The sequence below is a fragment of the Rhineura floridana genome, chromosome 6 (assembly GCF_030035675.1).
Source record: "Rhineura floridana isolate rRhiFlo1 chromosome 6, rRhiFlo1.hap2, whole genome shotgun sequence".
Taxonomy (NCBI): domain Eukaryota; kingdom Metazoa; phylum Chordata; class Lepidosauria; order Squamata; family Rhineuridae; genus Rhineura; species Rhineura floridana.
The window spans coordinates 44,279,063-44,351,151 of record NC_084485.1 but is presented as its reverse complement, the minus strand read 5'-3'; the positions used below and the strand labels follow the sequence as shown (position 1 = coordinate 44,351,151).

The following is a 72,089-nucleotide window of genomic DNA, read 5'->3' as shown; positions in this document are numbered from 1 at the left end:
AATCAGAATGAAATGAGGGCAAACAGTAATTGTGTTGCAGATTCAAGTTAAAATTGCAAGGGTCATGGTAATTTTTGGCTTACCGCATGGACAAAGAAACCCATATAAAGACACCTTCCAGCTTTCCCTGCTTTTAAGAGCTTGCTATTCTCTTCTTCATTATTCCGACCCGTAACTTTGACTTCCCTTTTATCACATGCCTGGTAATGTGGTGTGCAGAAAGACTTTTCCTTTATGCTTCCTGTAGCAAAGAGAAAATTAATGGTATGCTCTGTATGAGCCATTCAGCATTTTTCTATAACAGTGCAAGCAACAAAAAAGCTGCTTGTTTTGAACGTCTATCAGTACAGGAGTTCCTGAATGATAGTTCATCTCTTCCTGATGTAAAAGAGAATAATGGAATCCACTGGGTAGAAAGAAAAGTGAGTCATCAGCACTACTGGCTCTGGGTTTCCAGCAAAGGAGAGTTTAATGAATTCATGCTTTTCTGTGCTTATGATGGCACTTCCAGGATCTAATATTAGTATTTCAAGCTTTATACAGCATTTTTATGGACTGATCTGTGATGTGCAGAGTTTTAACATTAAATGAAGTGGTCAATCAACCATGCTGCGTAGGACCAAGGAAACTATGAGCCACTGTTCTGTCATGGCTTTACTATTGCCTGGGCCTGGTGTGAGGAATTTGGTCAAAGGGAGGTCAACCAAGAAGCAAATGTTTTATACAGAAGGCACCTCCTGAATCTGAAGAGCATTCCACAAGACTGGGTCAATGACACTAAAGGCTCACTTCCATGTCAATGTCAAATGAACCTCACCAGCTCACAGGATGACCAATGACACTGCTGCAGATGATCTAAGTGATCCAGTTGGGATATAAAGTTTCAAGCGGTCCCTAAGTTACCCTGGACCTAAGTTGTTAATGAAAACAAGGACCTTGAACCTGGCTCAGTATAAACTTTCCATGACAGATGTTACTCCTGAACTCTGTTCAAAATTCTAGAGAAGGAGGACAACGTATTGCCTTGCCCAACCATTTTTACAAGCTAAGAAGTACTTCCCTATATCTGTCATGGCCCCGTCAGAGGACTCCTCAGATGAGGACGACTCGGGAGTAACAGCAGCAGACCCAGGAGCAGCAGGAGACACGGAGGAGCCTCCTGAGAATCCAGCTCCTTCTGCCCCTCAGCTGCAGAGCACCCCAGGGACAGCAGAGGCCCTGCAGCCAGACACAGACAGTGAACAGGATACTCCCCCCTCACCTGCAGAACATAGACAGCAGAAGGTCAGGCAGAAGAGAGGCAGGCCTGTCTCCTTAAGGCCCAAACGCTGAGGGCTCACACCTGCTGTCCATCCTGCTCTTTATAAGGCACACCTTGGCTGCAGCTTGTTGCTGACTGCAACATCAGGCGTGGCTTTGTGTAGACCTAGTTTCCCTGCAGCATCTCTTTGACTGACCTCCTTGGCAATTGATCCTGGACCTCCACTGACCTTGCTTCTGGACTTCTGACTCGGCAAGTACGCTTCGGATAGGCCTGGCAGATTTACAACCCGACTGCTGGCTAAGGACTTTCCTTCCCTGCCAAAGACCCAGGAATTTCCAGCCCCCCTGATACTGCTGATGCAGTGTAGAGCTGACAATATCCAGCAAGTGTGCTTTGCTGTGATTTGAATGCACTGCTGGAACTTCTTCTTTCAACGTCTCTGTATTTTCTTTTCTGCAGACATTTTTATTTTGGAGAAGACCAATTATCATCATGCTATCCCTTTTCTCCTAATTTCAGCTAAATACCCACTGTAGATTACACATTCCACACATTTTACCGCAGTGATATATATTAAACAAATATTTGGCCATTGATTATTTTCTTTCCCCTGACATTCCCATGTCTGGTTTAAATCAACTGTGCACACTGAGCTGTTCTTGGCCATCAACCAATAGCTATCCATCATGATTTCGGCCTTGAACAGTTGCCAGGATGTTCACATGGAGGAGGAGGAGCCAGCTGGATCAGGAAGACCAATGATGCAAGCTGTGGAGGTGCTGAACTCACAATCAGGCCCTGACATTGAGCTTGTGCCACAGCCAGGAGCCCCTTGAGCCACAGGCTCCCAAACTATGAACACCTCCTGAGCTACATTCTCCCAAAGAGAGGCTATGGCTCTCATGCTCTCATGCTCTCCAGTGCCTTCTTGCCATGTTGGTGATACACAAGGCAGGAGCTGATGGTGAGGTTATGGAGTACTAAGTCCTGAGAGGAATATCTCTTCAAGACTTTCCAGTCTTCAGGGAGGGGGTAGAGCCTGGGGATGGTCGTTGGAGCAAGAGTGATAAAAGGCCTCCAATTGAATTCCAGACCTTGCTGAAAGTAAGTTGTGTGCTTGGAATTATCCAAGGTTCTGTACTTCACCATTACACTACTCCTTATTCTCAGGTGTCCATTGTGACTTGTGAGTTCCTGCTATGATCAGCACACCCATTCATTCAAAGAATTTATAATCTGCTTTTCATGGCACATTGCTCTCACAAGGCAGTTTATAGAAAAAATGTTTTAAAACACAATGTTACTGTGTCAGTATCCTAGCTACTGCTTATTAATAAAACATGGATTGGAATAAAGATGTCTTCAGAGTTCAAAAAATCTAAGGCCACCACTGAAAAGCCCCTGTCCTTGGTACATGCCAATCTAACAGTTCTTACTAACAAGAGACTTAGCAGGGCTTCAGATTTTCAGCTCTTACTTAGCAAGCCAGTTAGCAGGACTCCAAACACTGATTTAAGATAGGCTCAGACAGGTACATGTGGTCTTTCAGATAACCTGGCTCTATATTGTTTAGGTCTTTAAAAGCTGTTGAGCCTCCGCTTCCCCAAGAGGGCCAGGGAGGGGGGAGACATGAGTTCCAGGTTTCCCAGCTGTCAGAAGGCACGGAAGACCAAGGAATTGTTGAGTCTGAGCAAGACCTTGGGAGGGGGAGTGAGATTGACTCGGGGCCAGTTCCCACGGATGGCGTGGTCTCGGAAGTGGACAGCGTGCCGCCCCCAGACAGGTCGGAGGAGCCATTGGAAGATGTTTCAGAGGGGGCGTTGACTCCCCCTTTACCAAGCAGTTTTCAGGATGCCTCAAGTGCGTCACCGCCCCCTGACCTCAAGCCGGTTGCTAAGGAGACGGTTCTTTCAGATGAGCCATTGGAAGCACACCCCCTGTCACCCCACTCTCGATGCCGCGAGAAGTGGACAGGACAGAGGCAGGACTTGCGAAGGAGCCAGAGAATACGATCTAAAACTTTCCCTACTTAAGACTGCAGCTCTCTGGGTTGAGTTGCTGAGTCAACTTTCGTCACACGTTGCAGAGCATGTCTAGAGTGCAGTTAGGGAATTCTGGTGAGCCAGCTTAGAGGTTTCTATGAAGCATACTGCTTTTGATGTATCCATTACTTTAATAAAGCAAGATTTGATTGCACCTGCGTCTCAGCCTCATGAATCCCGCTCTGAACAGGACAAAAGCCAAGGTAAGCACTAAAATTGGGTCCAGAAATGATTAGGAAGTTAGTACTGAATTGGCGTGATATGATGTGAACACCTAATTTCCAACAAGCATTCTAGCTGCCACATTCTGTACCAACTGCAGTTTCAAGGGCAGTTCCACATTACAGTAATCTAGCCTGGATATAACCAAAGCATGTGTCACTGAGGCTGAGTCCACTTTCTCTAGATGTGACTACAATTGTGGAGCTAACCTGAGTTGGTAAAAAGCACTCCTGGTTAACAATGCCACCTATGCCTAGGGCAATATCTAGCATATAGATATATATATAAAAGGCACTGTCATGTCTGTTATCTGCATAGTGCATTTTTGTTTTCCATTTCTGGGGACTCACCACTAATACCATCTATCCCGTGACATAAACCCAGGGATAGCCAATGTAGAGCTCTCCAGATGTTATGGGCTAGAACTCCCATCATCCCTGACAATTGGTCATGCTGGCTCAGGCTCATGGGAGTTGTAGTTCAGAACATCTAGAGGGTATCACAATGACTGCACTTGACATAACCAGTGTACCAGGCTTTCAGCTGATTTGACTAATTTGCCACCCTGGGCTCCTGCTGGGAGGAAGGGCGGGATATAAATCAAATAATAAATAATAAATAATTTCCCAATGACTGCAGGGCTGATTTGTCTAGCAAAAAGGCTATAAAGAACGAGAAAACCCCCTTCTCCTCAAACATGGGCCTTCTAATGCTTCTCTTGAGCTTGTTAATAACACCAGCTGGCTGGTGGTTTCCTGCTGGGAAGAGAGTGGGGAGGGATGACATCTTCAAAGCAATTATTTGTGAGTTTTAGTTAAACTTTCTTGGCATGTTTTGGACCAAGTTTGAACAAATTACATTCTGCATGCAAGAGGATTATAATATGCAGGGAGAGTGACTATAAACAGTAAGAAAGGAATAGGGATTTTAGGAAAAAATTGGAATATTATTTATATTCAAGCTTTCCTGCAATGAGCTTGTGATGGAGCACATAGTCCCCCCCCCTTTTTATCTGAACAACTGTATGAGGTAGGTTAGGATAAGAGTGACTGATCCAAAGTTGCTCAGTGAGTTGCATGGCTGAGTGAGGACTGAAGCCTGAGTCTCCTCAATCCTAAACAACACCATAACCACCCAAACCACACCACACTGGATCTATGGACAGCATATCTCTGTTTTAAACCAGACAAATATGAAGAGCTCCCTCTTTGTTATTTAGGAAAGTCCTGAATACTTTTGTTACAGACTGCATTTAGTTGATTTTACTGTGTTTCAATGAAAGTGCTGTGTTTCTTTAAAAGTTTTATCAGCTGCGGTTATGTAAATATAGTTATTTTGTGTTTACCGTAAAATATGGTATTACATTGATATACTGTAATCTGCCTTGGGAGGGTAGGTACCCCAAAAGGCAGGATAACAACCTGTTCAACTACGTTATATCACACCCGGACATGACCACCACAATGGTTGATTAATAAGCTTTAACATGTATTTATGAAATTGTTTTATACCACGAGTGATTAACCTGTGGCCATCCAAATGTTGTTGTACTACAGCTCCCATCAGCCCTGACCATTGGCTGGGGCTGCTGGGAGTTGGAGACTAATAACATATTGAGAATCACTGCTTCCCTACCCCTCCTTTTATACCATTATTATTGCCAACCAGTATCATCTACTCTGCTGTGTGGAGACTATTCAGGGTCTCAGGCTGGGGTCTTCCCTAGCCCTATTACAGGAGGCTAGTTTGCTGGAATGTTAGAGACTTAATCTTGGATCTTTGGCAAGCAAGGCATGTGCTCTACTCTTGAGCTAAGAGCTTCCTTTTCTGAGTGTGGTCCTGGGTGAGAACTATTGTCCATTGCTGATATTTGACTACTCTGAGGCTACCTAGATGCAATGCAAATGCTAAGCAGTAACCCAATCAATGAAATCTGCAGTTAGTGTGTAACTCCATTGATGCAAACAAAATTCTGTCGATTTACACACACGTGTATATTCTCTTGCAATTAGTAGCAAGCCAATGCTCTTTTATAGCTGATGTTTGTGTCTCAGTTTATTTATTTAAGTTTTTTTTTAAATGGCTTGAATAATACAACTGTGAATAGTTCAGATATGTTTGCTGATCTGGAAATATTCAGAACTGCTATTCATTGTGACAAATTAATTGGATTTATAAAAAGGTTTGCGAGGCTTGTACAATCCGGGGAAACGAGAAAGGGAAAATGCTTCATATTTTTATTGTTGTGAAATGAAAGCTTGTCTGCTGTTGTAGGGAAAGCTACTTTGCTGTCATGGAAACACCTTTGCAATGACGACTGCATGTTTCAAAGTCACCGAAAAGCATATAAAGTATTGCATCACACCCTTTCCTGATCTTTATCCTGGCCTGGTCACTGAGCAAGCAGGGAACCCACCCATAGCTACCATAGTCCTGGCAGGACCAAGTGAAAAATTCCTTGCTCTTTGGAGTGATTATTTGTGCGCTTTACATGTTTGTAGGGCAAACATGTCTATAGGGAAAATGGTAAGCCAGGGGTAGGGAACCTTTTTCAGCCCAAGGGCTGAATTCCCTTCTGAGCAGCTACACACCAGTGGTGGGCAGGGCCAGGGCCAGAGGCAAAAGCAGGCAGAGCAATGGATGTAAATGTTACCTTTGTACAGGCATACCCCACTTAAAGTAGCTTCACTTAAAGTAGCCTCGCTATAAAGTACATGCAACACATACCCCGCTTAAAGTACGCGCGCTTCACAATAACAGACACTTTATTGGCATGACGCCGCTGCCATCTAGTGGTGATTGCGTGCAGTACAAGTGAAGATAATTGCTTCACTTTAAGTACATTTTCACTTAAAGTACACTCTCCGATCCCATTGCGTACGTTAAAGCGAGGTATGCCTGTATAGTAGGCTCATTTCTACACAGGCTCATACACCCCTCTCTGTTCACCATCCAAACAAGGAAGAGGCATTATCAGAGTTCAAGTGAACATTCTAGCTAGGCAAAAACACAAGATGTGAAGCAGGGCCAGTGAGAGGTGTGGCCTGGGGAGAGAGGGGAGTGGCCTGAGGAGAGTGCCAAGGGCCAGACAGAAAGACCTGGAGGGCCACATTTGGCTCCCAAGCCTAAGGCTCCCCACCCTTGTTGTAAATAAATAATGAATACATGTAAAATACTATGAAATTCTTGAAAGCGAGCAGCCCCATTTTGTGACTGAGGCCATCAGAGGAAAAGAAGCAGTAGTCAGGTACCCCTCCATCATGCCCAGATAAGGCTCCAGCTGAGAACCCGCTTCTCTCCAGCTACTGACAGCCATTGCTGAGACCATGAGAGGGAGAAGCAGCAGCAACCCGCCCATTGTGCTCAGATCCAGCTACATATCTGGATTACTGCCTGTCACGCAGACATGTGAGGGATTTTGGAGAGCAGAAAGCCCAGACAGTTTAAACCAGACGTTGCCAATTCTTTTAGGCCTGTGGGTACATTTGGATTTTTGAGCCACTGCTGTAAATCACCAACCCCTCAAGTCACTTCTCTCCCTTCTCCTGGATCAGAAGAGACAGAAAATGGAAAGTGACCCTGCACAAACACTGCTTGTCCAAGGGATCTGGGTAAAAGTCAGATCTAGTAGAATAAATCTGAGCCTTCAAAAGTGCATGTTCTATGTACTTTTCAAGGGAGAAAAATGTAACCACCCGCACTGCCTCATAACCAAGGGGCCAGTGAGGGGCTTGGGAGCTTGGTGGGCACCAGGGGAAAACCTCAGTAGACAATTTGTGCCCATGGGCACCACATTGGCACCCCTGGTCTAAACCATCTCTAGGAGAGAGTTCAAATTCAAATATATTTCCATCATTAGAAGAAAGTTTCACAGTCTGATCCCAGAAGAGAGGTGGAATCGGGGGGGGGGGCAGGAGAAGCATGAAAGGCTGGGAATGACTTCAGTGCATAGGCATGGCAGAGTGAATCACAACTGGATGGGTGAACATAAGATTGTTGGGGGAGAGGCGAAGCATTGCAAGTGGGATGTGCTGTAAATCATTTGGAAGCATGGGGTAAGATCCAGGGGTGTTCATTCACCAGTGACACTGTTGGCAAAATAGATTCCAACTTCCCCTGCAGCCCCATATGATCTGGAGGGTCATCAACCCTCCAGATTTGGGGACGCAAGGGTTGCAGGGGAGATGGGGTAAAGGAATTCCCACTACATGAGCACAAAGCTGTTCACTTGAAGTTGGGATGTCACCCATAATGTTTCTGCTATATCAATATATATGAAGGTAAATCATCATTTGTAAGGCACCTTGAGTTGGTTTTGTCTGGAAAGGTGGCACATAAGCACATTCATAAGAATTTAAGAGCCTGCTGGATAGGTCCAGTGGCCCATCTAGGCCAGCATTCTGTTCTCACAGTGGCCAACCAGTTGCTCATGGGAAGCCCGCAAGCAGGACCTGAGTGCAAGAACATCATATGAAATGTCTAAGGAATCTTGCTATCCAGTCTTGTGTTTTTCTCTGCCAAGAAAATGTTCTCAGTGAGGTTCGCCAATGTAACTTGCTCAGTGCATCGGTGCAAGAGCTTTCATTAACAATCGTTCTCTAAAGGAATAAAAACAAGGCACCTTGGTTATAAAAACATATTTATCCTGGGAGGCAAAAGGGAGTGGTAATGGTGATAGCTTGATTAAACAAAGCATGAAGTTGTGGTTAAGAGGTTGCTAAGAGTCTAGGGAATGTAAGAGGTGGACTAGAAATAGGCACTCTCTTAAAAGCTTCAGAAGCATCACACAGATTCACTTCATGTATGTGAAAGAAAGATTGATTTGACACCTGTGGGGGCAGCATTATTTTTATAGAACCAATCATAGTTGCCTCCTCCTGATCTGGAGGAGTCAAACTGATGGATTCCTTATAAATTACAGTTGCTTTTTCTCCTGACTTTAATCCACCAGCTAGTGCAGGGGTGGGGATCTTTTTCAGCCCAGGAGCCACATCCCCTTGTGGGCAACCTCATGGGGGCTCCATACCAGTAGTGGGTGGAGCAAGAGGGGAAAAGTGGGTGGGGCAAAGTGTTTCTACTTCTATTCACACACACACACACACACACGAGATATGATTATTTATTTTATTTATTACATTTATACCCCGCCTTCCTTTTCATGATAGAAACCAAAGACAGCTTACATATGGTTCCCAAGCAGTCTCCCATCCAGGCACTGACCAGACCTGACCCTGCTTAGCTTCAGCAGGGTGCTGGCCTCATGTACCTTCAGACCATAGCCTTATTATTATGATAATAATTCAGAACCTATTTCAACCAAGCAAAAACATCTGAGGGGGAGTGGTGAAGGGTGCACCCTGAGAAGAGTGTGTGTGGCCAAGGGAGAGTCCCAAAGGCCAGACAGAGAAGCCTGGAGGGCTGCATTTGGCCCCAGGCTTGAGGTTCCCACCACTGAAGTAGTGTAATGCATTGCTACTGCGTAGGTCGCCCTTGTCTGGCCTCTGATTGGCTCCCCTGGAACTGTGCTCTTGAAATCCGTGTCAAGAAAATTTGCCTCAGCTCCTGTCACTCTCGCCATGGCACCCCAGGAACGATGCTCTGTCACTTAATTTGAAGCATATGGGGAAATGGTGCAGCTGCTCAGTGATGCAGAAAAGACCCACAGTACATGCTCACAGATACTTCCCCTTATTATAGAACATTACTTCATATCTCCAAAACAGACCAATTGTATAATTCTTTACTTTCTTGAAATATTCAGTATTCTTCCCCAGGAAAATTGCATAAGTAATATGCAAGTATACTGAGGCTGTGTACACACCATACACATAAACCACATTCAAAGCACATCCTCCCCCCTCCCTCAAAAAAAGAATACTGGAAACTGTAGTTTGTTAATGGTGCTGGGAATGGTAGTTCTGTGAGGGTTAAACTACTGTTCCCAAAATTCTTGGGAGAGGGAATGTGGAATAGAGTAGAGTAGAGTAGAGTAGAGTAGAGTAGAGTAGAGTAGAGTAGAGTAGAATAGAATAGAATAGAATAGAATAGAATGTGCTTTCAATGTGCTTTAAAGTTATGGTGTGTATGCAGCCCAAGTAGATTTTTGTTTTTCTAAAAAAAAAAAAAATCAATTATATGAGAGAGAGAGAGAGAGAGAGAGAGAGAGAGAGAGAGAGAATGCTCACAGGGCTGGATCCTATTTCTTATTGATGAGGGGAGAAAGATTAGGGAAAGATGTGTTTGTCTTTTTATAGCTTATCATACAGCACATCCCGAGTTCATGATGTCCTAAGATGCTTTGGGATGTTTTGAAGGCCATACCTGCCTGCAGTCAGATGCTGCGGGGACCAGGAGAAGAGCCCATGTGAAAAGATCTGTCATGCTTGCTTTCCCCCCAGGCTGTGCCTCAGGTCTGTCACAGTACCAAGCTGAGACTCTTACACTACAATCCTAAACATATTCACTCATTAGTAAATTCCATTATGCCAAAAAGGGCCTTAGGGACCAATCCTAACTATGGAAGCGCATCGTAATTTACATTAGCTTAAATTACCCTGGCATAAGTTACCCCTATACCAAACTCCATTCAGGAGCAGGGCTCCTGCTGGCTGAGCTGGCCCAAGCCTGGAAGAGAAAAAAACAAACCTTTAAAATAGAGTTGGACTTATGCCACCCTTTTTGCCAGTGTAAATTCTGCTGGGTTGCTGAACTCATGTGATTGAGCTGAATGGAGTTAGGATCCAGCATAAGTACCCTATTGCTTGGCTCTGCTCCTGTCCCATCCCTTTTGGAGGATTAACACCACTGTATCTCCGGCTGAGCCAGAGTTGGGAATTTACACCGGCATAGCCCTGGCTGAACTGGGTTTCATCAGGCTGAGATAGAGATATGCCACATCCTAACATGCTAATCCCTGTGGATCTTGGCTTTGGATTGCTCCCTCACTTGGTCAAGAAAGTATGTCTAGGATTACAGTCTGGAAAAAAACGGTAGTGTCCACAAGACAAACAGTTACTGCAATATTTTTCTTCTTCTTATACCACTGCCTGTCCCCCACTTTTCACATGAAATTAAGGTAGCACAGTTGCCAGGCACACATTTATTCTCTTAAAAACAAAAAGATAAATCAGGCTTTGGACAGCACTTGTGTACACAGTCAGATCCCCACTCAGTTTCTAACCTTGACCTCATAAAAGCAAACACAACCTCATTCCATTTTATTCCACTGATTTTAGGAGATGAAAATAATGAAGACGTAAATAACTATTTTTGGATATGAAATGGCATGTATTTGTTAAGTACTAACTTAATTCAAATTGTTTACCTTGTACAGATTTGCAGCATATATGGAAAACTATAGAAAAAAGTTTACCCCTTATACTATGAGAACAGGATGCTGGATTAGATGGGCCACTTGTCTGATCCAGCAGGCTCTTCTTATGTTCTTATTCCTTTATGACAGAGGTGGGGAACCTGTGGCCCTCCAGATGTTGCTGGATTCCAACTCTCATCAGTCCCAGTCAGCACGGCCAATTATTAGGGATGATGGGAGGTGTAGTCCAGCAGCAAAGGGAGGGCCACAGGTTCGCCATCCCTGCTTTATGAGAAATAAGGCTTGGTAAAAACCAGGGATGGGCAGTACAGTACAAATATTATAAACTGATAAAATTGTAATCTGCCAATGCACCAGTGTGCAGCAGATGATGCCACCATGGAAGCTGTGCCCCTTTCATCCTCTTGTCAAGCACCTTTCACATAGCACAGTATTTCCCACACTGTGGGACTCCAGATGTTGCTGGACTACAGTTCCCATCAGCTCCAGCCAGCATGGCTAATGGCAAGGAATGATGGGAACTGTAGTCCAGCAGCATCTGGAGTCCCACAGTTTGGGAAACACTGACATAGCACTATCACACAGGGCAGATGCTTTTACACAGCACTGGTGCTGGAACATCAGTGGCAACTATTACCCAGCATAAAGGGTGGGTGGAGCCAATGCCAACATATTGCCCCATTTGCGCTGGTAGTAAGAGGGTTTTTTGAATTAACATCTCCAGCCTAGAAATGTATAGGGTTGAATATTCTTCTGTATTCTAAATATCAGCAGCCATGTGAATATGGATAACTGACTATTTTATAATGACCAGATCAAGATGGCCCAGATTCTCAAGGGTCCAGGCAGATAAATTCACCTACGGATAAGCTAATTTTTAAAAAGTAAAATAAATAGACTCAAACCGATACATTACATGGCAGCAGATGTACAAACAAATCAGAATGCCATTAATCAAACTTGCATTTTAATAGCTGCAGAGAAATACAGGATGGCCCACATTTTGCACCCAATCACTGGCATAGCAGAACGATTCTCTTCCCTATGGAAGCAGAAGGGAATCTATAGCAACCTGGTTCGTTATTTTTTCATTAGCTAATAAAGCTTGATATTAAAATGGAAGAAATGTCCAGATGCTTGAGTTGTCTGCCTGTAGAATATTCATAAATGGGGGGGGGGATCTAACTCTTAACATTTTTTTAAAATGATGCAGCAAAGTAACAGTTGTATTTAACATTTCATAAAGTTGATTGCCAGCACTTACCAGGCCTTTAGAGGGACACATAAATCATAACTAAATAGATCACTGGCAAAATAATACTCCCAAGGGCAATGGAAAAGACAATTTATAGTAAAAGAAGGTCTGATTCACCACAGCAGGTCTTAGGTTCTTCTAATTTGGAACCACCATCCATTATATACAAACAGTCAACTCATTTACCAGGTGTGAATCCTTATGTTGCCAAAATGGCATGCACAAGAGGAAGGTAAGAGTAGGCATGGGAAACCTCAGGTTTGCAGAAGTACAATATATATATATATTTTAGGAGAATCCTCCTCAAGGGAGGGAACCCTAAAACAGCCCAAGGGAATTGGGAATGCACAGTGAGCAGTGAACATGGGCATGGAATGCTGACTGCTTGGGGAGGAGGGATAAAAACTGGTGGAGGCTGGTCCCTTTTGGTGAACAGGACGCTACCCCATCAACCTCAGTCCTACCTCAGGCCCTATCATGTAACACTGAGGCAGCTGCCTCAGGTGGTAGATGCTCTGGGGCAGGGAGCAGCAGTGAGGTGTTGGAAGACACAGCGAGGCCTGCCATTTGTCCACTAAGGAGCAGTTGAAGACACTTTCCCATCACCAGTGTTGAAGTAAGATTCAACTGCCTGTACAGTCAGCTTTTGTATATGGAATGAGAGAGGGGATACCATCTTGTCCATTGCCAGAGGCAGCAAAATGTCTTGGAATGGTTCTGATTCAGACGTTCACTGCACCTGAAGTTGGAGGTTCCATTGAGATATCATGTATCAACTGCCTTTCATCAACTTGTTGAATTCTGTTTTTAAGGACAATGACTTCCATTAATGAATTCCTCTATATGTAAAGAAATAAATTCGTATTTCTGTCATGAATATCCTGCCAGTCAGTTTAATTGGATGACCCCAAGTTCAGTGCTTATTATAAACCTCTCATGTCTCCACTAAGTAGTCCCCACACACACACACACACGAATGACAAAGCCCCAAATACTTGAGTCTCTCCTTGTAAGGATGATGTTCCAAACCGACCCACCCAGTGGTGCCGTCGAGGCCAGACTTTAGGGCAGAAGTCCACCCTCCCACCCCCATCAGCAGCAGAATGAGCTGTTTCTATTTTGAAGTAAATGCGAGGTGGTAGACATTTAAAGTGGGGGGGGGAAGAGGCACAGTAAGAGCACTAAATCCAGAACCTAAAATGAGTTGTATACCAAGTATATAACTATACTTGGGCACCCTTCTGCCAGTAATGCAGTGGTAAATTCAGAAGTGTAAGATCCTTCCATGATAGTAACACCAGAGCCTGTTACAGCCATCCTCCTCTTTCCACTTTTTCTCATCTTCCTTGCTCTCCCTGTCATCTTAAAAGTCCACACTTCACTACAAGGGAGGTCCCTAGGAGCCAATCAGCATGAAAGAGAAGACTGTGTATTAGCTACTGAGAAGAATCTTCTCAATGGCTGACTCACCTCCTTTCACTCTGACTGGCTCCAATTAGTACAAAAGGACAAGAACTCTTCCCTGGGGCTGAAACGCTCCCTTTTCATGCTGATTGGCTCATACAAAGGGACCTACCTGGGACCCCCTCCGTGACCCCAGGCAACTACACCCCTGCTCTCTGCCCAACCAGAAGTCGGCAAGTGCAAGGGAAGTCTGGGCAATCATCCCAGAGCAGCCCAGAACCTCAGGCTCCAACTTCGCGCCTCGCATCCCTGCCTTTCCTTTCACTCGCGCACCTGACTGGGCGTGGAGGAGAGGCAGAGACCGAGCGCCCGACCCGTCCGCAGCCCATTCCCGCGAAGTGAAAGGCATCACTAGCCCAGCGCAGAGAGCGACGCCCGCAGCAGCCTACGCAAAAAGAGCTAGAAACTTAGACGAGTGGATTGGTTTCGGCTGAGGAGCCAGAGATCTGGAGGCTAAAAAGGACTGGATTTACTCAAGTTGGAGACGCGTGGTGGATTGTCTCCAGCCCGACGCTGTTTGTAAACACCCGGGACCTGTTGGATGGCTGTGCTTTGCGTCAAGGACTGGCAATCGGAGTTGCGGGTTGCAGAAGGAGGCTCTTTGTTGCGGCAAGCGTCTCTCGGAGTGCCGCTTCTTCTCTGGAGGACAGGAGCGCCGCGTAACTGAGGCAGTAACTCTGCCAGGGAGTTTAAACTTTGGGGCGGCGGGGCGGGCAGAGAAGGAGGTTGCAAACAGTCGGGAGCGACGCGCAGTACCGCAAAGCTCGAGAGCTCGAGTAGGGCGCATCGTTTACAGGCGCATCTTTCCCCCCGCTTGTGTTGTTCTTTGCACGTGTGTTCCTTGAAGAAGAGCAGAGCGACTTCTGCGTGTGTCTGACTGGCACTCCGTCTGAAGAGCCCATGGGTTGCTTCGTTTTGACGGGGAGACGGTGCATCTAATCTGCCTAAAGACTTCTCGCCAATGAGAGTTGCCAGTATGTGACTCTTTGGCGGAACACAGAAAGATTCATCCTTGCGTTTACCACGCCGGCGGCAGCAGCTGTAACCCTCAACACTGCCCAGAGGTAATTCTGCTCCAGAGAGGCCAGCGACGGTCTGTGGGGCAGCTGCAGCCTGCCTCTCATAGCAGCATCCCAGGGCAAATGCCGCCTGAAGACTTCAACCGGTCTCCTACAAAATTGATGAAGAGTGTCATAGTATTATATTCCTGTTTGCATGGGTGTGTGAAAGACGCCATTCTACAAAGATCTCAGGGTTTGCGCAGCATTGCAGCAATATATTTCCATATTAATTATTTTGCTTTGAACAAAATGATGCAAAGTCACAGTATTTGCAGATGATCTTTGTATAATTCTGTCTTTGTATGAACTATGAACTAGTATAGTTAGATTCTGTGTATGTGTGTGTGTGTATGAGAGAGAGAGTGAGGGAGAGCACTGACTATAATAGCCAGTGGGTGTGGGAGCCTGTTTAGCATCTCCTGCACCTTTCTCTTTGGATTTGGTGCATGGGCTTCAGACCTTTGCAGGGACAGCAGTGGAGCCTGGCTTCCCTCTGGGAACAGACTGCAGTTTGACATGGACTTCCATTTGAATTGTTCACGCTGCTATTTCTTGGAACTCTGTATCTGGAGATTCAGCATGGAGAAAGCACCCTGTGAATCACCTTCCCTGGAATTTCTTGTGGCTCCCTGTTTGTCTTGGAACAGATTTTTTTTAAAAAATATTTACATACAATCAAATATAAAAATAACAAATCCACACAGCTGTCATGGCTAAAAAAGATTTTACGCAAGAGGAAAAAAAAGAAAAAATAGTAATCAGAAACAAATATCTGCTTTGTCTTGGAGCAGAAATATAAGCCTGGTCAATGTTGGGAAACAGCAGTGGCCGAAGCCCCAACTGCACAGACTGGAGCCAGGCCTCTGCCGGGGATGTCTGCAAGCTGCTCCTCATGGCCCTCCTGGTCATTGCCATCAGCCTTGGCAATCTCGTGAGCCTCCTGGTTTTCTTTCATGTCAGGCAATTCAGAACATCCCAAGGCTACCTGAGGGTCTCTTTGGCCCTAGCTGACTTGGCAGTGGGGCTCATTGTAGTGCCTTACTCAGTTTACAGGGAGGTGAACAGGTTGACCTGTGGGATGGAAAAGGAGGTTGGTCAGTATGAAAAACTTGCTTGCTTCATCACTGGGCCCATTTTTGCTGGCTGCACTTTTGTCTCGATCAGTACCATATTTCTGCTTTCAGTGGAGAGGTGCATAGCAGTGCTGAAGCCCTTGCACAGGAAAGCAGTGATCACCAAACGCAGGACTCTTTGGCTTATTCTTGCCTCCTGGACCATGAGTAGCTGCTTGGCAGTGATACCTCTGCTCTCCAGCCCTGATATCACCTTCCAGTATGATTCCTGCAGCAAGATGTGCAACTATGTCTTTCCTACAGTGAAGCCTCCTGAATCCCATTGGAATGTCATGCTTCTTTATCCAGTCTTTGATTTCTCTGTCTTGAGTGGCACCTTTGCAATCAATGCCATCACCTTTGCTGCCGTCCACCAATATTGCAAGAAGCGAAGGCAACTCGGAGAAGAGTCACAGGGTGGCAACCAGCTTTCCTTCTCAGACATTACTGCTGCTAAGACCATCGGCATTTTGACCTTTGCTTTCTCGTCTTCCTTCCTTCCCATTGCTGTATTTGTGGTGGGCTCTGTGGTGGGCTACCAGTGGTGCCAGTTCTCCTTTTATGCCTTCTGGACCCTCACTTCCAACAGCTGTTGGAATGTGGCCATCTATAGCATTTGGGACCCCAAGTTCCGGCAGGGGTTTCGGGAGCTGTTCAACAAGCAGGTGCTGATAGCGGCCTCTCAGGATGCTGGCTGTTCACTGGAGGAGCACAGTTCTGTCCCTGCTTATGTGGCAGTCCTTAAGAAGATGTTTCATCCAGAGAGTACTTGATGGCACAATAGGCGTCTGCCATTTTGTTTAGGGTGGCAGTTGTGTTTATGCTTATCTGGAGTTTGGCTGGACATTCTGGGTTTTGATTCTCCTTTTCCACTGTTGCGTCTTTGTGGATGGGTGGCCTGAGACATTTTGCTGCCTGAGGTAAAGGACAAGAGGGCATCCCTCATTCCATGTACAGTAGCAGACCGAACTGATAACTGAATCTTTCTTTAACATCAGTGATGGGAAAACATCCTTGACTGCCCCTGAGAGCAGCTGGTTAGCTTAGGGAGTGTAGGGCAGGCCATGTGGCGCACACATCTCTGCCTCCCAACACCTGACTGTGACACCTTCCCCCACAGAATCTGCTGCCTGAGATAGCCACCTCACTTTGCCCAATGGTAGAGCTGGCCCTGTTACCTTTTAGAAATGTGCACTTCTCTTGAAGTGCCAGACTTTTTCTTGGATACATTGGATTGCAACTATTTGAACTCCATAGTCCAAATGCAGCATGGGTTTATCGGCATGAATTACAATGCAGAGTGCAAAAGCATGCTGCTCTCTCAAAAACTGATCCTTATAGACTCAATAAATGCCCTTTTAGTACAGAGCTTGTATCTACCTGCAACATTTCCGAGGTCTGGGTTCTTGTTTACATATGTAAGCACAGGAAAAGGGACAGAACAGAGTTTTTAATGTAAAAAAAACAAACCACCACCACCCGCAGAACACAGAAATCTCTAGAGACGATGAGAACTTAGAGTATTTCTTCTGTGTACAAAATTGGAAAATGGCACTGTAGATTTAAGTCCAAGCCAAACAACATCACAAAAAATGGCCCTTGAGTATGGTTATTGCTAGTTAGATGTTATCACAAATATGGTTATGGTATTTCAGTATGTAACATATAACATTTACTCAAACTATAAATATGCATGTTCTGCAAAAACTGTGTGAACACCATACTCTTCAAAATGGGTAAGTCCAACTTTGACCACTAGTGGCATACACTTAAGATAACATCCTTTCTTCTGGGCTGATCAGACCAAAATAATTGTTCTCTTCTGGTCTCTTTCTCAGGATCACTATTGGAAATTAACATTGCCATATTTAAAAAGGCATTGGAAGAGTGAGGAAATGCCCTTTTGCCACTTCTCTCTAAAGCAAAGTTGCAATTTTTTGGAAGAAATGTGCCTCTGGGATACAGTAGTATAGAAGAATTAGGTATTAATTACCCTGATTGCACATCCAAAGATTTGTTAAAGTGGATTAGGGGGCAGCTTATCTTTATTAAGTGGTTGCTATTACAAAAAAAATATGTTGATGCTGGAAAGATGGAAAGTTGTAAAACATGATGGTGATGTAATATTAATAGGATGATTAAGTGATAGGCTGAATAACTGTTTTGTTGACAGACCTTTTATTTGGTGTTCACAAGGCTTAGTGTATATTTACAAAGGTTCTCATACTTTGTTATGACATCTTTTCCTGTTTGGTTGGCTTCAAAGAACTGCTGTATTTATTGTATGAGGTTATCTTGATAACAAACACTATTCTGAATGTATTCATTGATGATGAATTTCCCTTGGTTAAATATAATGCTACAAAAATAATAAGAATTATTGGTGCTTACATAACTATCAACTTTTGGAGCCTGATTTAAAGAAAAAACACTCAGAGTTGAAGTCTTTTCACTTTGTCAAATGAGCCTTGCAAATCTTTGCCCGATTTATAGCTCTGTTTTCAAGTGATATCAGTTGGATGATTTTTATCTAATGTATTTGGTTGCAAATGAAATAACATAATGCAACTTTTAGTTATGCATCATTTGATATTATTTCATTTTGGATTCATAGGCATATTTTGCAGTGTAGCTGCCCTCTATATGTCTGGACTGAAGCATTAACCTGGCTGTTGGGCTGCTGAGTCAAAGCTTACATTTTGGGCACACAGCCAGACTGGATAACTAACCTTCATTCACTTCCACTTCTATGAGTCCACGAAAAAAGGGAGGGGAATCTAAAAAAAAAATCTAGAGGGAGCTTTCTCATCAAATCATTTGCTGTAAGCCTAGTTGGACTGCCTTTATGCACTTCATTTCAGTCACTGCCAAAAATTCTAGAAACGGAAAACAACTGAGGAGAGAGTGTACGTGTCATGAGTGACAGATTGCAGTGGATGAAGTAGAAGCTTTCTGCTTAACACAATAAATCAATTAGTTATAGCAGAGAGAGAATCTTGACAGTGTAGACTTGGAGCTCCTCCAGATGACCTGTTTGTTCAGCATTCGTCCTGATTTGCATGCCCAAAGCTTACCTGATGGTTAGACTATGTCCAGTTTCTTCTCATCATTTGTTCTGATTTGTTTACAGGATGGTTAATTAAAACAACAACTAGCATTCTTCCTGATTTGCTTGTGGGTGTTTACACATCTTCCCATTAATCATTTGTTCATCCCACACTTCTCAATGAATTTTCTGGTTGCTTTCCAAACCACTAAAAGCGCCCCCCCTTTTTTTAAAAAAAGAGAGGATTTGTTGCAAAAGGGTGACAAAGCACTTTAATTGCACAAACCTAAAGTTCTGGTATGTGCTAGAATCCCTCACACAAAGAACTGACAGTCTGAAGGCACCTTTGGTTCCAGTGGAGAAACAGAGGGCAAGCCATTTGCTTGGTATATGTGTGCCAACCTCAGAAGTCTGGAATGTAGGCTGATTTTCCCCAGCTGTAATTTGACTCTTCATTATGTATATATTTATTTAAAGCATTTATATCCTTCCCTTTGGCTAAAAAGGCTCCCAAACAGTAGTAAGACAGGCTTACAATCTAAAAAGACACTCCACAAGTGGAAAAAGGGATGAGAGGAAGGATGAACAAAGCAAACTCAGGTACCAGTTCATAAACCTATATTTCTTTTTAGCAGTTACATAATTCTGTCTAGGCAGATTCTGACTCTTAATTCCTCCCTGAAACCCTGCCCCTCCCCCAAATACCATCTCTTCTCTAGCTACAGTGTTGCACGGGATGTGATCTCCAAATATGGGGTTGCCAGTGTGGTGAAGTGGTTACAGTGTTGGACTATGACCTGGGAGACCAGGGTTTGAATCCCCACACAGCCATGAAGCTCGCTGGGTGACCTTGGGCCAGTCACTTCCTCTCAGCCTCAGAGGAAGGTAATGGTAAATCCCCTCTGAATACCGCTTACAATGAAAACCTTGTTCACAGGGTCGCCATAAGTTGGAATTGACTTGAAGGCAGTCCATTTTCCAATTCACTGCAAGGACACTCATCTCAAGACAGCAGATAGTCCATGAGGCCAACTGGACTTTAGTTAGTAGCTTTAACTCCTGCTTGGGCTATCTCCAAAAGCTAAGAACTAGTCTGGGTGCTATAATACAGATCAGTGGTTCCCAAACTTTCACACACACACACGTGGACCACTTGAAAATTGATGATGGTCTTGGTGGATCACGTAATGATTTTTATGCCTACTGCAGCAATTTTAATGTGCTCTACTAGCTGCTGTATGATTTTTAATTGTATTTTAATTGCTTCTTTTATTTCCAATATTGTATTTTATTGTATAAAAATTTGCTTTCCATAGAATTAATATTGAATTACAATAAAATAAAATATAAGTAATAAAAGAAGCAATAAAATACAATTAAAATCATTATGAATGTTTAATGTGGACATGCTGTGGACCACCTGAATATATCTCACAGACCACTGGTGGTCCATGGCCCACAGTTTGGAAATCCCTAATGCAGATAAACTTATTGTTAGTTTCTTTTAGCTGTGTGTATATGAAGCCATGGCTGAAGTGAACTAACCACATGCCAAACTTGTGTGAGGTTAGAATAAAAGGGTGATATTCATGAGGATAAGACTTCCCCTTCTTATCCTTCCCCTGTGGTCCCCAAAATCTGTTCTGGAGGGTCCCCCAAACCTCTGGAGGGAAGGGAAAATCCATTCTGCCAAAGGTATCTCATCTCATGGCAGATGGACACCACTGATTTTTCACACACTGCTTTAAGTTTACTTTCAGCTTGTCTGTGTTAGTAAAAGATCTCTAGGTGGTCCTTTCGAGCCAGTGGAACAGAGCATGAACATTACCTGTAGGAAAAGTTTCAAGGGCAATTCTAGCACCTGAATTCTCCCTCATCTTTCAGCAGTGAAGGAGTAGTACTGTGGTCTGAAATATGAGACTGTACGCATATTTGGACCTTTATTCAGGAGGTACAAATATTTGGTTTTGTTCATGTAAGATAGGTATGACTTTGAAAAGCCATTGTGGGACGGTCATAACAACCATAAAATATTATGAAAACAGCTTCATCTTTTCTTGAATTAATTTGTATTCTATTTTGCAGGGTAGTCCTCTCATTTTATCCTTTCAATGGAAACACTGCTGGAATGTAAGGAATCCAATTAGCTATAAACTATTGATTGAGTTTCACTGATGAGCGGGACTGCCCCAGTGAAATGCATTGTGTTTGGGTTGATGCAATATGAAAATGCTGCCTATGGTGTTTTTTTGTTGGTGTATTGCTTGTAGGGTTACAAGAAAAAAAGGCCAGAGGTGACTTACAATGAAAAAAATACAATGCAATACAAAATATACAAAATCATGGAGAGTTACTGCCTGTCAGTGTAGACAATACTGAGTTAGATAGACCAATGACCAACTCAGTAAAAGGCAGCTTCCTATGTTTTTGTTTTTCTAGGCATGGATGAGCTTCAATTGGCTCAAGCACAGGTCTGTCCCTGCGTCCAGTTCTTCCTCCTGTGTTCACTTAGTTACTGTCTATAGCAAGTTCCCTCTTCGCTCAGTCAATATCCTTTTATCCCCCTTTGCTATCCCCATTCACATTGGGGTGTCTCCTTCTGACTGGCCCTCTAGATCTTTGTCTTCTCCTCAGTGATAACCTTGCATCCAGTTCCTTGCCTTGCTTGTTTCAGACAAGCTAAGCAGATTTGGTCTCCTAACCCTGAACATGTGTAGTACGCTTGATTCTGCATTCCTGTCTTTAACTGCATTCGTCAGGCTGTTCATACCAAAACTTTTTTTAGTTAAGCATATTAATGCTGTAGTCTGTAACTTAACTATGTTTACTACAGGAGACCTATGGTCATCAATCCTGTTTGTTTTTAAACAAGCATTCTGTGTGTGCTAATCTTCACTTCTTATGCTTATGTTACGAATGCCTGGCTGCTTTTAGCTATGATTTCTGTTTTAGTCCCATGGTGCTGCATCCCCATGATTTCCCTTCTTTCTTCCTATAATTAAGCAAAGTATGGGTTGTATTCAACATAGCCCTATGGTAAATGTTCCATCAGTGCAAGGATTTTTCCTTGCACAATGGAACATATTCCCCCTGTCCCCCCTGAGTGCCCCCTAAATCTGTTCTGGGTTTTCCCCCCAAACCTCCAGAGCAGAATTGACAATGGTGCGGGATGTGCATGGGGGAGAGGAATGGGAATCCTGGTGCACCAGTGCAAGAATGTAATTGAATACTTCCCTGTGTGTGTGTGTGTGTGTGTGTGTGTGTGTGTGTGTGTGAGAGAGAGAGAGAGAGAGAGAGAGAGAGAGAGAGAGAATATGTGTACATTGTTCTAGCTGTACAGTGTCCCTTCATTATACCTTAGTTAGCATGGGTGCATCTGGGGGGCAAGGGAGGCTGTTGTCCCTCCCAATGAACCATAATCCCCAGATTCCAACTTTCACTAAAAAGAATGACTAAATGTCTAGCATTTGTAGAACCTGAGATATGAGACACTATTTTTACCCTGGTCTTTGACACCTGAATCATGCATTTTTAGGATCCCCTCAATTTCTTACATTTCTTTCGTATGTTATTCTTACGTGATCTCTGTGTCTTTTGAAACCATTCACCATGGTATCCTTCTGGGCTGACTTGGTGAGATGGGTGTTGAAGGCATTGTTTTACAGTGGTTCCAATCCTATCTCTATGGTCATTTTCAGATAATAGCACTGGGTGATTATTTTCAGCCCCCTGGCAGTTGTGCTGTGAGGTGCTGTAGGGTACCATCTTATCTCCCATTTTGTTTAACATCTATATGAAGCCCTTGGGAGCAGTCATCAGGAGATTTGGGGCGATATGTCAGCAGTATGCTGATGATACCCAGCTCTATTTCTCTGTTACATCTGAATCAGGAGAAGCCATGGAAGCCCTGGACTGCTGCCTGGACTCGTTGGTGGGCTGGATGAGGGCCAATAAACTGAGTCTGAATTCTAGCAAGACAGAAGCACTGTGGGTTGGTGGTTCCAGAATTCAGATAATTGGTCAGTTGCCTGCTTTGGATGGGGTCGTACTACTTCTGAAAAAGCAGGTTCATAGTCTGGGGGATGGTCCTGGATCCATCTTTGTCACTAGATGCCCAGATGACCTCAGTGGCTAGGAATGCCTTTTACCAGCTTTGGCTGGTAAGACAACTACAGCCGTTTCTGGACCAGGATAGCCTAAGCACTGTTGTCCATGCACTGGCAACCTCCAGGCTGGATTACTGAAATAAACGCTATGCAGGGCTGCCCTTGAGGTTGGTCCAGAAGCTGCAGCTGGTGCAAAATGCATCGGCATGACTGCTCACTAGGGCAGGGTATCGCTAACATGTCACCCGCTGCTGAAAGAATTGCACTGGCTACCTTTTGGCTATTGGGCTTAGTTCAAGGTTCTGGTTTTGGTGTACAAAGACCTACACAGCTTGGGACCAGGATATCTGAAATACCAGCTTGTCCCTTATATACCCAGTCAATCACTGTGCTCTGCAGGTGAGGGCCTCTTGCAAATACCATCTTACGAGGAGGTCCATTCTGCACAACATAGGAAACAGACTTTTAGTGTAGTGGCACCTACCCTTTGGAATTCCCTCTCCTTAAATATTATTCAGGCACCATCTCTGTTATCTTTTCTGTGGCTACTGAAGATTCATCTTTCAACAAGCCTTTTAAGTAGAAACCTTATCCCAGTTTTCATCTGTGTTGGAATTGCTTTTTAATATGTTTTTAAAGCTTTTTAAAATAAGATGTTTTAAAACTTTTTTTAAAAAAAAATATGTTTTTAAAGATTTTTGTTTTAATATGTTTTTAAGGATATTTTGCTGTAAAATATTTTAAAGTCTGTTTTTATTATCTTTTAGAGTATTTTTAGTGCTTTTGTTTGTTCCCCTGGGTTCCTGCTGGGAGGAAAGGAGAGATATAAATCTGATAAACAAATAAATGTTGGGATTTTAGGTTGTTTTAAAATGGTTTTTTCTGTCATATTTTAAAATTGTTGTAACCCGCCCAAGGACCTTTGGGTGAAGGGCAAGTAATTAATAATGATGATGACGATAATTATAATAATGTATTTCTAATATTTTTTGAGAAACCTGCCTGTTCCTCCTTTCAGTGTTTTACCCCCCTCCCTGGAAAAATCCCTGCATATTAGAACTTACCTTACAAATGTAACTTTTTAAGTGAATTGTATAGCTACTACAGTCTTCCAGCATTGGCAAGAATACAGTGGTATATTAATAGAGCAAGAGCAGAAGAGCCTACGTGAACTTGGGACTAAACAAAGAAAACAGTCCACAATGTATTACACGGAAGAGTAACAAGTTCAAAGTATTGTAGGTAGCCTTGGGAAGTGGGTGGGGAATCAAGAGTAAAGAGCCAAGACCAGCAATTCTGTCAATCTCCAACAGAGCAGCTCTGCACTCTCGTTCCCAGTTAATCATTTTCATTCTTCAATCAAAAACAGCCCTGTGGCTCATAAAGAATTCTGGATTTTTCTGTTTCAGCAAATATAATATGAAATTAATCCCCAGAAATATATTTGTGTGGGAAGCAGAAGGAAAAAGAAATACTGGCGTCTGAAACAGGCCGTGACATAATGTCAGCCTTTAGAAATACTTCATAAACAGGGCCACCAGTTTGAGCAGCACGCTCCACTCATTGTTATAAACTTTGGTTAGCAGACCTGCCTTACAGATTTAGGGCTTAACACAGAAATATGCAACTATTTCAGCATGGAGGAGCAATTGGGACATATTTGCCAGAGCATCTAACTAATTTTTGCTACCACAAGGCTTGGAAATATTTATTTTCTCTCTCTCTCTCTTTTTCTTTGGACATTTCTGCACTTCAGTTTATAGTGGTATAGTAGCTGTTTGATCTGACGTTTTTAAGAGTGAATTTGTAGCTGGTTGTTGGCACCTTTGGTCACATGTTGCTGTTGAGAGTGAGTGCAAGGGTTTTTACTTTCCACACTAATGGTAGGTTGTGCCCAAATAGAGAAAAGTAGTCACACCATTTACATACCCTTGCGTTCCTCCAACCAGTAAATGTCAGTGTATTGAGTGTATTCACATTTCATTCATTTTTTATTCACTTTAAATACATATATTGAGGTAAGTGAACCAAACTTACCCCATCTTGTTTTAAGCACAGTAGTGACTGTCTCTATCAAGCAAAAGCGAGCACATCACATACTCAGTGTGCTACCTAGAAGCTGCATAGTTAGAAAAACCACATCCTGATATTGCAGCTTATTCTATCCTGTTATTCAGAAACCATAAAGTGTATTCCAGCCTATGTTAGCCTGCTTTGTTCTACCTAGTGTGTCTATGTGGTTAGCAGAAGTGCAAAGAACATACGCAAAGTACATGTATTGTATCTGTGATGCAAAATCTGTTTGATTGGAAAAACTATAAATGCTGCCTTTATTCTTTGTTCGAGGCTTCAGTTCCTGTTTTTGTGGAATGATGCCATTGCTCTGAGCAATAAACTGCAGTTGCTTTACTCCATCGTTGTCTGGTTTTAAATTGCAGTAGCTAGTCAACGATCCCTAATAGGATAAGAGTATTTTCTCTTACAACAATATATATAATGCCTAGAATTCTAATCTTGTGGGAGTAGGAGATTAAGAGAGGTTAGATGACAGGAACTACATGTGCCTGTCACTACAGCTCATCCCAGAACTCTCTTCACTATTAGCCATATCTCTCCAATGAACTGAGCTCACACAATGTCAGCTTGCACTGCTCAGAGGGGAGATGGCAAAACACAGATGTCTCCAAAACCACACCCACCATCACCAACACCCCATCCATATGGAAACCAGGATGACGTTTGTACACGTGCCACACAAATAAAAATATTGAGGATCCATTCCGGATCTTTCACAAAAGTTGAATTTGTTTTCATTAGAATATATATATATATATATATATATATATATATATATATATATATATAAACGTAATTGTGATTAACCAAACAGAGGTTTTTATTATATTAACAAAACATTTCCGCTTCCGCCTTCATCAGCTGCCAACATATAAATGCTGTTACCAAGGTGGCAGTTATAGAGCTTTGAGGATGGAATGCTCAATATTCCCCTGAATAAGGGGTGGGTGCATGGGTGAGATCTTTACATCCATCCCACCTTGCTGGCCAACTTTAACAGGTGGGTGGTCCCGCCTACCTCTCAATTATCAGGCATCATGACAATGTTAGGTGGGCGGTCCTGCCCATCTGTCAAAGTTGACCGACGGGGGGGGGGGGAGGAGTCTGTTTCACCAGGGCATTCCTCGCAGGGAATGTGGTGGCAAAGTAGGAGCCAGCATGACTAAACTCTCTTCTCACCAGAGGGGAGCAGAGGGTCCAATCCTGCTATCTGTAGGGGTCTGTTTCACCAGCACCTTCCTTGTTCCAGAGGTGTAAAACTAAGATCATAGCTGCATTTTTGGATCAGTTTATTTCAACCAATCCCACTCACAGACCCTAATCTAAAGGCATACCTCATATACTTTCATATATGAGCAGATAAGGGTGTGGCTAGGATCTGGGGGGAGATTGCTTGGAAGCCCCTCCTATAGCTTGCCGCCCACATCAGCCTGCCTCTGTACTAAGCTCATCTTCTGAGGCTGTCCTCTGAATGCCTCCACCATCTTAGGCAAGGCAAATAGTGAGTGAAGAGAGAGCCTGGGTGGTGACATCCCATCGGTGGAATGCTCTTCTGAGGGAAGTTTGCCTTGTACTTATCCTATTTGTGTCAGTCAAAGACATTATAAACATTCTTCCCAGCTTTTAAAATTCAGGTGTTTTTAAAGTGCTGCTGATCTGTGCTTTTATTACCATGTGACTGAGTTTTTTAAAATTCTATTTTTTACTATATTACTGGTATTTTTTTCCAGTTTTTAGTGAATTACCCTGGAAAATGTGTTTGAAAGATGGAATATAAATGAACCTGTCTGTCAGCTTCAGTTTCTCTCAGTTTCTTGTTTTTCCAGTCTTTAATTCAGTTCTCTACATTTCCACATCAGTTTATGAGTTTTCTTTGAAAGTTCTCATGGCATCTTACTGCTAATTTCTTCTAATATACACATCTTAATATAATTTTGCCTAATATACACATTTTTGCAGAGCAATTTTCCTTAATGTAATTTATTTTTGTATGTTATTTTCACTGATACATGCATTTTTATGCATACTTGACCCCAGTATATGCATTTGTGTTTTCATGTCTTGGCTGGAGAACTGTATCACAAAATTTGGAGAAGTGTGAATTTTGAAGGATGTCTGTGTATTAGTTCTCTTATTGTTTTGGAAAGTGTGAATTACATGGGCTTGCATTTAAATGAGAACTGAATCAAATTTCTCTCCTGTCTCTGCCTATGATCCTCCAGATATTGTTGGCCTACAACATCCATTGCCATCCTTGCTGAAAAACAGGAACTTTCTTGTCAGATTTACTTGACTTCAAATAAACTTCTCTTTTTTGTGCTGTTTACAATGACATTGTTTTATACTGAGGCCTTGGGTAGCTTTGCATTTTCTTCAGTAGTTAAAACTTCAAATAAGCAGCTCTACATGTTTAATCCTTCACTCTGTGTATTCAGCTGTCCTCCTGAGGTTCTTAAAATGGCAAATGCTGTTTAGACTTTTGCCTATTTTCATCTCTATAAAGGTCATCCATAGTTCTTGTTCTCTCCTGCCACCCTAGAGTTGTATCTACTCTATTCATCCTGGAATTAGAATGAAACAAAATCCCTATTGAGTAAGTAGAGATTATGCCCCAAGGTGTCTAAAATATGAGTCTCACCAGAGTAGCCTTGAAACAGGTTTGCCCAGTGGTACCATCTAGTCTCCAAAGTGCCAATTTCATTACTTTTTGTAACAAGATGTTATTCTGATTCCTACAGGAAGATGCAGAGAGCCAATTGTCCAGCACCCTGCATAAAACATGAGACCCAGGATCCATTGCAAATGCTCAGAGGCTCCAGAAGAGAAGTGCAGGTGTTCCTGCACAGACGTATGTATTCAGAAAAGAGTCTCTAAGGATAGACAATTTGAAAGCCACTGAGTTATTTATTGAGTGAATGAGTGAGTGAGTGAATTTTCATACCACCCTCCAATACATTTTTCAGGGCAGTTCATATACTGTAAAAGAAGAAACAAAACATTACATACACAATAAAACCACTAAAACCAATGAGACATCAAGATGAAAATATTACATCAAGTTAAAAGTCCTGGAAAAATGAATTTTGATTTGCCTGGCACCAAAATGCCCTTCACATAACTATCAGTCAAGCCTGCCAAGCAGCAGGGATGGCATAGTGGGGTGGAGGTGCTTCCCTGACTTCCTGGCAGGTGAGTTGCTGCTGCTTACTAGGAGGAGGAAGGGGTGAGGTGGCAGCACGGTCAGCACAGTGCAAATGCACAAGTGGAGTCAATGCGACACCCCTGTCGGTGTGTTGCACTGCGCTGCCCTCCCCAGGAGATCAGGTAAGCATCTCTGCCCCACCATGCTGTCTGCTACTGCTCCTGAGGAAGAAAATTCCAACAGTGAGATGCCACAACTGCCTTAATATCTGCCTTACCCCTGGCCATACAGAGTTATTGTTGCTGCTGCTGCTGCTGCTACTGCTGCTGTTAGATTCATTAGATGCATTAGATTTGTTAGTTGCTTGTTACCTGAAGGTCTCAAAGTGACTTACAACATTGTTAAAAACAAAAATAACATCATACCACAAAAACAAAATAACAAAACAATCCCCATACAGATTCAAGTAATGCATGTTATGTGTGATTCATATAGCACACATTATGTGAATCACTCTTAATAAAAACTATGCTTGGAACTGGCTTCTTTTTTTATTATTAAGAAAAAAACCCCAATCTGGATTCATTTATTCCATTTATGGATCATTTCCATTCTGAATCTCAAGGTGATTTAACAGTAAAAACATGGACAATTATATATGTTATTTATTATTTGATTTATATCCAACCCTTCCTCTCAGTAGGAGCCCATGGCGGCAAATAAAAGCACTAAAAACATTTTAAAACATCATAAAAACAGACTTCAAAATACATTAAAATAAAACATCTTTAAAAACATTTTAAAAGCTTTAAAAAACATATTAAAAAAAAAGAAAAGGTTTGAAAACATATTAAAAAGCAATTCCAACACAGACATTGAACATTATCTCTAACAATAATAAAACAATACCAGAAACACTCCTTGAGTGTCTTGGCCTGGCTGGAATGTGACCTTGAATTCTGACCACGACTCTTGCTTGCCACGATGGAGGATAGAGAAGGGTGTGAGAGTGCGTGTAAACTAGACTACAAAGGCAAAATTTATATTCATTGCCCCACCCACTTTTGCTTCTGGCCCAGCCGACCACTGGCATGTGGTCCCCCAGGAAGTTGCCTGAAAGGGAAGGCTGAAAAAGATTCCCCACTTCTGGCTCAGTGGTACCTGGATCCTCAAACAATATGATTATGATGAAGTGATTCATTGTATTCACCAGGAAGGAAAGCCTTTGAAGTTGACTGTTTTTGTGCTGATTTAAACATTTTGTTTCCTGATTATGAAAGGCTCTAAGCCAGTGGTTCTCAAACTTTTTTGGTTCGCAGTGCACTGTAAAATATATAAAAAATTTCTGGCGCACTTTGTGTACAAAATTTTAAAAATAATATCCTTTAAACTATGAATAAAAATAACAAACTATAGAAAACTATTACTTACCCTATACAAATGGGTTTCTTCTCATTTTTAAAATATACTTTCATAATATTTGAGGCACACCTAGCCACCTCTTAGGGCGCACCAGTGTGCCTGGGCGCACCGTTTGAGAATCACTGCTCTAGGCTATAGATGCCAGTTGCTCGTCCAATAATATGATGATGAGGCATTTATGCACTTAACCTTTACTCTGACCTTTTGTGTTGGCAGGTATTAGGTGATGTATCTGTTCAATAGACAGCTGGCATCTACACATTTTCATAATTGCCGATGAGATCCTTTGTGGTGAATCTGTTCATGCTGGAATCAGTATAAAGCAAAATCTTCAGGAATTGAGGTGTTTGTAAAATGTGAGCCTCTTCAAGGAACTTTTAAATTGGTTTGTCCAATGGCACCATCTAGTGCTCATTGGAAGAGCTGCATAACTTCTTTATTTTGCACCAAAATCGTATGCGTCATTTCTAGATATGTGATGGCAGCGTCATCCATTGTTGTTGTTGTTGTTGTTGTTGTTGTATTATTATTATTCAAAGGTCTACGCAAAAATTGAATATGTACCTGCAAGAGCGGGGGCACAGTGGGGTGATGCCATGAGGCTGCCCTCCTGATTACAGCACTGGTGATGGTAGGGCAGGAGCAGAGCAGGCCAGTGACGAGGCTGGGACTGTGTGGATGCACCAGTGGAGCCAACCCAGTGCTCTCACTGATATGCCCACACAGCCCTAGACCTGCACCCTGCCTATAAATGGCAGCAACACTACTGTCGGGAGGGTGGCATTGCAGCACCTCTCCACTATGCAGGCCGCTTCCATGTATCTGCAATTGCAAATGTGTTTCCATCGTGTAACACTTGAGCGGCCTATAATATGTATAATTTACTAACAAAATTTGGCACTGATCTATAGGATCTTATTTTCATCACATATATAATAGCCTGATTCTCATATTATGCTAAAACAGAGTTTATTTAGTCAAAGTGTGATTTATTTGGACTTCTGAAGAGAGCCCAGTACATTATCCATCTTTTTTTTTTTCTGGCAACAAACCCTGATGTGAAGCCATGGTTTGTTTTTAAGTATGATTTGGTTTTTGTCCAAACCCACAGCCTTGCTTAACAATGGCCACCCCACCCTAGACACTTCCTAAGTTACAGAGGTTCAAGGCAAGAGCAGCAGGAAGACAAACCAAGCTTTGGAGAAACAAGCCATTGTTTGCTTGTCTGTGAGATGACTTCTTGTTTGTTGAATAAATCAGTGTTATGTGTAGAGCAGCCAATTATGCAATAATTATTCAGGGACTGCATTCGCACTGTTCATTTATTCCACTATTATTCCACTTTAAACAGTCATGGCTTTCCCCAAAGAATCCTGGGAAGTGTAGTTTGTGGTGCTGAGAGCTGTTAGGAGACCCCAGTTACTCTCACAGACCTGCAGTTCCCAGAGTTCCCAGGAAAGAAGTACTGATTGTTAAATCACTCAAGGAACTGTAACTATCTGAGGGGAATAGAGGCCTCCTAAGAGCTCTCAGCATCCTTCACAAACTACACTTCCCAGGATCCTTTGGGAGAAGCCATGACCATTAAAGTGGAATAAATGTATAGTGTGAATGTGGCCAGGGTTGTATCCAATGTGAGTCATCTTCAACTTAGACCCATGGAAATCAATGGATCTAAGTTGATCATGCCCATTAATTTCAATGGATCTACTCTGAGTATGACAAATACTAAGCTCTGTCCCCTTTACAGTTACCCCTGTAAGATTCTGCTGGTAGTATATGTGAGTAAATGTCAGACATGTTTTCTTGAAATACAGGTTTTTCACCATTTCTAAAATGTGCATTATAGATGATTCTCAGATGCATTCAGAGAGATGACTGTGAGATCAAACAATAACCCACCACTCATTGCACTGCATAATTTGTAAAGTCAGCCCCAGAATCCTTTAAAATGTTCAGAGGCTCCATCACAGGTGTGATGCCATTCCTCAGCAGGCATATCAGTGTAGAAATTTCCACAACAGGGCCAGCGCCAAAGGGCAGCGAGGTTGGGCCGTGGCCAAGGGCCCCATGGCCCACAGGGGCCCCTTATTAGGGCTGGAGAGTAGTGCCCTCCTTCTGCGATCTGTGGCAGGCTCCCTGCCACGAATCGCAGGGAGGGAACTTCCAGGCTGCCTGCCTGTTCGCTCACTCCACCTACCTGTCTCTCCTGTCTCCTGTTGCTGCACGTGCTGCATGCGCAGGGCTGCCATCAACCAAGATGGACGTGGAGGCTTCTTTAAGGGGCTGATGCCCCTACCGCCATCTTGGCTGATGGCAGGTATGCATGTGCATAGCACCTATGCATGCCATCAACCAAGATGGCGGCAGAGGCATCAGGCCGTTAGGGAAACCTCAGCTGCCATCTTGATTGATGGCAGGCTTGCACCCACAGTGTGACACACCCCGGCATGCTTGGTGCTGACCCTGGCAACCGGCATTTACCTCAAGGGAGAGGTAGGCGGAGCATGTTGCAGGTGGCCATCATGGGCCTGCATGGCAGTGGGGAGGTGGTGCCTGGGAGCTCCCTCCCATGATCCACACCGTGCATTGCAGAAGGGAGCGCTACCTACCCACCCTAAGGAGGGGCCCTTCAGGGAGAGGTAGGTGGTGCATGTATGCATGTGTGTGAGTGCCAGGGCCCGGGCCAGGCTGGTGCCCAAGGGCCCCAGCATGCCTAGCGCCAGCTCTGTTCCGCAATGTTAGCAAGTTTGAAAACCACAGCACAATGATAAGATGCATGACCATTAAAACAACAGTAGAAAATATTTCATCCACTTAAGTGGCCTGGATCCTGAAAATGTATTATCATTGGCTCAAGGTGAGCCTCCCTGTGGAGTGGATTCCAGAAGTAGGGTGCCACAATTGAGAAGGACCTTCCTGCAGTTGCCTTCTGCTTCTCCTGAGGTGGTGGGACTGGGAACACCCAGAGAAGTGCCTCCCATTATTATCTGAGTGCACAGGAAGGTTAGCCTGGCCTTTAGGATCTAAATGAGGGTTTCATTCTGGCTCATTTAAAAAAGGCAAAGTATATGGAACTGCTGCTATACAGCCAGTTTGCTGTTACTTGTGAAATAGAAAGAGCCAGTAAAAGGGAAAAAGGATGCCCTACAGGTAATAGGGCCAGTTGCATGTACACTGCAGATGTTTGAATATGTTTTCTCCCCCCACATCACCTTAGAGCCTCTAGACTTCACAAGCCATATAATATGATAAAGAGATCTAATGCCCGTGATCATGGTTAGAGAAGGAAGTCCTTGAAGCAGTCTATGTAATGTGGTTGATTTAAACAGTCTGTTTCCTGAAGTTAAAGGTTCCAGGATGCCAGTTGTTTGCCCAATAACAAGATGCTGACACACTTACGCACTTAGCCTCAACTCTGACATTCTTGTGTTGGCAGGTGGTAGTATAGTAGGTGATGTATTTGCTGAAGCCTGACAGCTGGCATCTACACTGGAATTTGCCTTGGATGATGAGATCCCTTGTGGTGAATCTGACAAACTGTGGGCTTTGTTTTTGCACTTAAGAAATTAAGAATTTAAGGGAGCTTCCTTGTACAAAATCAGACCATTGGTCTCTAGCTCAGTAATGTCTCCACCGGCTGGCAGGGTCTCTCCAGTGTTTCAAACAAGGAGACTTTCCCAGCCCTACCTGGAGATGCCAGGGATTGAATCTGGGACGTTCTGCATGCAAAACAGATGCTCTGGCACTAAGCATACATCCCTAACCCTATATGACACATAACTAGCTCTATATGAAGGTATCTTCTGTTCTACCCACCTGCATCCCTCAAAAGGTTGCCAGGTTTCCTCATTATAAACACAATGGCCAATGAATATGTCCAGTGAAGCATATCACATTTTGGATGCGTTTCTGGTGCATTAAAACCCTTCCAAAGAGATGACAAATGGAAAAATATTTAAGAGAGAGCAAAGGTACCTGACTCTCATCATTGGTGCTGTTTCTAGCTCAGCACAATGTATCTTGGGCTTCCAGCTTGACTAAGCATCAAGCCCCCAGCTGACAAAGCATCAAGGCAAGTTAAGCAGCAGAGCGAAAAGAGGGTAAGTAGCTCCCATTTATTCCATTATTTAATTGAAGTAAAACAGCTCAGAGAAATAAGCAATAAGGGCAGCCTAAGGTCACCCTGAGCTAGGAGCCAAATCCTGAAAGAACCTATATCTTAGGAGACAGATCCTAGGAGAAGGAAGCCTATAGAAAGCTAGTGTTCAACACCACCCTAGCAGGAAAGCTTCAGGGGACACTGTAAATAAGGCTAAATTCCAGTCGGAGAGAAGGGGAAAAAGGAAACTCCACCGATACATACAGGGAGAGAGTCAGCTCAGTCCTTGCTAAAAAGGGCAGCTTCAGCCTTCCTGAAACACAACCACAAGCTCTGTTTCCCTAGGTTAAAGAAAGGTCAGGCTGTTCTAGGTGGGAAAACAACAAACACAAAAGACTTGCCTGGAAGTCCCAGCCCCTTGCTGAGATTAAAAGCAGCCAAAAGCTTAAACAGCCCCGCCCCTCACTCAGGAAGGAAGCCTGCCTTCCTGCCTTCAAAGGAAGGTAGCCTGAGATAATACTAAAGAGTTAAGCCCCAGCTGATAGTTGAGCCATCAGCCTCAAGTAACACATCATTGGCTGGCAGCAGTAGCTGGAAGGAACCAGCCACACATATAAAGTCAGAGCACCTAGCGAGGGAGCCTGCTCCACGAGCTAGAGGGAGCCCCAGCTGATGAAGCGTCAAGGCCACAGCTGACAAAGCATCAATCACCACATTGAGCTCCTTGGCAGAAAGGTGGAATATAAATGGAATAATAATTAAAATAATAGAATAATAGGTAGGCCCTGAACAAAAGCAGTGTTTTAAGGAAGAATTCCTCTAGTGGACAGTTTGGAAATTACTGAGCTACAGAATGTTTTCAAAATGTCTTTTCCTCCAGGTGTGTTGTTGTTGTTGCTGTTGTGTATATAGTGTGTGTCATCATTCCACATGGCACTTACAGCATAAGCAAAAATGTAGAGCTGGACCAAGGCATTTTATGGACAAGATGGTGCCACCTCCCATTCCATGTACAGAAGCAGACCCAGACTAGCAATTGAATCTTACTTCAACACTGGGGGCATGCTAGCTTAAGGGGTGCAGGGAAGCTGTGTGATACACCGACCCCCAGCATCTGCCATGTGAGATGGTTGCCTCACTCTGCCTAATGTTAGGGCCAGCCCTGTTAGAAATGACAAGAAGGAAAAGACAGGTGCTAGCCTCAAAGAACATGCAGTTTCATGTACTCTTATGAGTGATATCAGGTTCTGAATGTGTCCTGCTCAATAGAATTGAGGTTTCATCCTGGTAACATCAACATGAGTTAATGAACACATTTTAATACTCTGTAAGCAACTAAACTAGATCTTCTTGATCTTCTTGATCCCTGACTCACATGCATGTAACACAAAGGTTAGTGCTACACCCTGATGGGCAAATTTTCAACAGTATATTTCCTTATTTGTTTGAATTTCTGTTTGGGTTCCCTGAAGCAGGATTGGCTTTGCCAGTGACACTATCCACGAGCTAGAGGGAGCCCCAGCTGACGAAGCGTCAAGGCGAGTTAAGCAGCAGAGCGAGTTCGGCAGCAGGGCAAGGAGGCCAGGGCCCCCCACTCTGCCCGTCTGTTCCCTGACCTCAACTAAACTGCAGTCTCCAACCCATTGACGTAATAAACCTTAAACAAAACTATGCAGGTAAGAAGCCAGCAGGGGTGTGGGGGCTTTCCAGTGTTTTGCACCGCCTGCAGCATGTACGACTATCTGCCTGTTGGACAGAAGTCGTGGGTGTGCTCTCGGTGCAATGAGCTCCTGGCTCTCCGGGAACGACTTCCTTTCCTTGAGGCCAAGGTGGCGGACCTGGAAAAGCTGAGAGAGGCAGAGAGGTGTGTGGAGGAGGCCTTCAGGGACGTTATAGCTGTGTCCCACTCCAACGATGATAGCTCTCCTGCTATCATGGAGAACGATGGTCTCGGGGAAGGAGAGCATCCAGCTGAGGAAGAGGGAAACGATCCCTTAGAAGGGACCCATTCCTTGGGGGATGAGCAGCTATCCTCTCGTGCTGAGGATATATCTCCAGGGGGTGGAGGGATCCTTGTAGTAGGTGATTCGATCATTAGGAACATAGACAGTGGGGTGTGTGATGGGTGTGTAGACCGCAAGGTGTTTTGCCTGCCTGGTGCGAAGGTTGCGGATATCGCCCGTCGTTTAGATAGTTTGGTAGACAGTGCTGGGGAGGAGTCAGTGGTCGTGGTGCACGTTGGCACCAACGACATGGGGAAATGCAGCCGTGAGGTCCTGGAAGCAAAATTTAGGTTGCTAGGTAGGATGCTGAAAGCCAGGACCTCCAAGGTGGCTTTCTCTGAAATGCTACCGGTTCCACGCGCAGGACCAGCCAGACAGGCCCAGCTTCGCAGTCTCAATGCGTGGATGAGACGATGGTGTCGGGTGGAAGGGTTTAGATTTGTTAGGCACTGGGGAACATTTTGGGACAAGCCGGGCCTGTACAAAAGGGACGGGCTCCACTTGAACCAGAATGGAACCAGACTGCTGGCACTTAAAATTAAAAAGGTAGCAGAGCAGCTTTTAAACTGACCGAGGGGGGAAACCCGACAGGAGCTGAGAAAGGTCCGGTTCGGAATAAACCTCCCCCCTGGGATAAAGACCAAAGAAATGATGAAATTTTAAAAGGGGTAGGCCTAGAAGTAGGCATTGTGAGAGCAGGGGCACAGGATATAAATTCAGAAGAGCAAAATTACCACAGGCCAAACCACAAGTGCCAAAGACACTTGAAGAGAGACACTGCTTACAAGTGCCTGTACGCTAATGCTAGGAGCCTCCGAACCAAGATGGGAGAACTGGAGTGGTTGGTCTTAGAGGAGAGCATTGATATAGTGAGCATAACGGAGACCTGGTGGAATGGAGAAAACCAGTGGGATACAGTTATCCCTGGATATAAACTATATCGGAAGGACAGGGAAGGACGTATTGGTGGCGGAGTCACTCTATATGTGAAAGAAGGCATTGAATCCAGCAAGCTTGAAACCCCAAAAGAGGCAGACTCCTCCACAGAATCGTTGTGGGTGGTGATACCATGCCCCAGGAGGGACTTAATACTGGGAACGATCTATCATCCCCCTGATCAAAATGCTCAGGGAGACCTTGAGATGAGATATGAAATTGAGGAAGCATCCAAACTAGGAAATGTGGTAGTAATGGGTGACTTCAACTACCCGGACATAGACTGGCCGCATATGTGTTCCAGTCATGACAAAGAAGCAAAGTTTCTAGATATTCTAAATGACTATTCCCTAGACCAGTTGGTCATGGAACCGACCAGAGGGACGGCAACCCTGGACTTAGTCCTCAGTGGGGACCGGGACCTGGTGCGAGATGTAAGTGTTGTTGAACCGATTGGGAGCAATGACCACAGTGCTATTAAATTAAACATACATGTAACTGGCCAATTGCCAAGAAAATCCAACACGGTCACATTTGACTTCAAAAGAGGAAACTTCACAAAAATGAGGGGATTGGTAAAAAGAAAGCTGAAAAACAAAGTCCAGAGGGTTACATCACTCCAAAATGCTTGGAAGTTGTTTAAAAACACTATATTAGAAGCTCAACTGGAGTGCATACCGCAGATCAGAAAAGGTACCACCAGGGCCAAGAAGATGCCAGCATGGTTAACGAGCAAAGTCAAGGAAGCTCTTAGAGGCAAAAAGTCTTCCTTCAGAAAATGGAAGTCTTGTCCGAATGAAGAAAATAAAAAAGAACACAAACTCTGGCAAAGGAAATGCAAGAAGACAATAAGGGATGCTAAAAAAGAATTTTGAGGAGCACATTGCTAAGAACATAAAAACCAACAACAAAAAATTCTATAAATACATTCAAAGCAGGAGACCATCTAGGGAGGCGATTGGACCCTTGGATGATAAGGGAGTCAAAGGTGTACTAAAGAACAATAAGGAGATTGCAGAGAAGCTAAATGAATTCTTTGCATCTGTCTTCACAGTGGAAGATACAGGGCAGATCCCTGAACCTGAACTAACATTTGCAGGAAGGGATTCTGAGGAACTGAGACAAATAGTGGTAACGAGAGAGGAAGTTCTAGGCTTAATGGACAATATAAAAACTGACAAATCACCGGGCCCGGATGGCATCCACCCGAGAGTTCTCAAAGAACTCAAAGGTGAAATTGCTGATCTGCTAACTAAAATATGTAACTTGTCCCTCGGGTCCTCCTCCGTGCCTGAGGACTGGAAAGTGGCAAATGTAACGCCAATCTTCAAAAAGGGATCCAGAGGGGATCCCGGAAATTACAGGCCAGTTAGCTTAACTTCTGTCCCTGGAAAACTGGTAGAAAGTATTATTAAAGCTAGATTAACTAAGCACATAGAAGAACAAGCCTTGCTGAAGCAGAGCCAGCATGGCTTCTGCAAGGGAAAGTCCTGTCTCAGTAACCTATTAGTATTCTTTGAGAGTGTCGACAAGCATATAGATAGAGGTGATCCAGTAGACATAGTGTACTTAGACTTTCAAAAAGCGTTTGACAAGGTACCTCACCAAAGACTTCTGAGGAAGCTTAGCAGTCATGGAATAAGAGGAGAGGTCCTCTTGTGGATAAGGAATTGGTTAAGAAGCAGAAAGCAGAGAGTAGGAATAAACGGACAGTTCTCCCAATGGAGGGCTGTAGAAAGTGGAGTCCCTCAAGGATCGGTATTGGGACCTGTACTTTTCAACTTGTTCATTAATGACCTAGAATTAGGAGTGAGCAGTGAAGTGGCCAAGTTTGCTGACAACACTAAATTGTTCAGGGTTGTTAAAACAAAAAGGGATTGTGAAGAGCTCCAAAAAGATCTCTCCAAACTGAGTGAATGGGCGGAAAAATGGCAAATGCAATTCAATATAAACAAGTGTAAAATTATGCATATTGGAGCAAAAATTCTTAATTTCACATATACGCTCATGGGGTCTGAAGTGGCGGTGACCGACCAGGAGAGAGACCTCGGGGTTGTAGTGGACAGCACGATGAAAATGTCGACCCAGTGTGCGGCAGCTGTGAAAAAGGCAAATTCCATGCTAGCGATAATTAGGAAAGGTATTGAAAATAAAACAGCCGATATCATAATGCCGTTGTATAAATCTATGGTGCAGCCGCATTCAGAATACTGTGTACAGTTCTGGTCGCCTCATCTCAAAAAGGATATTATAGAGTTGGAAAAGGTTCAGAAGAGGGCAACCAGAATGATCAAGGGGATGGAGCGACTCCCTTACGAGGAAAGGTTGCAGCATTTGGGGCTTTTTAGTTTAGAGAAAAGGCGGGTCAGAGGAGACATGATAGAAGTGTATAAAATTATGCATGGCCTTGAGAAAGTGGATAGAGAAAAGTTCTTCTCCCTCTCTCATAATACTAGAACTCATGGACATTCAAAGAAGCTGAATGTTGGAAGATTCAGGACAGACAAAAGGAAGTACTTCTTTACTCAGCGCATAGTTAAACTATGGAATTTGCTCCCACAAGATGCAGTAATGGCCACCAGCTTGGACGGCTTTAAAAGAAGATTAGACAAATTCATGGAGGACAGGGTTATCAATGGCTACTAGCCGTGATGGCTGTGCTGTGCCACCCTAGTCAGAGGCAGCATGCTTCTGAAAACCAGTTGCCGGAAGCCTCAGGAGGGGAGAGTGTTCTTGCACTCGGGTCCTGCTTGCGGGCTTCCCCCAGGCACCTGGTTGGCCACTGTGAGAACAGGATGCTGGACTAGATGGGCCACTGGCCTGATCCAGCAGGCTCTTCTTATGTTCTTATGTTCTTAAGTATATTTCCCTTTATTACAGCCCTGCCATTAGATGTTATCTCCTAGAGCCAGAACCTGTCACCTTTACTCATGTTTAGTAATACTTAACCTCAGGAACTGGCTTGCAAATAGATGACAGAAGAAGACAGATGCTGTTATTTGCCCATCTGGACAATGCAGAGTGCTGGGAAGGTCACATGAGGAGTGCATCATCAACTAATGCATCATCATCTGAGGACCAGCTCACATGCTCATACTATCTCTTGCGTGCTGTGCCTTCACTGGAGCAGTACAATAAGCCATATTTTAAACTATTGCTCCCTGAAATATACAGAAGAGAGCAGAACTTTGAATTCACAGAGACTTGAGGGTGGCCTCACCGTGTTTCTCCTACAAGGAGATGCCATAATGTGGCACAAATGTTTATTTTGCCAGTGGTATATAGCTGGACTGGGGAACCTCCGCCCTTCCAGATGTTGTTGGACTTCAGCTCCCATCATCCTCAGCCAGCATGGCTAAGGGTCAAGACTGATGGGAGCTGTAGCCCAGCAACAGCTGGAGAGTCACAGATTCCGTATCCCTGATATACCGGTAAGAAAGCTGAGACCGGCTTCCTGACGCACGTTCCCACGGCAAAATAACTACTTGCTTCTCACTGCACATATGATGATATATGCTTCCTCTTCTACCCCATGGATATTATCCCTATGCATGAAAAGCATTGTGTGGTATGTACGAGAAACAATACAGTGACTCAAGAGAGAGGATGTGCATGGCTAGAACACCCAGAAATATGCTGACCATGCAACCAGAAGTAATTGGTTCAAATTGATTTTGGACCAACAGACTCTTAAACAGTTTATATATCCTTGTACATAGGCATCTGGTGGGCCTCTTTCATGATACAGAATGTGATCATCCAAACAATGTAGGAAATGCTATATCACTATAACCCTAATTTTAAAACTAATGGTCACTGCCATTTTAGCAATGTGTTTTCCCCCTAAATGCTTCTAATGTATACTTCTCCAGTCCAGAAACCAAACATTTAAAACTTTTTTTTTAACATTTCAGAGGTAGTAATGGGCAGTCATGCTTAAGAGCTCAGTGCTCAATAAATGGTTGGGGTTTTTTTTGTAAGGATCACTTGGATTTATTTATTGTTAAATGCCCTTCAGGTGAATTGGACCTTCCCCTTCACCATGCATAGCAGCTTTGTCACACCCATGAATACACAGAAAAAGTGCAATATTCCTGATCATGTGGGAAATCATTTGCAATTCTATTTGTAGCTTATAGTGGAAGAACAATGATTTATACTGCAAGGACAAGTCCACCCATCTAGAAGCAACCTTGGATTTTATCCCTGTGGGGTAGGCACCCATGGCGGCTTTAGATACCATTGACCACGGTATCCTGCTGGAGTGGCTCTATGGTATGGGTATCGGGAGCGCTGTGCTACAGTGGTTCCATTCCTACTTGCAGGGTTGTGGCCAGAGAGTAGCACTAGGTGACTGCTCTTCGGGCCCACAACAGTTAAGTTACAGGGTTCCACAGTGTGCTATTTTGTCCCCAGTGCTATTCAAGAACTGTATGAAGCTGCTGGGAGCGGTCTGTGATGTGTCCTTCCCTGGCTCTCCCTGTCAGGTTCCTACCTGCGCGTGGGACTTCTCTGTATGCAAATAAGAAGCATCCCAACCGTTCATCCCAGTCTTGTGGGTGATCTTGAACATAGCTTCTGATCATGCCCTTCAAAACGCCATTGAATCTCTCTGTTAACCCATTAGTGGCGGGATGGTAAGTAGTGGTCTTTAGATGTTTTAGACCACATTTCCACATACATTGCATCACTTCTCCCATGAATACACTGCCTTGATCCGTCAGCACTTCATGAGGGAAACCCAGCCTCATAAAGATTTTTAATAAAGCCTCTGCCACTACAGGCGCTTCCATGGATCTTAGTGCTTCTGCGTCTGGGTACCTGGTGGCAAAATCCACCACCACCACTAGATATTTCTTGCCATGCCTTGTGGGTTTGGAAAAAGGGCCCACCAAATCTATTCCCACTCTATAAAAGGGTTGTCCAATTATAGGAAGGGGCTTTAAGGGTGCCTTAGTCTTTACTCCACTTTTTCCCACCTTTTGGCATATTCCACAAGATAGACAATGTTGTTTTACATCTTTGGAGATGTTTGGCCAATAATAGTGTGCCACCAATCTCCTCTTGGTCTTTTTTATTCCCAGATGTCCTGCACATGGGACATCGTGGGCTACCTCTAGCAATCTGGTTCTGTATTTGCTAGGTACTATCAATTGCTTCACTGGTTCACATTCATCCTTTCTCTCAGCGGGCATCCACAGTCTATATAAAATCCCATTCTCACACACAACTTGATTCCTCGGTTTGTCAGTGAAAGGAATCTGTTGGGTCAGAGCTTCTTCCTTTATCTGCTTCAAACTTATATCTTTATGCAGCTCTTCCCTGAATTGATCTGCTTCTTTCCCAGAGACCAGTTGATACATTTTGTCTCCTTCAGCAGGCCTGCTAGTGGTTGCTATGGTGACCTGAGGCTGGTTAACAGATTCCACCCTGTTTGTTTCAGCCCCCCTTAATATGGCTTCTTTTTCTCTGCCAATTTGCTGTCTGGTCACTACATAGATCTTTCCTTGGGCGCCCATTACATCTCTTCCCAGTATTACTGGTTCTTGTTGCTGGGCATTAATGCCTACTTTGTATCTGCCCTCTCGGCCTCTCCAAGTCATATCCACCAGGGCCACAGGCAAACTTTCTGGTTGACCCCTCACTCCTTGGATAGTCACAGTTTCCTGAGGTAATATTACCTCAGATTTTATTAAATCTGGCCTCAGTAATGTCTGAGCGGCACCAGTATCAAGCAATGCCCAATAATTTGCTCCTTGTACACTCACTTCCTCTCTCAGACTTGAATCAAGGTCTGTTACTTCTGTCCAGTTTATCTGGCAGAACTGAACCTTTTTCGCTGTTTCTAAAGCCTTGAGCTCTGCCCTTGTCTGAGCAGGATTACTAATGGGGTTGGCAACCTCACATTGAAAATGTAGGTGCCCCGGTCTACCACATTTGTAGCATAATTTCTCCTCACTTTTAGGGTACACAGATCCACTCTGGGGTGTCCTGTGCCCTTCAGATTTTACTGGAGGACTCACTCGCTGTGGTACCACATCCCTTCTACCAGTGTTATATGGTCTGGGTTTAAAATCTCTTGATGTTTTCCCCACCCAGCCAGTTCTGTTGGAGGCGAAGTGATCCGCCATCTCTGCGGCCTCCTGCACCGATGTAGGGGAACGGTCTTTGACCAGGAGCCTTATTTCTGGTGGTAACTGATGGTATAATTGATCCAATATCATGAGGTTTTTCACCTCCTCCACAGACTGAGCTTTTGCACTTGTCAGCCATTTCCCAAATATGTCCATCAGTTTTGCCCCCAGCTCCACGAAAGAGCTCCCTGTCTGTATCTGGCAGTTTCTGAAAAGCTTTCTAAAATAATCAGGCCCCAGTCTGAATCTTTTAAACACTGCTTCTTTGAATTCAGCATAGGTGACGGGCTTGTCTGAGGGGAAATATTGGTATACCTCAGCCAATTCCCCTTTAATCAGGTTTCATAAATACTGCATGTATTTATCTTCAGGTAGCCCCCACAACTGAGCTGCTTTTTCAAAGGTGCTGAGGTAAATTTGAGGATCTTGACCAGGCTCATAGACAGCAAAGTCCTTTGGAGTAATTTTTATTTTTGCTCCATCTCTGTCTTTCCTTGTCTCCTCAGAGTGAAATTTCTCTCTATCAAATTTTAACTTTTCTACTTGTAATTCAGCATCCAATGCTCGTTGCTTCTCCCTCTCCTCAAACCCCATTCTCAACTTCTCAGTTTCCAAGTCCCTCTGTTTGTCTTTTTCCTCAGCCTCAAAGACCCGCTGTTTGTCTTTTTCCTCAGCCTCCATCCTCATTCTCTCAGTTTCCATCTTCAACTTCTCAATTTCTAACTCTCGCTGTTTATCTTTCCCATCAGCTTCCATCCTCAATCTCTCAGCTTCCAACTCCCTCTGCTTATCTTTTACCTCAGTCTCCCTCCTCAACTTCTCTCTCAAATACTCTATATAAGCGGGATTGCTTAAATATCCTTCTGGGGTCTCTTCCCTGACAGGTTGTTTTTGCTGGGCAGTTGCAAATCCTATAAGTGCTACCCTCAATTCATCTACCCCTTTACCCTCGTGAGGTAAATTGAATGTTATGCACTTCTCCACCAGCTCCTCTCTTTTCATTTTTATGTATTCAGCCATGGTGTTTGAGTTCACTCACTCTTTGCCACACACTCTTTGCCAGTCACTCTCACAAGTAATCTTGTTTTGTTATTTCTGTTTGCCACACCACTGGTAGGGATTCTCTAGTATTCGTATCTCACTGCTACAGCCAACACCTGTGACGTATTCTCCTGTGTCACCACGTGTCTTTGGGACTCTCTTTGGTTCGTATCTGGATTCTCTGTTGTTCGTATCCCACCGCTACTGCCACCACCTGTGAGGCATCCTTCCCTGGCTCTCCCTGTCAGGTTCCTACCTGCTCGTGGTTACTGCCTGTCACTAGGCACCACCAGGGACTCCACCAGTCCGGACCGCTCTCTCTTATGGTTTCTCTCCCCGCTCTAGCACAGATCTCAACAGATCCCCCTGCTAGGCAACCACCAGTAACGTCCCAATACTAGTATTCCCAGAGACTCTGAATACTGGTATTGTTATTCTCTTCACCGCTGCCACCATTTGTTACAGTTCCCCTTCAGCCTTGGTCATTACCTTACCCTCCCTTCTGGTCTGTGAAACCCCAGCCAAGGATCAGGCCTTTGGTAAACCAAATTAAGTATTTATTACAGATAACAAAGCTAACAAGATTAACAAGATTTCTTCTTAAGGCACATAAGCATATGGTTTTACTCAATACTAATCCGAACTCCACCTCCCTCCTTCTCCACTCTCTCCTGTCAAACAACTCTCTAAACCCCACCAAGCAACCCACTCAGTTCTCTTCTCCCCCTCAGATTCCACTCTTACTCTTCCTTTTATACATTCAGCCATTTTAAACACTCAGCCAATCATCTCGCATTCTACTGCCCATTCACTTCCCCTCTTTCACTCCACTTACCATGTATCTTCTAAACAACCAACACTTACCATATATACATTAATATAGGAACATCACACGGTCATTAGGAGTTTTGGAGCAAGATGTCATCAGTATGCTAATGATACCCAGCTCTATTTCTCCATTACCTCAGAGTCAGGAGAGGCTGTGAAAGGCCTGGACCAGTGCCTGGGTGCAGTGGTGGACTGGATGAGGGCCAGTAAGAGGAGTCTGAACCCTGGGAAGACAGAGGCTTTGTAGGTGAGTGGTTCTCACATCCAGGAAATAGTCCACTTGCCTGCTCTGGGTCAGGCTGTTCTCCCTCTGAAGGTGCAGTATGTAGTTTGGGGGTACTCCTTGAACCATCATTATTACTTGAGGCACAGGTGACCTCTGTGGCTAGGAGTGCCTTTTATCAGCTTTGGCTAGTATGTCAGCTTCAGCCATTCCTGGATAGGGATAACTTGACCGCTATAGTTCATGCATTGGTAACCTGAAGACTGGATTACTGCAACGTGCTCTATGTGGGTCTGCCCTTGGGTCTGGTCCAGAAACTTCAGCTAGTACAGAATGCTGCAACTAGACTGGTGACGACAACAGGCTACCACCAGCACATGACATCAGTGTTAAAACACCTGCTCTGGCTTCCCATCCACTACCAGGGCAGGTTCAAGGTTCTTGTGCTAATGTACAAACCCCTGAATAACTTAGGCCCAGGATACCTCAAGGCCTGCCTCACCCTGTATGCCTCAAGTTGGTCACTGAGATCATCTGAGGAGCACTGTGACTGGTCCCCTATGGACCAGTAGCATGATTTGTGTCAACAAGAAGTGCTTTCAGTATAGTGGGCCACCTCTGTGGAACTCCCTCACACCAGAAGTGAGGGATGGAAAGATCTGTCACTTTCAGTTCTCTCAGTTTCTCATTTTTCCAATGTCAAATTCAGTTCTCTACATTTCTGTAGCAATCTGAGATTTTTTTTTAAATCCTCATGAAAATTCTCCACCATTTTAGTGCAAATTTCTCCAAATGAACACATTTTTGTAGGCAGTGTTGACAAAGGTAGACATTTTTGCAAGCCATTTCTCATCACTTCATGCTTTGTTGCCTGTTATTCTCACTCATATAATAATTTTATGCACACTTTCCCCTAATACATGCATTTTTGTAAATATTGTTTAGTTGGCGAACTGTATCCCAAAATTCTAAGAAATGAGAATTTTGAAGGATGGCTGTGTTTCGGTTCTCATATTGTTTTGGAAAGTGAGAATCTGGTAAATTCTGCTTGAAATGCAAACTGAATCGAAATTCTCACCCATCCCTACAAGAAGTCAGGCAGACTGTCTCTGATGAGCTTTTCAGGTGCTTGATTAAAACTATTTTATTTCAGGAGGCCTTTGCACCACAAATGCTTCACTGATGTGTGTGTGTGTGTTTAATTTTTTTTGGACTTTCTTCGTTTTAAATTTCTGAGATTTTAATTTTTTTTTGCTGTTTAATTTATATTTTATATTTTGTACCTTGTATATTCTTATTGTTGTAAGCCACTTTGAGACCCATATGGTGAAAATATATTTTTTTAAAATTAAAAAAATGTCTGGCGGGGGGATAGGGAAAGACCAATACTTTAGACTGCAGAGTTCAGTATCACAGATCACACCACATACCCACATATCACTAAAGTTACTCCAGTTTCCAGAATGGTCCCTGTCTTCTTGTTTACTCAGAGTAGACTCAATTAAGTTCATAGCCCTAAGTTAGGCATGTTTACTATTAATTTTAGTGGATCTACTCTGAGTAAGTATGATTAACATTGGATACAATATAATGTCCTTACTGCAGAAAACGGAGAGTTACCCATCTTGCAAAGAGGAATTTGTACATTAGCCAGTTCTTCTGACAGGGTTCTTTGCCACCCACAAGAGCTGTTCTTTGTGAATAACTAGCAGCCTCATGCCCACCACTGCCCAGCAATTCTAAGAAACCCAAAAAATCAGTGCAGTTTTCAAAGGTTCAGTCTGCCATCTTGATTCAAAATGGTGTCCAACAGTATCCAAATGTAGAAGAAAACCTGCTTCATGATCTCAGGCACCATTTTGCAAAATTTCATTATGATATCCTGAGAGGTATCCAGGTGCACAGTGAACAGACAAATAACTTTCCAAATGATATAGCAGACTAATAACTTTTCATATTGATTTTAATGTGCCTTTCAATTTAAACTTCAATTTAACTGTCATTAACAGCTATTTACTATTACAGATCTTTACTTGTTGACTAAATTTTACAACCTATTAGAGTACCCGAATTTTCTGGAAATGCAAATATTTTGAAGATCAGATTTGTGTCAGAAAAAAATGTATACATTTGTGCTGCATAAATATAAAAAAAAGTTCCCTTCCCTCCCAACATAGTGGAGAGTGCAAGAATATTACTCTGGATCGCTTATGACTGCTTGACCTATGAAAGTAACCTGATTCCATTGGGCTTGCTTGCCTGTCCCCCCCCGCCCCCAGATTTTGCTAGACTATATTTCCCATCATCCCTGATCATTGACTGTGCTGACTGGGGCTGATGGAAGTTGGAGTTCAGCAACATCTGGAAGGCCACAAGTTCTCCACCCCTATAACATTCTCTCTTGCCTTTGTGTTCCTGTTCTTCTTAATATTATTACTAGTGTAATATTTATTTATTTATTTTAGTTATTATTAAATTTATATCCCGCGCTTCCTCCCAAAGGAGACCAGGGTGGCAAACAAAACAACTAAAGAACAACGAAAAAGCATTCTAAAAACAATTAAAAACATTCTACAACAGTTACATTTAAAACATTCTAAAAAACAGTTGCAGATAAAAACATTCTAAAAACAGTTGCAGACAAAAACATTATTCCATCTAGTGACATCTGGGTTGCCAGGAACAGTCTCCTTCAGCCATCATGGGTAAAAGAGGAATCATAGAATCGTAGAGTTGGAAGGGGCCTACAAGGCCATCAAGTCCAACCCCCTGCGAAATGCAGGAATCCAAATCAAAGCATTCCGAACAGATGGCTGTCCAGCTGCCTCTTGAATGCCTCCAGGGTCGGAGAGCCCACTACCTCTCTAGGTAATTGGTTCCATTGTTGTATGGCTCTAACAGTTAGGAAGTTTTTCCTGATGTCCAGTCGAAATCTGGCTTCCTGCAACTTGAGCCCATTATTCCGTGTCCTGCACTCTGAGAAGAGATCCTGGCTCTCCTGTGTGTGACAACCTTTCATGTACTTGAACAGTGCTATCATATCTCCCCTCAGTCTTCTCTTCTCCAGGTTAAACATGCCCAGTTCTTTCAGTCTCTCCTCATAGGGCGTTGTTTCCAGTCCCTTGATCATCCTTGTTGCCCTCCTCTGAACCTGTTCCAGTTTGTCTGCATCCTTCTTGAAGTGCAGAGACCAGAAATGGACACAGTATTCAAGATGAGGCCTAACCAGTGCTGAATAGAGGGGAATTAATGCTTCATGCAATTTGGAAACTACATGTCTGTTAATGCAGCCTAATATAGCATTTGCCTTTTTTGCAGCCACATCACACTGTTGGCTCATATTCAGCTTGCGATCAACGACAATTCCAAGATCCTTCTCACATGTCGCATTGCTGAGCCAAGCATCCCCCATCTTATAACTGTGCATTTGGTTTCTTTTTCCTAAGTGTAGAACTTTGCATTTATCCCTGCTGAATTTCATTCTGTTGTTTTCAGCCCAATGCTCCAGCCTATCTAGGTCCCTTTGAATTTTGTTTCTGTCTTCCATGGAAATCTTCTTTCCGAAGATCTTTCAAATCTTCTAAAAGTCATTACTGTAGGAGACAGACGCACCTCACTGAGGAGGGCATTCCACAAACGGGGAGCCACCACTGAAAATGCCTGTCACGGGTCAGACATCAATCTACACATGTACCTCTTTTTCAATGATGAGTAGTCAAAACCCAATAATGGTGGAGCCTGGCAAAAGGCATTCAAGTCTGTGAGTGTAACTTTGAAGGTGATTTGAGCTCCAGCACCTCCATCTTTTTACAAACTGAACACAATTATCATAAAGCAATCAAGTCTACACACTTCCATACAAATTTCAGGGTAGTACAGTACCATAAGCATCCTACACTGCTCCAGCATTATGCTTCATGAACTGCTGGGCAGGAAAAAAAACAATGGGGAGGGCTTTCGCCTTTGTGCCCTGCTGATCAATTTCCCAGGAGCATTCATTTGGCCACTCTGGGATACAGGATGTTGGACAAGATGGACCTTTGGTCTGATTAGGTAGGCCACTCTTCATGTTCTACATTTGTTCTTTTGATCCCAAGGCTGGATCCCTTGCCTTTGGAATAGTTCTAATATTTGATAAAGCAGAACCTGGGTCACTGGGAGCTCAATAAACTCTTCCAACCTTCTGCCAATGCATAGCACCATATGTTCAGTGTTTATGCTTTTCTGGATTATTTGGTATAATTTCTGGAGCAAAAACCTAATTGCCTTTTTAACTGGCATAGTATGCAGAGCCGATGCGTGAAGCATTTTTCTATTAGGAAGTAGAAAACGGTGCCTGCTCAAATAATAATGACTTTGCAGCAATTGTTCCTGGCAGTACTGCCAACAATTTATTTATTTATTTTATTATTTTATTTTATTAAGCTTATATACCGCCCGACTAGCAACAGCTCTCTGGGCGGTGAACATTAAAAATACAATAAAAATAACACAATATAGTATATCACAATACAAAACTGTACAAAAAACTGTACAGTCTAAAATCAAAATATAATAATTTAGAATTAACAGGAATTAAAATGCCTCAGAGAAGAGAAAGGTTTTAACCTGGTGCCGAAAAGATGATAGTGTCGGCGCCAGGCGCACCTCCTCGGGGACACCATTCCATAATTCGGGGGCCACCACTGAGAAGGCCCTAGATCTTGTCACCACTCTCCGGGCTTCCCTATGAGTCGGAACCCGGAGGAGGGCCTTCGTAGTAGACCGTAGTGTACGGGCCGGTTCATATCGGGAGAGGCGTTCCGACAGATATCGTGGTCCCGCACCGTATAAAGCTTTATAGGTAAGTACCAACACTTTGAATCTGGCCCGGAAGCATACTGGAAGCCAGTGCAAACGGGCTAGCACAGGTGTTATATGCTCAGACTGCTTAGTTCTTGTTAGCAGTCTGGCCGCCGCATTTTGCACTAGCTGTAGCTTCCGAATCGTCTTCAAAGGTAGCCCTACGTAAAGCGCATTGGAGTAGTCCAGACACGAGGTTACCATAGCATGTACCACTGATGTGAGGTCCTCCTTACTCAGGTAGGGACGTAGCTGGGTTACCAACTGAAGTTGGTAGAACGCATTCCGGGCCACCGAGGCTACATGAGCCTCAAGTGTGAGGGAAGAGTCTAAGATGACTCCCAGACTACGCACCTGTTCCTTTAGGGGGAGTGTAACCCCATCCAGGACAGGGTATATATCCACCATCCGATCAGAGAAACCATCCACCAACAGCATCTCAGTCTTGTCAGGATTGAGTCTCAGTTTGTTAGTTCTCATCCAGTCCATTGTCGCAGCCAGGCAACGGTTCAGCACGTCGACTACCTCACCTGAAGAAGATGTAAAGGAGAAGTAGAGCTGTGTGTCATCAGCATACTGATGACAACGCACTCCAAAACTCCTGATGACCGCCCCCAGGGGCTTCATATAAATGTTAAAAAGCATGGGAGACAGAACCGAACCCTGCGGGACCCCACATTGGAGAACCCACGGTGTCGAGCAATGTTCCCCAAGCACTATCTTCTGGAGACGACCCGCTAAGTAGGAGCGGAACCACTGCCAAGCAGTGCCTCCAACTCCCAACTCCGCAAGCCTCTCCAGAAGGATACCATGGTTGATGGTATCAAAAGCCGCTGAGAGGTCAAGGAGAATCAACAGAGTTACACTCCCTCTGTCTCTCTCCCGACATAGGTCATCAAACAGGGCGACCAAGGCAGTCTCAGTGCCAAAACCAGGCCTGAACCCCGATTGAAATGGATCTAGATAATCGGTTTCATCCAATAGCGCCTGGAGCTGGTCAGCAACCACACGTTCCAGGATCTTGCCCAGGAACGGAACATTGGCTACTGGTCTGTAGCTGCTGAAATCCTCTGGGTCCAAGGAAGGTTTTTTCAGGAGTGGTCTCACTGCCGCCTCTTTCAGACAGCCAGGGACCACTCCCTCTCGTAAAGAGGCATTAATCACTTCCTTGGCCCAGCCAACTGTTCCTTCCTTGCTAGTTTTAATTAGCCAAGAGGGGCAAGGATCCAGTACCGAAGTGGTTGCACGAACCTGTCCAAGCACCTTGTCCACGTCCTCAAACAACCAACTGAAACTCATCCAACTGAAACTCATCCAACAAAACATGACAAGACTGTGCTCCGGACAATTGAGTTGGTGACTGGATTTGCACATGGCTACATCTGACTGATTGCCATGGATCCAATCAAGAATCCACCTCCTGGCTTTGGTTAACAGCATATTTACTTAAAAGTTAGTCCCATCAAAGTCAATGGGGCTTCCTCTCTAGTGAATATGCTGAGGACTACATCCTTAGTTTTTAAATTGGTTTAGGCTGGGTGCATTGTTGTAACTAATGTTGTCAGCAACTTAATAATAAAAAATCTATTTTCTTACACTTTTGAATTCAGGTTGGCCTGCAACACAGGCTTGTGTTGAACTATTACCACAAGAATGGAATTCACTAATAGGCAAAAAACCTTGCAGTTTAAGAATGTACCTATAGCCAACAGAAATTTCTATCAAACTTTAAAAAGCAGGAAAAATTGGGCAGCTATAGTGAATGCATCAGGGGAACAGGAGACCTAACCTCCTCTCTGAGATATTGTACTGCCCTACAAATTTGTCAAAATGCAAACACATAAGCAGGGTCAGGTCTGGTCAGTGCCTAGATGCTCGGAGACTGCCTGGGAATCATATGTAAGCCTTCTTGGGTTTCTGTCATGAAAAGAAAGGCAGGGTATACATGTCATAAATAAATAAATAAGAGAGCTTATTGGAAAATGGAGACAATAGCCAAAAAATCAGAAGAAGGCTAGGACTGGGGAGGGCAGCTGTGAGAGAACTAGAAAAGGTCCTCAAATGCAAAGATGTATCACTAAACACCAAAGTCAGGATCATTCAGACCATGGTATTTCCTCTCTCTATGTATGGATGTGAAAGTTGGACAGTGAAAAAAGCGGATAAGAGAAAAATCAACACATTTGAAATGTGGTGTCAGAGGAGAGCTTTGCTCATACCATGGACTGCAAAAAAGACAAATAATTGGGTGTTAGAACAAATTAAACCAGAACTATCACTAGAAGCTAAAATGATGAAACTGAGGTTACCATACTTTGGACACATCATGAGAAGACCTGATTCACTAGAAAAGACAATAATGCTGGGAAAAACAGAAGGGAGTAGAAAAAGAAGAAGGCCAAACAAGAGATGAATTGATTCCCTAAAGGAAGCCACAGATCTGAATTTACAAGATCTGAACAGGGTGGTTCATGACAGATGCTGTTGGAGATTGCTGATTCATAGGGTTGCCATAAGTCGCAGTCGACTTGAAGGCACATGACAACAACAACAACAAATGGGAAGCTGCAGTATTGCATGGGGGGTATTTCCAATTTAACATTGTGGAATGTGAAAAATTCATGCTGACTGTAGTATACAGCCACTCTTGTGGCTGTATAATAACATGTCAGGGGTAGGGAGCCTCAGGCCCGGGGGTGAATGTGGCCCTCCAGGCCTCTCTATCTGGCCTTCAGAACCCTTCTCAGGCCACGCTCCTCAACAACTCTGCTTCAGTCTCCAAGTGTTTTTATCTGGCTGGACGTCATTGAACTCTGATATGCCTCTTGCTTGTCTGGATAAAGGATAGAGAGGGATGAGTGTGTGTGTGTAGAAACTAGGCTACTGTACAGATATAAACTTTACACTCATGCTCTGCCCACTTTTGCCTCTGGTCCTGCCCACCACTGGCATGTGGCTACTGGAAGGTTGCTCAGAAGGGAATGTGGCCCTCGGGCTGAAGCGGGTTCTCCACCCCATGAATGAAAAAATACAAATATTTTTGCAATTCTCTGCTTATCTTGCATAAACTATTTTGTCTCAGCTATTCACGGGGAGACATAAGAATGGAATTATTCTGCCCTCTGATCACTGGAAAGATTAATCCTGCACATACACGCAGCTTCTGAGACTTCATCTGGCATTGCCTTCCTACTTTCAACCTTTTCTTCCTAGTCATGGATTGGACGTTTTAAAGAAACGAATTAATGGATTCATAGGGCACTTAGTTCCATGCCCAGTGTCAAATTCTTCACTTGCGTAGAATACACAATGCACAGATCCATGTTTACTATGTCAAAAGAACATGGGCTATCAGGCTACATTAAATTCCAGGGCCACTGGGAGTTATTTAGCCAAAATAACCAAGTTATGTCTTCTTGAAATAACTCCTTGAAACCTGTAGGTGGGAATAGAAGTGATTTAAACATGTACTTACAGCTGCCAAATTAATAGCAGCTCACTATGGCTGGATTGCTTCTTTTGGTAATCTTCATGGGCAGTTTCACATTAGCACATTGTATGTGACTGTATTGGAGTGATGTTTCTCTGTTGCAATGTTGTCGTAAACTCCTTTTATTTGAAAAGGTCAGAGCTGTGCAATAGGCTGTGTACCTTGTTCATCTCCTTTCCCAGAATTCCTTGGTAAAAGAAACCATGGCTGGATTCTTAAAGTTTAATTCACAATCAATTTTTAAATAAATGTATTAAATCAGAAAGATTCAATTAAGTATAGTGACATACCAAATAACTGGAAATCTGTCATCAAGAAGATAATGAAGAACAATTAAAATCAAACCCCCCGCATTCCTTAAAAGGGACTGATGCGGAATAAGAATAAGAAATAATACTAATAAAATAAAAATCCTGCTTGTGCTTCCACATTTCAGTTATACTGCACACAGCAATTTTGACAGATGGCTCCTTTGTGTTGCTTGACTCAGCTCAGTGCTAGCATGCTTTGTAAAAACTGGTTATTGATTACGAAAAACCCTTTCCTAGATGGTTAGTGCAATAAATGTGCAGCTGTTACATGTTAGTTGCATAACATCCAGATATCTTCTCTCAGTATAGTTGCATAACATCCAGATATCTTCTCTCAATATTTCAGTTTTAGAAATATTATAATTTCCCAGCCTTCTGACCACAATATTTTGTCACAGAGGAAATTCTCGCCAAGGTAGGGGTGGATGAATCTCTGTTTCTACAATTCCCATCATTCCTGACCATTCAGCATGCTGACTGGGGATGATGGGAATTGTAGTTCACAACAGCTGGGGGGCACCACATTGGCTACCCCTGTCCTAAAGAACTGATGTGATTGGTTTTTTTAAAAAAATTTTTACACCAGCTGGAAAGGATCTAAGAAAATAGAAGGCTTCTGTGTACAGCGCAGAAGTTCTTTTATAATCTTTAAATCAAACATCCTTTTAAATTCCACCCACAGCTAAATAAGTTCAAATACAGAATCAAGCTCATATATTCAAACACAGACATATTATACAAACAAGTCCTAAGTTTCAGTTTCTAACTCAGTCACTCTGTAACACTGGGCATGTCCCTTTACCGCCCAGAGTTTCTACAATTAACCTCACTAAATAATATATTGTGGCAAAGATCCCTTGTGACATTCTGAGGTTGTACCGAATACCTTACACAATAGGTTATTGCCCTTTGCCAGCCTGCCAGTCTGAGAAGTTGTGTTGGAAATACAGTGTATAAACACAATGGTGACTGATGAAGGAAATGATGTGAGCGGAACAGAAAAGCTGTTTATTGGATTTGTTAAGTAACAATTTCAGCGAGGGTAGTTAGGAAGGATGAGAGCCTGCAGGTAGGGATGGGGCAGAATTTTTATTCAGTTCGCATTTTAAGCTGAATCTATCAGATCCACACTTTCTGACAGCTTTTCTGTGGACTACATCTCACAGTGGTGGTAAATTATTAGGCGTAGGTGGTCTCCATGGCAGTCCCCAGAGCCACATCTCCAGAAGCAGGCCCCTTCCCAGTCTATATAAAAAAAGGAGCTTTTGATCAATGCAAACATTATGGCAGGGGCAGCTAACATGGTGCCCTCCAGATGTTGCTGGACTATATATATGTATATTATTATTATTATTATTATCTAAAATTTATTAGACGCCTATCTGGCAGGTAAAATCCTGTCACTCTAGGCGACGTACAGCAAAAATATAATACAGATACATGTCAAAACACAAAATACAAAACAGTCAATTAAATCAAATTAAAAATCAAAAGAAACAAAAGACCAATCCACACCTTTAACTACACAGCTCTGACAATTTCCTCCTCCCGCCTAATCAAAAAGCCAGGTCTTCAGCTGCTTCCGAAAACACAAAAGTCGATTCCGACATGGCAACCCAATGAATAGGGTTTTCATGGTAAACAGTATTCAGAGGTGGTTTACCATTGCCTTCCTCTGAGGCTGAGAGGCAGTGACTGGCCCAAGGTCACCCAGTGAGCTTCATGGTTGTGTGGGGATTTGAACCCTGGTCTCCCAGGTCATAGTTCAACACTCTAACTACTATGTCACACTGGCTCTCTGCTGGACTATAACGCCCAACATTCTTTACTGGCTGGGGCTGGTGGGAACTGTAGTCCAACAACATCTGGAGGGCATCACATTGGCTAGCCCAGCCTTTCCCAACCAGTGTGCCTCCAGATGTTGTTGGACCACAACTCCCATCAGCCTCAGCCAGCATTGCCAATGGTCAGGAAAGATGGGAGTTGTGGTCCAACAACATCTGGAGGCACACTGGTTGGGAAAGGCTGGGCTAGGCCTACATTATGGCTTCAGTACCAAGTCAACATTTTCCTCAGTCTTCTCCTACTTTGCTTAACATTCAATGTGATGAAGAGTTTTGGTGGACTCAAAGGCTTCCTCACTATTTTGACATAACAAAGGGATTTTGAAATTTTTCAAAATAAAAGTAGCAGTTTAACTTATGCTATACATTTTAATGTAACCTAGGCTTGCTCCCAATTAAAGAGGCACAGCATTGCAGACTTTGTAAATGAATGTGCACTTGGGTTCAAACTATATATTTGTACATGCAAGGTAATGCAGAGGACAGATTTGCATTAGTCGAAATAAAAACCTGGAGAAGGTTGCTGAAGAGCCATGAAGCTCACTGGGTGACCTTGGGCCAGTCACTGCCTCTCAGCCTCAGAGGAAGGCAAAGGTAAACCACCTCTGAATTCTGCTTACCAGGAAAACCATATTCATAGGGTCGCCATAAATTAGGATCGACTGGAAGGCATTCCATCATCATCATCAGATTGCAGAAGAACAAATTAATCCATCTGCAAATCCTGTCTCTTCCCATATATGGTTGCAAGAAACAAATCACTACATCCACAGCAATATCAGTAAAGCGCTGTGGAAAATGATAGGATTGCTGACAGGTACCCTGGAACAATTGTTGCATGGCCTTCTAGTGTGTTTTGCTAATATAATATAATACAGTATATTGCAACTTCATTAACAATAGTAACCACATAATCCTAATAACAACAGCGTTACTTGGAAGTAAGCCTCACTATGTTCAATGGGCTTACTCCCAGTTGTCATGACTCATCGTTAGTTATTTTAATTAGCAAATTACTAGTTGTGCTAATTGCTCCAAAAGGGGACTGGTGAATGGCTTGTTTATCTCTGAATTAACAAGTGGTAAATGAGCATAATAATACCATCAGAAGAATGTGGTCATCTCAGAAGTGTGTAAATCGGGGATGTGGAATCCAAATGTTGCTGGACCACAACTCCCATCAAGTCTGACCACTGGCTATGCTGGCTGGGGCTGATGGGAGTTGGAATTCCAACCACATTTGGAAGGCCACAGGTTTTTAATCTCTATTCCTCCAAATAGTCCTGTGAGATTTGTAGGCTCCTGTAATCTTCTTGAGATACCGGCCATCCTCATCACTTGGCAGTCTTAAGCCTGTGAACGTACGTAAATTGCTTCATTTGCGCTCCCACATTCACAGAGTACTCATTGCTGTTTAGACATAAATACAGCACAAATGGGCTCTGGGGAAACAGTTCTTTGACACATGCCAGCTTTGCACAGCAATGACTAGTTAGCTCTTATATCAGTCATGAAGCCAATTTACTCCCCTCCAAACATTTTTTAAAATATTCAAAACTGCATCAAAGACTATGCTATTTGTTTATTTAATGGATTTATAATCCACTTTCTGAGTGCAATTTCCACAAAGCACCTTACAGATATATCTATCTAACTACGTAATATTTTTGTAAGCCATCATGAACAGGGGCGGGGCGCAGTGGAAGGATGGTAAGCAAGCAAGGCGAGGGAGTGAGAGAAGCAAGGATGGCAGGTGTCCTGCCCAAACCCACTGGAGTCAGACACGAACATGGAGGTGTGCTTCTCTTTAATAGTTTTAATAGAAAGTTTCCATTCAGAGCACTTCATATATCAGCTTACAAGTTACACTGGATTCAGCATCTTTACTAGGAATAACAAGGTATGACTACACTGCACTAAGACATTGTTGCAACAACTAGACAGGCCTCCTTACCAACCTTAGGTAAAGACAGGTGGGCACCCTACTTGTGTGGACTGAGTGTCACTGTAGTAAGCGCGTACACGGATGAACACCCTCCTCAGAGGGACAGTGAGGGCTTGTTGAGATTGGCAGTGCCACTGCCTACATGTCCAAGGAGACAGCGGCTGGACCCCCTCCTCAACATCCCCCTCAGGAGAGGGTTTGATTGGTAATGGCTGCAGTATCGGAGGTAGGGTGAGTGAGGAATGGAGGGTGAAGTGCAGGGAAGAGACAACTTCCTGATTGGGCAGTTCCTCCCCAGTAGTAACTTGAGCTATAGGGGCAGAGCTGTCACTGTCAGAAGCTTGGGGGCTTTCAAGCTCACCCATGCCTGAGGGCACATCACTGGTGCCTTCCCATTGGTCCAAATCTGTCTCCTCTTCCTCCTCATCATTCCATTGCCAATCCATGGGACTCATGACAGCAGATGGTAGTGGAGAGAGTGGGCAGGGGGAGTGAGTGAGGCAGGGGAGCAGGAAGTGGAGTGGGCAGGGGTGAGGGAGTGAGTAGGGGTTGGGTGAGCAAGTGAATGGAGCAGGCAAGCGAGCAGGGGGACAGCAAGTGAGCAGGTGGCAGGGCGGCTGGAGAATGACTGACTGAGCAGGGGGTGGTGGGGTGGGCAACTGAGCAGGTGGCAGAGAGAGGCAACCGAGCTGGTGACTGAGCAGGCAGAACAAACAAGCAGGTGGCAGTGACAATGCGGGAGGCAAGTAAGCGGTTGCGGCAGGGCAGTGGTAGCAGCAGCTTGGGCAGACCAGAGGCCCATAAGCTGCCTAAACGTGGTGGTAGCAAGTGCCTGTGGGAGCACTTTAGGAGTTGCCTTGGGGTGGAGGGGTGTTTTGGGAGTTGCCTGTGTGTGTGTGTGTGTGTGTGTGTGTTTGTGCTTCCCTGTGTATGTGTTTGGGAATGCCTGGAGTTTGTGTGTGTTTGGGAGTCCCTAGCTGGTAAGCAGAGTGAGGGGGGGGAGCAAAGCGAGCAGGGGGGCAGAGGTCCCCTAGTATATTTTTGTAAAAAAAAAACCCAGCAATTCAAGTCAATGAAAAATATCATATAAAACATTTAAAATATCTACTCCAGGGCTATGCCAATACCTTAAACTAACATAAAATATCAATAAATTCATCTAGGCCCCGACATCCAAACCCAATGTATAGCCCCAATTTGCATTAGCCATTAAAACCCACAGACAATGTTATAAAAGTACAGAAAAAAACCTTTATAGGACAAATATGCCAAGCACTTGAATTAAGAAGAAGGAAAAAAGAACCAGACAGCATGGGGGAAGGAGAGGAGGAGGATACGATCAAGAGGCTCTACATGTGCTTTTTTACAGAACTGAAGGCAGGCAGGGGGAGCAGAATTCACTCCATAGGGGAAAAATCTACACCTGCTCCTGTACATCTGTATGCATCCTATGTGGCTGGCTGCCTCTTTGCAGGGAGCAGGGGTCAGTTATGCTGCACATGCTTCAGCTGTTCAGCAACAGAAGAATAACCAGCCTATTTCCATTAGCAGGGATAGATTTATCAGATAACAAACAAGAAAAGGAGGTAGGTGAGACACTAGTGCTCCCAAAGGAGGATTTGTGGATGCCTCAGTATGACTGTGAGAATGAATGTATGTGAAGCATGTGCTGTTGGGGCTTAATAGGAACTGGTGGTAAGATGAATGAGGAGGTATCAACTGGCCCAGGAGCTCTGTTATCTGGAGTGGGAGAAAGTGGAGATGATGTCTGAGTACATTTCTGAAGTTTCCAGGGCTGGTCCCACCATGAGACAGAGTGAGGCACCCAACTCAGGCACCAGATGCTGAGGGGCAGGGAGTGGGCAGAATTGTGCATACCATGAGGCCTGCCCTGTGCTCCCTAAGCTAGCCTGCTGCTCTCAGGTACAGTGAAGGACATTGTCTTGTGGCCAGTGTCAAAGTACAATTCAACTCCCAGTCTGGTTAGCTTTACTACACGGAATGGTGGGGAGGCACCATCTTGGTCTTCACCTCAGTTAGCAAAATCTCTTGGGCCAGCCCTGGAAGTTCCAGAGAGGAGGTTTTTCCCTCAAGCTAGCAATATGGTTGCTATTACAGTATCACACCTTTCCTATGCTGCCAGGGTAGCATGAAACACCCACACACACACATGTGAGGAGCTCGCACTGCAGCTTTTTTTCACACCAGCATCAACTGGGGACTTCCCATGTTACCCTGACAGCAAGAGAAGCAGCAGTTCTCTACACCAGTTCCCAGAAGGCAGTGGAGAGAAATTCAATTCAGTTTGCATATAAAGCCGAATTTATCAAGTCTGCACTTTCCAAAACTCAGCCATACTTCGAAATTCACACTTATCTGAATTTTGCAATGCAGTTCACCAACCAGTGTTACAAAAGTGCATATATTAGGGGACAGTATGCATAAAATGAATAGAATAGTGAAAATGACATACAAAATGCATTTTATTCAGAGAAATTGCTTGCAAAAATGTGTGCATTAGTCCAAACTCTGTCCAAAAATGTGTACATTAGGAGAAAGTCACACTAAAATGCTAGAGGATTTTCATGGGTATTTTGTTTTTTGTTTTTAAACTGCAAATTGCCGCAGAATTGTGGAGAACCAAATTTAAGATTGGAAAAATGAGAAACAGAAAGATCCTTACACCCCTAGTTCCCAGGCACCATATTAACATAAGAAGAACCCAAGCCAAAGGCCATGTGCAAACCATACATTTAAAGCACATGACTTCTCCCAAAGAATCCTGGGAACTGTAGTTTGTTCAGGGTGCTGGGAACTGTAGCTCTATGAGGGATAAACTGCTGATAAAATGTGTGGTGTGTATGCAGCCAAAAAGTTTAAGGCCAGACATCATGAGGCAAAAGCTAACTTGTGCAAAATGTCTTTCCAGGTCACTGCCCAGATTCTGTTTTCGCTTCATTTTTCAAGTGATTAAGACATTGTCCTCCCCACCCCCACCCTTAGTCAGCCAGCCAGTTCCTCCCCGTAACCGCATGTGCCTTTTTATCCATTTGTCAGCTACAAATGCTCGCTTGGACAATAATTCAGCCACGCACGGTGCGGCTCTGTGAGCTCTTATAGGAACAATGAGAACCTATTCAACAGCTCACAGCATCTGACAGCCCCTGTCATGTTCCTTGACTCTGCCTCTTATAATTACCAGGTGCTCTGATTTTGACAAGGGAAAAATGAGGCGTGTCTCTGATACAGTTGTGTAAGCTAATAGTTGTGTCTTCATGTCTGTTATTGAACTTTAGACAGCAGCAAACAAGATTAAAATTGTGTAAGAAGTATTATAGAGATTTTATAGACATTTGGGGCCAGAGAGGCTGTCATCTGCAGGCCTATGGTCTGTTGCTATGCAACCACTTCAGTAGAGCTTGCAGCACTTGGAGGTTTGTTCTCTGCATTTCACCAGGGTTAATACGGTGTCTTCCAGAAATGATGGGTTATATGTCCCTTAGTGGGGTGAACAATGATAGGAATTTGACCTGGCTCAAACCAAGAAAAACAGTCATGGCTTCCACCCAAGTCTGTTAAGGCTGCTGAGAATTATTAGGAGGCCCCTATTCCCTCACAGAGCTACAATTCCCAGAGTTCCCTGGGAAGAGGGATTGATTGTTTACAGGGACTCAGCATGTGTTGTGGCAAAACAAATGATTCTGGGTCATTCTCTTTGCTTCCACGCTCTGTTCCTCTACATATACAAACACACACCCAGCGGTTTCTTTTCCAGATGACCTATAGGCTTATTCATCTAAATTGTTGAAGGATCCTCATTGTAATAAGTAGAACTTGGACCTGTGCAAGTGTGGCGTAGTGAGCGAGTGTGGTGCAGTGGTTAGAGTGTCAGACTAGGTCCTGGGACACCAGTGTTGAAATCCCTACTCAGGCATGAAGCCCACTGGGTGACCTTGGGCCAGTCAGGATCTCTCAGCAAACTTACTTCACAGGGTTGTTGTGAGAATAAAATGGAGAGGGGGAGAAGCACATACACCACATTGAGCTCCTTGGCAGAAAGGTGGAATATAAATGGAATAATAATTAAAATAATAGAATAATGGGTAGGCCCTGAACAAAAGCAGTGTTTTAAGGAAGAATTCCTCTAGTGGACAGTTTGGAAATTACTGAGCTACAGAATGTTTTCAAAATGTCTTTTCCTCCAGGTGTGTTGTTGTTGTTGCTGTTATGTATATAGTGTGTGTCATCATTCCACATGGCACTTACAGCATAAGCAAAAACGTAGAGCTGGACCAAGGCATTTTATGGACAAGATGGTGCCACCTCCCATTCCATGTACAGAAGCAGACCCAGACTAGCAATTGAATCTTACTTCAACACTGGGGGCATGCTAGCTTAAGGGGTGCAGGGAAGCTGTGTGATACACCGACCCCCAGCATCTGCTATGTGAGATGGTTGCCTCACTCTGCCTAATGTTAGGGCCAGCCCTGTTAGAAATGACAAGAAGGAAAAGACAGGTGCTAGCCTCAAAGAACATGCAGTTTCATGTACTCTTATGAGTGATATCAGGTTCTGAATGTGTCCTGCTCAATAGAATTGAGGTTTCATCCTGGTAACATCAACGTGAGTTAACGAACACATTTTAATACTCTGTAAGCAACTAAACTAGATCTTCTTGATCTTCTTGATCCCTGACTCACATGCATGTAACACAAAGGTTAGTGCTACACCCCGATGGGCAAATTTTCAACAGTATATTTCCTTATTTGTTTGAATTTCTGTTTGGGTTCCCTGAAGCAGGATTGGCTTTGCCAGTGACACTATCCACGAGCTAGAGGGAGCCCCAGCTGACGAAGCGTCAAGGCGAGTTAAGCAGCAGAGCGAGTTTGGCAGCAGGGCGAGGAGGCCAGGGCCCCCCACTCTGCCCGTCTGTTTCCTGACCTCAATTAAACCGCAGTCTCCAACCCATTGATGTAATAAACCTTAAACAAAATTATGCAGGTAAGAAGCCAGCAGGGGTGTGGGGGCTTTCCAGTGTTTTGCACCGCCTGCAGCATGTACGACTATCTGCCTGTTGGACAGAAGTCGTGGGTGTGCTCTCGGTGCAATGAGCTCCTGGCTCTCCGGGAACGACTTCATTTCCTTGAGGCCAAGGTGGCGGACCTGGAAAAGCTGAGAGAGGCAGAGAGGTGTGTGGAGGAGGCCTTCAGGGACGTTATAGCTGTGTCCCACTCCAACGATGATAGCTCTCCTGCTATCATGGAGAACGATGGTCTCGGGGAAGGAGAGCATCCAGCTGAGGAAGAGGGAAACGATCCCTTAGAAGGGACCCATTCCTTGGGGGATGAGCAGCTATCCTCTCGTGCTGAGGATATATCTCCAGGGGGTGGAGGGATCCTTGTAGTGGGTGATTCGATCATTAGGAACATAGACAGTGGGGTGTGTGATGGGCGTGTAGACCGCAAGGTGTTTTGCCTGCCTGGTGCGAAGGTTGCGGATATCGCCCGTCGTTTAGATAGTTTGGTAGACAGTGCTGGGAAGGAGTCAGTGGTCGTGGTGCACGTTGGCACCAACGACATGGGGAAATGCAGCCGTGAGGTCCTGGAAGCAAAATTTAGGTTGCTAGGTAGGATGCTGAAAGCCAGGACCTCCAAGGTGGCTTTCTCTGAAATGCTACCGGTTCCACGCACAGGACCAGCCAGACAGGCCCAGCTTCGCAGTCTCAATGCGTGGATGAGACGATGGTGTCGGGTGGAAGGGTTTGGATTTGTTAGGCACTGGGGAACATTTTGGGACAAGCCGGGCCTGTACAAAAGGGACGGGCTCCACTTGAACCAGAATGGAACCAGACTGCTGGCACTTAAAATTAAAAAGGTAGCAGAGCAGCTTTTAAACTGACTGAGGGGGGAAACCCGACAGGAGCTGAGAAAGGTCCGGTTCGGAATAAACCTCCCCCCTAGGATAAAAACCAAAGAAATGATGAAATTTTAAAAGGGGTAGGCCTAGAAGTAGGCATTGTGAGAGCAGGGGCACAGGGTATAAATTCAGAAGAGCAAAATTACCACAGGCCTAACCACAAGTGCCAAAGACACTTGAAGAGAGACACTGCTTACAAGTGCCTGTACGCTAATGCTAGGAGCCTCCGAACCAAGATGGGAGAACTGGAGTGCTTGCTCTTAGAGAAGAGCATTGATATAGTGAGCATAACCGAGACCTGGTGGAATGGAGAAAACCAGTGGGATACAGTTATCCCTGGATATAAACTATATCGGAAGGACAGGAAAGGACGTATTGGTGGCGGAGTCGCTCTATACGTGAAAGAAGGCATTGAATCCAGCAAGCTCGAACCCCCAAAAGAGGCAGACTCCTCCACAGAATCGTTGTGGGTGGTGATACCGTGCCCGAGGAGGGACTTAATACTGGGAACGATCTATCGTCCCCCTGATCAAAATGCTCAGGGAGACCTTGAGATGAGATATGAAATTGAGGAAGCATCCAAACTAGGAAATGTGGTAGTAATGGGTGACTTCAACTACCCGGACATAGACTGGCTGCATATGTGTTCCAGTCATGACAAAGAAGCAAAGTTTCTAGATATTCTAAATGACTATTCCCTAGATCAGTTGGTCATGGAACCGACCAGAGGGACGGCAACCCTGGACTTAATCCTCAGTGGGGACCGGGACCTGGTGCGAGATGTAAGTGTTGTTGAACCGATTGGGAGCAGTGACCACAGTGCTATTAAATTAAACATACATGTAACTGGCCAATTGCCAAGAAAATCCAACACGGTCACATTTGACTTCAAAAGAGGAAACTTCACAAAAATGAGGGGATTGGTAAAAAGAAAGCTGAAAAACAAAGTCCAGAGGGTTACATCACTCGAAAATGCTTGGAAGTTGTTTAAAAACACTATATTAGAAGCTCAACTGGAGTGCATACCGCAGATCAGAAAAGGTACCCCCAGGGCCAAGAAGATACCAGCATGGTTAACGAGCAAAGTCAAGGAAGCTCTTAGAGGCAAAAAGTCTTCCTTCAGAAAATGGAAGTCTTGTCCAAATGAAGAAAATAAAAAAGAACACAAACTCTGGCAAAAGAAATGCAAGAAGACAATAAGGGATGCTAAAAAAGAATTTGAGGAGCACATTGCTAAGAACATAAAAACCAACAACAAAAAATTCTATAAATACATTCAAAGCAGGAGACCATCTAGGGAGACAATTGGACCCTTGGATGATAAGGGAGTCAAAGGTGTACTAAAGAACGATAAGGAGATTGCAGAGAAGCTAAATGAATTCTTTGCATCTGTCTTCACAGTGGAAGATATAGGGCAGATCCCTGAACCTGAACTAACATTTGCAGGAAGGGATTCTGAGGAACTAAGACAAATAGTGGTAACGAGAGAGGAAGTTCTAAGCTTAATGGATAATATAAAAACTGACAAATCACCGGGCCCGGATGGCATCCACCCGAGAGTTCTCAAAGAACTCAAAGGTGAAATTGCTGATCTGTTAACTAAAATATGTAACTTGTCCCTCGGGTCCTCCTCCGTGCCTGAGGACTGGAAAGTGGCAAATGTAACGCCAATCTTCAAAAAGGGATCCAGAGGGGATCCCGGAAATTACAGGCCAGTTAGCTTAACTTCTGTCCCTGGAAAACTGGTAGAAAGTATTATTAAAGCTAGATTAACTAAGCACATAGAAGAACAAGCCTTGCGGAAGCAGAGCCAGCATGGCTTCTGCGAGGGAAAGTCCTGTCTCAGTAACCTATTAGAATTCTTTGAGAGTGTCAACAAGCATATAGATAGAGGTGATCCAGTGGACATAGTGTACTTAGACTTTCAAAAAGCATTTGACAAGGTACCTCACCAAAGGCTTCTGATGAAGCTTAGCAGTCATGGAATAAGAGGAGAGGTCCTCTTGTGGATAAGGAATTGGTTAAGAAGCAGAAAGCAGAGAGTAGGAATAAACGGACAGTTCTCCCAATGGAGGGCTGTAGAAAGTGGAGTCCCTCAAGGATCGGTATTGGGACCTGTACTTTTCAACTTGTTCATTAATGACCTAGAATTAGGAGTGAGCAGTGAAGTGGCCAAGTTTGCTGACTAAATTGTTCAGGGTTGTTAAAACAAAAAGGGATTGCGAAGAGCTCCAAAAAGACCTCTCCAAACTGAGTGAATGGGCGGAAAAATGGCAAATGCAATTCAATATAAACAAGTGTAAAATTATGCATATTGGAGCAAAAAATCTTAATTTCACATATACGCTCATGGGATCTGAACAGGTGGTGACCGACCAGGAGAGAGACCTTGGGGTTGTGGTGGACAGCACGATGAAAATGTCGACCCAGTGTGCGGCAGCTGTGAAAAAGGCAAATTCCATGCTAGCGATAATTAGGAAAGGTATTGAAAATAAAACAGCTGATATCATAATGCCGTTGTATAAATCTATGGTGCGACCGCATTTGGAATACTGTGTACAGTTCTGGTCGCCTCATCTCAGAAAGGATATTATAGAGTTGGAAAAGGTTCAGAAGAGGGCAACCAGAATGATCAAGGGGATGGAGCGACTCCCTTACGAGGAAAGGTTGCAGCATTTGGGGCTTTTTAGTTTAGAGAAAAGGCGGGTCAGAGGAGACATGATAGAAGTGTATAAAATTATGCATGGCATTGAGAAAGTGGATAGAGAAAAGTTCTTCTCCCTCTCTCATAATACTAGAACTCGGGGACATTCAAAGAAGCTGAATGTTGGAAGATTCAGGACAGACAAAAGGAAGTACTTCTTTACTCAGCGCATAGTTAAACTATGGAATTTGCTCCCACAAGATGCAGTAATGGCCACCAGCTTGGATGGCTTTAAAAGAAGATTAGACAAATTCATGGAGGACAGGGCTATCAATGGCTACTAGCCATGATGGCTGTGCTGTGCCACCCTAGTCAGAGGCAGCATGCTTCTGAAAACCAGTTGCCGGAAGCCTCAGGAGGGGAGAGTGTTCTTGCACTCGGGTCCTGCTTGCGGGCTTCCCCCAGGCACCTGGTTGGCCACTGTGAGAACAGGATGCTGGACTAGATGGGCCACTGGCCTGATCCAGCAGGCTCTTCTTATGTTCTTATGTTCTTATCTGCTTCATCATCTCTGACAAGCACATCTGATTATAATTATTGTTGTTGTTATGTGCCTTTAAGACGATTATGACTTATGGAGACCATATGAATCAGCAACCTTCAATAATATCTGTTGCTTCTGAAAAAAATGTGTGTTTATCCACAGTGGCCAAAGCCAAAAGTTCCACCATGGATATAACTGGGTGGGTTACCCAGGGACCATGCCACTAAGGGTGGTATCGCATCATTCTGATGAATGGGCAGCACATGCCATTCTTTTTCCATGGCACTGAAAAATGCTTGATTGAGTTAATATTCCACCCTTCTTCCTGAAGGAGCCCAGAGTGGTAAACAGAAACAAAACAATTTAAGAAAAAGAAAAGCTTACTAAAAACAGTTAAAAACATTCCAAAACACAATTATAACTAAAAACATTCCAAAACAGTTAAAATTATTCTCAAACACACACAAAAATTAATTCATCAGTGATCTTCAGGTTGCCAGGAACCTTCATATATCCAATGCCTGGGTAAACAGGACTGTTCTCAAATTCCTCCTGAAAGTCTACAGTTGTAGAGATAGACACACCTCACTGCGGAGGGCACTCCACAAATGGGGAGCCACCACTGAAAAGGCCCTGCCATGGGCCATACCAACTGGGCAGCACCCAGTGGCGGCACCACTAACAAGGTCTCACTTGCCAATTGTAGAGTTTGAGATGACTGATATTGGGGGAGTTATCAATGTGTGGACCTGACAGAGGGTACAATCCCAAAGTGTGCAACATCTGCAAATAAGTTCTGCCACTAACATGGTTAAATCTGTAGTCCACAGAGAATAAAGTCACTTGTCAGTACTGGATAGGCTATATGCATTCCTTCTGAATGCATTGCTGTATCTACTTCTTGTATTAACAACAACAGCAACAATTTCAATTTATTACCTTCATCATAAGGTTCCATGGCAGATTGCAACAAATTAAAATGCAATATTAAAACAAATGTAAAACAAATTACAGTCACAAGAATAGAGTGGTTCCTGAAAATATATATCTCAGGTGTCAAAGGCCAGGGTAAAGAGCTGCATCTTCAGCATATGATGGAAACTGCATAATGAATATGCCAAAGGCACCTCTGTATATATCACTACCTGTGTGTGTTAGTCAGGGACAGTCACCTGGTAGCCCAAAGCAGAGCCAAGGAGTCACCCTCCCAATGGCATTGCCACAGTATACCAGGACGAGGTTGGGGCAAGGTGGTGGTGAGGTAAGGGCTGTGTGGATATACCAGCCCAGACTTTGCTGCTGCTCTACTCCATGAGGAGAGACTGAAAGAACTGGGCATGTTTAGCCTGGAGAAGAGAAGACTGAGGGGAGATATGATAGCACTCTTCAAGTACATGAAAGGTTGTCACATAGAGGAGGGCCAGGATCTCTTCTCGATCGTCCCAGAGTTCAGGACACGGAATAATGGGCTCAAGTTGCAGGAAGCCAGATTTCGACTGGACATCAGGAAAAACTTCCTAACTGTTAGAGCCATACAACAATGGAACCAATTACCTAGAGAGGTAGTAGGCTCTCTGACACTGGAGGCATTCAAGAGGCAGCTGGACAGCCATCTGTTGGGAATGCTTTGATTTGGATTCCTGCATTTCGCAGGGGGTTGGACTCGATGGCCTTGTAGGCCCCTTCCAATCCTACTATTCTATGATTCTATGATCCTAGCCCCATCTATGTAAGCTGTAGTGATACCAGTGACAGGAACATGCCTCCACAGCTGTGCCCCAGCTTCTACTGGTAGTCCATGACTCACATCGTCCCTACAGCCCTCCTCCAGATCTTTGTGAGAAGTGAAGTCTTTGGTTGGTATCTGTTCCAGTACTCAAGGAGCAAGAAAGAAGTCATGGAGTTTCACCTCCTTTGTCCACTCAAGACAACAACAAAATCAATCTTAGGGCCTCTTATTGTGCATCCATGATGATTTGTGCTCATGATGGTGTCAGGGTGGTTATACTCAGTCCCACTTTCAATACTGTCTGCACTGCAAACAGTTTTGGGGTGGACATACTGCTTCATTTCCAATGGTGCATATTCTGTATGTTCATGCTAGAATCCTGAAATTTTTCTACCACAAATGTTCTGGGTTTTTTTTGTCCTGCTTTTGTTGTGCTATAGTGCAAGAATGCCCCTCCATATGGCAGTAACACTGGGAGGAATCACAGAACAACCATTAAATGGAATGATGTGTGGACAGTCCAATATAAATCCACCACCCATGTACTATTATTGTGTAAATGGCATGTTGCAGATCAATCCTGCACAAGAACACCAGTCTGGAGGGCCCTCTGATACTTATGTACCACCTGATCTCTTATTTGTCTTTGGCTTGCTGATTTTCCTCATCAGCAATCTCACAGAGCTCATTTTCTTGCTCTTGGATCTGGCACTGTGCAGGTACTGTACTGAGCCTGAAGAATTGGCAATTATGGTGTGGGACCCTAGGAGCTGTGAAAGTTGAAGAGGTGCAGTAGGGTGCCCACATGCACATCACCAAAAAGGAGGAAATGCATCACCAATTAAGAGAGCAAAAGAGGACAAAGATTTGCATAAAAATTTCCTATGCTAAGTTATATGTATAGATCTAAATTTATTAAAGATTATCATAATTTAAATAGACATACAATACATCTCACAATAATGGGAAAGACTGTGACCAGGTTCCTGCTTAGTCTCTGGTCCAGCTGCTAATTGTTTATAGGGCAATTTCAAGGTCCCTCCTGCTCTCCCTTCTTGTGGGTCATCTTTAAACTGAACTTGGACTAGACAACCATTCAAATAGAGGACTGTCCTCCATTTAGAATAGGACACCTGGCCACCCTCAGGTGCTAGGCAGCCTGCTCTTGGGTGCAAATGACTCCCTTCTGTAGAGACTGTAGGGTTGGCACTGACAATAACCATGTTTTTATAACTTCGGTGGCACACCTGCCCAACTTTGTCCATACAAAGGACTGGACAGTGAGTTGCCTTGAGACAGTTAATCATTCTACCTGTAATTCAGACACACCCAGTGAAAATCAAACTGCCTCCCCTGAAATAGCAAGGGAAAAGATTGCATCAAGGGCAGACGTGATTCCAATTTCAAAACTGTTCTCCCCTCTCCTTTGCTAGGATGAATACTTGGCCATATTCCAAATCACATAGCCATAAACCAAAGGGCATTTCTGAAAATGGGCCAATTAAATGTTCTTTATTGAATGATCATAACTGAAAATATATACTGAGAGGCCATACCTATGCTTATTTCCTTTTTTGTATGGCGCCTATGCCATAGCAAAGGGACCAAGGATAGCATTTCATGGCACATCAGTTCTACAGCCATGTGGTGTGGTACAAGTAGATGCTTGCTTTAGGGGACGGGCCAAAGTTCAGTGTTAGAGTACATGCTTTGCATGCTAAAGCATCAAGTTCAACCCCCAGCCCCTCAAGTAAAAAGGATTAGGAGATGTAAAAGATTCCTGCCTGAGATCCTAGAGAGATGCTGCCAGCCAGAGGAGAGAATACTGGGCTAGTTGGACTAATAGCTTGTCCTCATCCCAGACAGTGTTCTATGTTGCTTTGAAGTATAATCCTAAATAGAAATGGTAATGGGATTTCATTAACTTCCTTGGAAATGTCAACAGATCTACCCTGATGAGAACCATTAATGTTCACCTAGAAATTTAAATCTATAAGCCCTGAGAAAAAACCATTTTCTCTCTAACTAATTTTTCCTGGTACAGTTTTGCGCAAGCCTGTGTGGTTTCCATTATAAACCCAGGGGTAGGGAACCTCTAACCGATACCCTCTGTGTGTGTGTGTGTGTGTGTGTGTGTGTGTGTGTGTGTGTGAGAGAGAGAGAGAGAGAGAGAGAGAGAACATGGTATGTGTATGAATAGGGTGTATGAATGTGTATGCTTTTATCTACCACCATCACCACCAGTATATGACTCCCAACAACAACCCAAGGAAATGTATAGCCCTCAGAGGGAAAAAGGTTCCCTAGCCCTGGGTCTACATAGACCAAAACAGTGTGCCATTCAAAGGGCCCTTCCTCACTTCCCACATTGTTGTGCAACAGTTCTACCACACAGGGGTGAGTTATACTGAAAGCAGCCCTGTGCTTGTAAAATGAAGCAGGCAAAAATTCAGCATTACACATGAAATGGAAATGGACTGCCTTCAAGTCGATCCCGACTTATGGCTACCGTATTAATAGGGTTTTAATGGTAAGCGGTATCCAGAGAGGGTTTACCATTGCCTTCCTCTGAGGCTAGTCCTCCCCAGCTGGCTAGGGCCTGCTCAGCTTGCCACAGCTGCACAAGCCAGCCCCCTCCTTGTCCCCAACTGCCATCTGGGGGGCAACTGGGCTCCCTGGGGCTATGCAGCTTGCCCACGGCTGAACAGGTGGCAGGGCACGTAACCCCTGAGCCACTCACTGTGGGGTGATCTTTAGCTGGCCCTTTACACCCAGGAGACATGAACGAGGATTTGAACTCACAGACTCTGGACTCCCAGCCAGGCTCTCCTCCCCACTGTGTTATACCAGCTGCATGACCGAAAATGGAGCACCTATGCAGTCCTTCCATCATGCAGCTATTAACAGGAAATGGAATCCTGGGAGCTGTAGTTTATTAAGGGTGCTCAGCATCCCTGGGAAGCGGGTTGGATTGTTAAGCCACTCTGGGACCGGTAACTATGTGAGAGGGTTTCCTAACCACTCGGTGCCCTTAACAAACTACAGTTCCCAGGTTCTTTGGGGAAAGGCAGGACTATTAAAGTGGTATAATAGTGTTTTATATGTAAGGTGTGGATATGGCCAAACTTTCTGTATATGAATAATAACCATGCCTCAGAAGAGTTGGTCATGGAACCAACCACAAGCCAGGTGATCTTGGAATTAATCCTGAATGGTACCCAGGATCTGGTATGAAATATCATTCTTGTTGAACTGATCAGGAACAGCGACCAAAGTGCTATCATATTTAACATATATGTAAGTAGCGAGTTGCCCAGGAAGTCACATTTCATTTCAAAAGAGAAAACTCCATAAAAGTTTTAATTAAATGGAGGTTAAATGGTGATTAATTTTAATTAAATTTTAATTAAATGGTGATTAATTAAATGGTGATTAATTAAATGGAGGTTGAAAGGGAGATTCAAGAAGGTCACATCCCTTCAGGATGTTTGGAGGAGGTCCTTTAAAACCATGATATGATAATAGAAGCTTAGATGGAATGTATATCACACAAGATCAGGGAAGGGACAGGTGCAAATCATTCCAAGAGGATGCCATTACAGCTAACAAACATAATCAAGAAAGGCAAGAAGGGTTCCTTTGAAACGGAGAGGTCTTGCCCAGGTGAAGAGAACAAGAAACAGCACACAAAACCTTGTAAGCTGGCAATAAGAAAGGTGTGTCTATGAGTGAGAGAGAAAGAAAAGTATTGTAAAAACCATTGGTAAGACAGCAAATAAAAAATCCTTTAAATACATCTGAAGCAGGAAACCAGCTAGGGAAGTGGTATGAAAGAATTGCTAGAGAAGGATAGGGAAACTGTTGAGAAACTGAATTAATTCTTTGCATTGATTTTAACTGTGGGAGATGTTGGACAGATACCTACACCTGAATTATGGGACTGGGTGGATGGAGGAAGTTAAATGAGGATCTAAGGCAGAAATGGAGAAGTTGTGATCCTCCAGATGCTGTT

At 43.8% G+C, this 72,089-nt stretch overlaps 1 protein-coding gene across 1 annotated transcript; it reads left to right on the top strand.

The window, feature by feature from the left end:
* The first annotated feature begins 13,839 nt into the window (after nt 1-13,839).
* LOC133387241 (trace amine-associated receptor 13c-like) lies at nt 13,840-18,871 on the top strand. Its single transcript, XM_061631624.1, has one exon. The coding sequence runs from the start codon at nt 15,450-15,452 to the stop codon at nt 16,524-16,526; it is 1,077 nt and encodes a 358-aa protein (XP_061487608.1). The 5' UTR covers nt 13,840-15,449; the 3' UTR covers nt 16,527-18,871.
* Nucleotides 18,872-72,089: the final 53,218 nt, after the last annotated feature.

What these genes read in the sequence shown, in the direction of transcription:
- LOC133387241 (XM_061631624.1), top strand. Translation starts at nt 15,450, where the DNA reads ATGTTGGGAAACAGCAGTGGCCGAAGCCCCAACTGCACAGACTGGAGC.